The sequence below is a fragment of the Cygnus olor genome, chromosome 17, assembly GCF_009769625.2.
Source record: "Cygnus olor isolate bCygOlo1 chromosome 17, bCygOlo1.pri.v2, whole genome shotgun sequence".
NCBI classification, from domain to species: Eukaryota; Metazoa; Chordata; class Aves; order Anseriformes; family Anatidae; genus Cygnus; species Cygnus olor.
This window is the reverse complement of record NC_049185.1, coordinates 361,432-430,190: the sequence shown is the minus strand read 5'-3', so window position 1 is coordinate 430,190 and position 68,759 is coordinate 361,432. Positions and strand designations below refer to the sequence as shown.

Here is a 68,759-nt window from a genome sequence, read left to right as displayed (position 1 = left end):
CCAAAGCAAGTACCATGGCAAGGTGTTGAACAGTGTGGGATGGATCTTGAATGCTGGATCAGCCATGGGGGAGAATAGCTGTGTGTGAAAAAAAAAGGGATGGAGACCCTGGACTGTGTGTGCTTTAGGGCCAGAGAGGCCTGACCCTGCAGAGGAGATAGGCCTCTGCTAGTTGGAAACAGTGAAGTCTGTCCCTAGAGAGGGACAGAAGCAGAACCCAAACTAGATAGCACGTAGGGCAGCCACATCAGGATCACAGAGTGGCAGAAGTAACCCCGTGAACTGTGCACCCAAGACAACCTGGCAATGTCTTCAGGTGTGCTGAGACTCCAGTCCCAGCTGTTTGATGGTGCAGCCGGCAATTTGGACCTAGAGATGACGTGCTTGCATGTAATTAGATGGCTTCCTGCTGCTACCCACAGGTTCTTTTCCACTTGCTCCATGAGGTGTCCCTGCCACACCAAAGGCAGTGCCATGCAGCTGCAGGTGGGTTAGGTCAAATTCTGACAAGCCGTTTCTGGTGCCGTCTAATTGTTTCTCTGCCAGTGACCCCAAGCCTCCTCTTCCCAGTCCTTTTGGGGCTGGTGAGATGGAGTTGCCCCACCGCTGTTTCTTTCTTTCTGCAGCTGAGTAATTGTCAGTGACACTTTTTAAATCACTTCAGGGAGGTTCAATGAAACCAACTAGATGGAAATCAAATTTCAAGTAACTGGTAGGAAATTGAAAAGAAAAATGTTTATAGAACAATTTTCTTTGCTTCCCCGAATGGTGGAAATTGTTACTGTCACTCATAAATTATTAATTTCAATTTGCCCTGCTCTCTTTGCAGGGTTCCAAATGCTCAAGGAGCAGGGGCTGTCCATGGAGGCGTGCCCCAGAAGCGGTCTGGCTCACAAAGGACGAGCAGCAGTTGTCCCAAGCACCAGAAACTCCCCTGGGGGGTGGTCCTTCCACATCAGTCTGGGGCAGGAGTGTTATCTGGCTACTTTGATATAGTCAGTACTGTGAAAATCAAACAGTATATATTGATGGGAAAAAAACACCCGAAGTGGGAACAAGTTGGTGTTGGGACCTGTTGTGATTGGAAGTCCACCTATAGACTCATTAACTTGGCTGAGAGATACCCGTCTGGAAGGTGATAAGGGCAGTAATGCCAGAGTGTAAGTGGCCCTAGGAATCCTCTAGTTATCATATTTGTAGAATTACTGGAAATGGGGCTAGGAGGGACTCTGAAAGGCAAGAGAGTCATGCTGCAGCAGACAGAAGGACCTACAGTCAGAAGTGCCTTGCATGGTGTTGCAGAGAAGGTGAAATATCTCCAGCAAGGAAGTAAATTGCAAGCAAAATTGAGTGGGAAGGATTAAAAAAAAATGGAGTGGAAACATAGATTTTTTCTTAGAGGGCAAAAAGTCATCATTTCATAATCGGGGAAGAGGGCATCTTCAGCCAGATGCCTGTCCTCTTCAGTGGTGGAGGTAGCTATTAGAAATAATATATATATATATACATATATATATATAACAAAATGGAGTGGAGGGAAGGAAATAGATAACCATTGATTTTGAATTAGATGTTATGAAGTACAGAAAATTGATACAAGAAGCTACACTCATCAGTTAAAAATGCATGACTTAGTGAATGAATGACAGTGAGAAGGCAATTGAAATGCTCAGAGAACAGCAAAAAAAATGGTGCAGAAGTTTTCCTTATAGAGATGACCAAACTGTTGATAAGGTGTAAATGTAATAAATGTTTCTGTGCTGTCTTTGTGTTAGTCTCACAAGAGGATGCTGAAAAGATTGCCAGCATTTTTAAGATCAAGGACAGCATTAAATTACACTAAATGGGGCTATCTCATACAATGGTCAGGTCTGGAGAAGGTGTTACCTCCCTGGGGAGCATCCCCAGTAAATCTTGATCCATGGGGGAAGCTGCAGCAGACTGTCCTACTGGAGAAAGCAAGCTGGGTGGTGCCTCTGGGCATCAGACAAGGGCAAAGCCAAGGGAAAGTGATACAGGAGTCAGATGAAAGGAACTTGGAGAATTAAAACCAATCAATGTGGTTTTATGGAAAACAGGTCTTGTCAGCCCTCATTTCATTCACAGAGGAGATTATATGTTTGGTTGATAAAAGTAACTGAATAGATGTGATATACTTCAGCATAGGGACTGTGCCTGATTTAGTGCGGCATGACTGATTAAAAATGAGCACTCGACAGCATCAGGGAGAAGCACGTGAGACAGACAGATACTTGGGTAAGAACTCAGACAGCCGACGTTGATGGGGAGCTGTCATTAAATCTGTGTATCTCATAATGTTTTCTAGCAGAAGGCTTAAAGTAGTCAATATTTTCATCAATGATTCAAAAATGCGTATTAAAAACATGTTCATAAAAAATTTGTGGCTGACGCAAAGAATGGAGGGATTGATAAATCACTCTGAGCTCATGGAGAGATAGGATCACCCAGGAAACCAGGCCCTTCACAGAATCAGATAATCACAGAGTATTAGGGATTGGAAGGGACCTTGAAAGATCATTTAGTCCAATCTCCCTGCCGGAGCTGAAACACCTAAATCATGTCACACAGGAACACGTCCAGGTGGGTTTTGAAAGTCTCCAGAGAAGGAGACTCCACAACCCCTCTGGGCAGACTGTTCCAGTGTTCTGTCACCCTCACTGTAAAAAAGTTTCGTCTAATATTTAAGCAGAACCTCCTATGTTCTAACTTGCACCCATTGCTCCTTGTCCTATCATTGGATGTCACAGAGAAAAGCCAGGCTCCGTCCTCCTGACACTCACCCTTTACACATTTATAAACATTAATGATGTCACCCCTCAGTCTCCTCTTCTCCAAGCTGAAGAGACCCAGCTCCCTCAGCCTTTCCTCATAAGGGAGATGCTCCACTCCCTTAGTTACCTTCATGGCTCTGCGCTGGACTCTCTCAAGCAGTTCCCTGTCCTTGAACTGAGGGGCCCACAGCTGGACGCAATATTCCAGATGTTCTGTCACCAGGGCAGTGTAGAGGAGGAGGAGAACCTCTCTCGACCTACTAACCACACCCCTTCTGGTACACCCCAGGATGCCATCGACCTTCTTGGTCACAAGGGCACAGTGCTGGCTCATGGTCATCCCGCTGTCCACCAGGACCCCCAGGTCCCTCTCCCCTTCACTGCTCTCCAGCAGGGCAGTCCCCAACTTATGCTGGTGTCTGGGGTTGTTCTTGCCCAGATGCAGGACTCTACACTTGCCCTCGTTATATTTCAGTAAGTTTCTCCCCGCCCAGCTCTCCGGCCTGCTGAGGTCCTGCTGGATGGCAGCACGGCCTTCCGGTGTGTCAGCCGCTCCTCCCAGTTTTGTGTCATCAGCAAACTTGCTGACGGCGCACTCCATTCCCTCATCCGAGTCATTGATGAATATATTAAACAACACTGGTCCCAGTACCGACCCTTGAGGGACTCCACTAGATACAGGACTCCTACTCGACTCCATCCCATTGACCACAACTCTCTGGCTTCTTCCCTTCAGCCCGTTTACAGTCCACCTCACTACCCGATCATCCAGACCACACTTCCTCAGTTTAGCTGTGAGGATGCTGTGGAAGACAGTGTCAAAGGCTTTACTGAAATCAAGATACACCACGTCCACTGCCTTTCCATCATCTATCCACCCAGTTATATCCTCACAGAAGGCTATCAGGTTGGTCAGGCACAACTTCCTCTTGGTGAAGCCTTGTTGACTGCCCCTAATGACCCTCTTATCCTTGATATGACTACAGACAATGCCAAGGATAAATTGTTCCATCCCCTTACCGGGGATGGAGGTGGAGCTGACTGGTCTATAGTTACCTGTGTCCTCTTTCTTGCCCTTTTTGAAGACCGGAGTGACATTTGCTTTCTCCAGTCCTCAGGCATCTCTCCCAATGCCCATGACTTACCAATGATGGAGAGTGGCTTAGCAATGACTTCCATCAGCTCCCTCAGCACCCGCGGATGCATCCCATGGATTTATGGATGTCCAGCTTGCTTAATCAGTCCTTAACCCAGCCCTGATCAACAAAGGCAAACTCCTCCTTTATTCTGACTTCATCTGGAGCCTCAGGGGTACAGGGCTCCTCAGGAGAGCCTCTGGCATTATAGACAGAGACAAAGAAGGCATTCAGTAACTCCACCTTCTCTTTATCTTCTGTCACCTGGGCACCCACCTCGCTCATTAGTGGGCCTGCATTGCCTCTAGTGTTAGTTTTATCTGCAATGTATTTCAAGAAGCCCTTTCCGTTGTTCTTGACCCCTCTCGCAAGGTTTAATTCTAAGGAGGCTTTAGCTTTCCTAGTTGCCTCCCTAAATACTGACAACAGCCTTATATTCCACCCAACTGGCCAGCCCCTCCTTCCATGATCTGTAGACTCTCCTCCTCCACTTGAGTTTGCCCAGCAATTCCCTGTTTAACCATGCAGGTCTCCTGGCTCTCTTTCCTGACTTCCTACCTGTTGGGGTGCTCTGTTCTTGAGCTCAGAAGAAGCAGTCGTTGAACACTAACCAGCTATCTTGGGCCCCTTTTCCTTCAAGTACCTTGTCCCACGGGATTTCCCCTAGCAAATGCTTGAAAAGGCCAAAGTCGGCCCTAGTGAAGTCCAGGGTTGCAATTCTGCTTGGTACTCTGTTCCTGCCACATGAGACCCTGAACTCCACCATCTCATGGTCGCTACAACCAAGGCTGCCCTCAACCTTCACCGCTTCAGCCAGCCCCTCCTTGTTAGTGAGGACAAGATCCAGCAGCACTCCTCTCCTAGTTGGCACATTCACCATTTGCATCAGGAAGTTATCGTAAGTACACTGAAGGAACCTCCTGGACTGCGGCTCGCTGGCTGAGTAGGCCTTCCACCAAATGTCAGGGTAGTTAAAATCCCCCACAATAACCAGGGCCTGTGTTCCTGAGGCTGCTATCGGCTGCCTGTAGAAGGCCTCGTCAACTTCCTCATCCTGATCTACTGGCCTGTAACAGACACCCACAACAGAATCCCCCATGCCAGCTTGCCCCTTAATTCTCACCCACAGACTCAGCTCGCTCCTCATCCACCCCTGGACAGTACTCAATACAATGTAGGTGCTCTCTCACGTAAAGAGAAACTCCACCACCTCACCTTGCTGGCCTGTCTTTCCTGAGCAGGACATACCCAACCATGACCACTTTCCAATCATGTGAGCTGTCCCACCATGTCTCTGTAATTGCCACTAGATCATAGTCTCCTGACCGAACACAGATTTCTAACTCCTCCTGCTTATTCCCATGCTATGTGCAGCGGTGTACAGGTGTACACCCTTACCCAGAAGTGTTGCATTATAGCCAAGTGCTTCATCAAGGAGTCCTACAGATCTGCACGTGGGTTCTGCAGACCCTGTAAGCATCATGGAGAGCATGTGCAGCGCTCCCTGTGCAGCTCTTGGGTGAGCTGAGGGATAGAGAGAGGAGAACAGAGCTTTCACCTTGCAGCACACTACAGGTATAAGTGATGCGTGTGCTCTGCATCCAGCCTGCCTGTGCAGAGCGGAGGCCAGTCAGCAACTAGATGGATGGAGAAATGAGGGACTTGAAAGAGCTCTACCTGTTTATCTTGACAAATAAGAAGTCTGCAGGCTGACTTAATCATCCCACATAAGCACCTTCCTGTGGAGAAAATAGTTTTGTGCTGGAAGGAGCTTTTTCTAGGAGATAAATGCCCCAGGGAGTCAGCAGTGGAGGTAGGTGCTCAGACCTCCAAGGGGATTCCTTAAGTCTTCACATCTCTTGGGATGGGCTGATGTCTTAGGGATGTTTTAGCTGAAGGCAAGTGGTATGTCCCCACACAAGGGCTGAGTGGGTGACACGTGCAGGAGACTGGACAGCAGACAGCCACAAGGAGGCTTGCTTGAACTTCTCAGTCACTTGTTTCCTCTTCCCTGAGTATCTCCCTGCACTCTCCACCTGCCCGTGCCTCACACTCAGAGCATCCACAGGTGGTGACGTGCCTCCAGAGCCTGCCACAAACCATGCACCCCAGCCGTCACCAGAAACCTCAATTTACAGTATGCCTTTGCCAGAGCACAGGGAAACAATCATTGAATGTGGTGCCACTGAGAAGTCACCTCTGGACCAAGGTTGTATCTCAGGATGACAGACTTAGTCAGCAATCCATCAGGAGAAACAGCTTGCAATGGGCAGGGGGAGCATGAGGTGTCTCTGGGAACACCAGCTGGGGTGATGATGGAGAGGACCCATGTGAAGCAAAGCCTGAGCAAGGAGTGGGCAGGTGGTGGCACAGCAGCCCTCATGGGTCTCTCATAACAGGACATAAGTCTGGGTGCTACTGTGCTGTGCCTGCTTTGCACTGCCCTGGCCTCTGGTACGTTCCTCCACTCTCTGAACCCTTCTGGACCAGCCTGGACCTTGGCCACAACAAGGGGCCAGTGGCAGGTGACTCACTGCTACAAACAGACCACCAGGATAGTCCTTCACAAACGTCCCAGCATAGCCACATCCCAGCTCCTGCTGGTGCTCCCAGTCTGGTACAGCCTGGGAGGGTTCGGAAAGCTTTCCATGCCTTGTGATTGACACTGTATCCCATTTGCTGTGTCAGTCACAGGCTGGGGCAAGACAAAAGTGCATGTGGGCTGAGGAGATCATGAGGATGTGAGCTGTGGAAAACAGCTCCAGATGGAGATAACAAACAGAATTTCCCTGAGAACATGAAAACAATCTCTCCACTACAGACAGGGCATGCTGGTGGTCTCTGCTTGGATAGAATCAAATGCAGTCACCAAATATTTACAAAAAGTATTGCTATCAGAGCGCTTTCTATCTTTTTCACTCCCAGCAGCCTTATCTCCCATAGCAAACAATGGATCATTCAGAAAAATAACCCTGTTGCCACTCCCTCAGGTGGCAGCTCCGGCCTGCACCAAGCCCACGCGCCTGGCTTTCCCAGCCTGGGAGGCTGGCCTCCACTTCCCAGCCAAGCAGCACCTCCAGCTGGTGGCTGCCCTGGACCAGCTCCAGGTTCTGCTCAACAGACCTTGCCGTCCTTCTCATCAGGATCACACCATTTAAACAAGTTGCTGCTTATGAACAGCACCGACTCTAGATGTCCCATTCTGGCTGAGGAGCCTGAGGTTCCCTGGGCACTTCAGGGATGTTCCAGACACGTAAGCTGGTAAACCTGTGTGTCCCTAGCACCTTCCTTGAAACATTTATCAAAGCAGCAGCACAGACTATGTGGAAGCTTGTGGCCAAAAAGAGTTCTGCCAGCAGCGCTGACCTGCAAAAATCCCCTTACATGGCCCTCAGATCCTCTGGATACTGTAGTGAAATCCTGGCTGAGGAGGACCTGCTGACTTCATAGAAGTAGACTCCAGTTGATCTTGGACAAGTTTATAACAAAGTAACCCAACATATTTAGTCACACTGTGCTTGTACCACTTCTTGTGGCAGCACACTGATGGTGCTTGGCCTCTAGAGAACCACACTCAGAAATCAGATAGCCCTGTGGCAAGGGCACCTGCCATGAGGGATGCTGCATGTGATGCTCCTCCATGGTCAGATAGCAAACGTCATGGGGGGGGGGGGGGGGGGGGGGGCGGGGGGGGGGGGTGCTGAAAATCATAGTTTGTGCAGTTTAAACCAGGCAAATAGAGACACCAGAAGAAGGCAGCAGAACTGAACTCATCCTGGGCAACATCAGGCTGAGACAGGAGCCCACAGCCTGGGGCATCTCTGCTGTGAAGAGAGGTCAGACATCCTGGGGTGCTTCTTTGGAGAAAAGATGGGCAAGTGAGGCATAATAAAATGATAAATGATCTAGGAAAGAGAGACTGGAACTATCTGTTCTCCTTGCCTCATAACCGAAGGGCACACAGCGAAACTGGAAAGCAGCATCTCCCAAGGGGAGGGGTAATGTTTTCCTGCACAAGGTGCCAGTGGAACTTTCCAGTACCAGAAGACATTTTGGTCTTGGAATTTAGAAAGACTGAAGCAAGTCTTGTACACTTGCACACAGAATGAAATTATTCACGTGCTGTTGATCACAACATCAATTCTTGCAGAGACTTTTGGCCTGGTACCTCTGGAGAAGTCTCTAGCTCTCAGAAACCAGAATTATTACACACATGTGACCACTGGTACTGCCCCACCAGCCCAGGAGCTGGCCAGGCCCAGCAGGTCCACACTCTGACACAGGCAGCAACCAGCATCCAGCACATCAACCACCTACATACAGCATCTACAGAGTGGCTAGGGAAAGAGGGATCCTGTGTGCCTCCCTCTGGGTACAGGAGTTTGGGTCAAAGGCTCCACCCAGCTGGAGGCTTTGAGAGCAGAAATTCATAAGTGAATGATGGTACTTGCTCCTTTGGCAGTGAGAAAACCATGTAGCACCAGAGATGAGTCTCTCAGTAGGCAGCTTCTGCATAACTGTCTGCTCACAGCCAAGCCCAGCAGCTCCCAGTAAGGTGCCTTCAGCCAGAGAGCAGGACCACACACCTCCCACATTCATCACTGAGTGTCTCCATCCCTCTTCTTTCCATGTGAACATTTTCTGCCCTCCAATGGGAAATGTCCATCCCAATAGCAAGACTGCTTCTGCCTTTGAAGGCCCATTGAACTGAGCACTCCCTGTCCTCGTCCTCCACATTGCTCCCTCATTTAGAGAATGCCACTGAGATGAGAAAGAGCTTCTAGACATCAGAGCTCTGCAGACAGCTGCAAAGTTTCCCTTATTAATGAATCACCTACAAGTCCACCTTCCTAGCATGTGTGTGGAGGACAGGCCCTATGGACCTGATCCCTCCCAAAGACGCAGCCTGGCGCTGTGGGTGATGTGGGTGACAGCCCCCTGGGTCTGTTCCCAGGGCATCCACACATGCTGGGGTTTGCTCCAGGCAGGCAGTGGGCAGCCACAGCCAGGGGTCTGTCTGGCCAAGGGAAGCAGGAGCACATAGATCTGCCAGCAACATCTCCTGAGCTAGATCCCAAGAACCATGGTGTGTGCTCCAGGATTGTAACAAACAAGTCAGTAAACTCAAATTAAATTACCAAGCCATAAGAAACAGCAGGGTCAGTGCCTCCTCTCACAGGCACTGGGCAGGTTAATAGAGGTTGCCCTCCCTGAGTCCTGCAGTGAGGGGACCTGCCACCAGCTGGTGTTACCTTTCAGAAAGAAAAGAAAGAGCCAAATCCAAGTTGCCACAGCTGGAGCACAGAGAATTGAAATGCCCTGCAGGCTTTTCAGGAACACAGACAGAGATGCCCAAAGCTCTGTCACATAAAGCAGGCTGGAGCTGGAGAGAGCACGTCAAGCCCCTGCCAGGGCTGGCCACACAGGGCAGGGCAAAATGCTCAGGACACTCCGGAGGAGGGGATGGCGAGTGGCCACCCTCCTTCTGCACCACTCCCATCTCACCCAGAGACTCTTGTGTGAAAAACTTCTTTTATGAGAAAAATGGCACTTTGTTGCTTCACCTGTACTGTCTTTGGCTTAAGGATTTTCTTTTCTGGTCACTCCTGACCAGGAATGTTTGTTCTTTTTCCTGCCTGATCTCATTTTTTCCTGCTCACATTAAGCACCCCAGCAGCAGTGGCCAGATGGCTGCTGGTGATGTCTAATTCCCTGAGTTGATCTGTGCCCAAGGTTTGTATCTGTGCCTGCTGATATCCAATTTAAGGAGTTCCTGAGTCCAGCAGGACTCCTGGGAAGCAGCTGACCTGTGTCTGCATAGTCCTGGCTTCAAGGCAGGTTTCCCAGCCAGACTGGACAGTGACAATCCAGTCCTAGGGGTGACCTCTTTGTGGGATGGCCTGGACCATCAATGAGCCACATAGTCCAGTGGAACAAAGTGCCCATTTCTTCAGTCTGCCTGACTGTGGTTGTGGCTCCCAGGAACAGGTTTATTGAGCACTTTGGGATCCCTGGCCTCTCCATGTCCCCTCTGTATTCCTCCCACACCTTTCTTGTCTCCAGCTCAGCTCCACTAAGATCTTCAGCATCTCAGTCAAGCGTCAGTCCCAATTTCATCCTCCTGCACTTTCCCCCTTTCTCACTCCGTCCTGCTCCTTGTCTCTCAATTAGTTCTGGAGCTGAATTTAGGCACTTCAGTGTTAGTAATCATCCTGACCTGACAGGTCACAGGTACACCACCAAAGCTAAATCCAGTACCAGCAAAAGCCATTGGGACCAAGGCACATATACGCTTTGCAACCTGCTGTCTTGTATGGTTGCTCCAACTCTCTTGGGCTGCTGGTAGGTTTTATTCCCCAGCTCAGCAGTGTCGAATGCACATGTCTAGCTTTCATCCCAGGTGTAACCTGCCACACGATAATTTCCATGCTAATGCATAGGCACTTATATAGGTACTTCACTGTCTGGGACCCAGCTTTGACAGTCAGGCATTTTGCTTGCTTCTTCCTGTTTCAGGATCAAGGAGAGGTATTTGCTCCCAGACCTGGGGCCAGTTCAGCCTACACTCTCTTTGAGGCTATGAGGTCCAAGCCATGTCTACATCACACCTCTGCACCACTAGTCTCCTGCACCCCTCTTGGCATGAGGTGAATAATTCATCGCATGCAGAAGTCCCTTTCTGTTCTTGAATTAGCCATGAGCAGATTGCAGCTTTCTCAAATGAATTTGCTACTTGGAGCCATTCCTGTGAACAATTCTTAGGCTGTAGCTCATTTGCAAGCATTCAATATCTACAAGCATGAATGCCACTTCTCTGGCCCCACTGCATGCTCTCCAGCTCCGAAGCTGCAGGTGAGGGGCATCATAACTTCCCTAGAGAGGGTGCTGCCCCAGGAGAAGCTGCTCCTGCTTCTGCCTGTGAGGCTCAGGGTGCTTGCAGAGATGAGTCTCCCCTGCAGTGACGCTGCACCTTCTGTTGAAGGATTGCAGGCAGCATAACACCACTAACAAGCCTCTGAACACCATGCCAGTTTCACAAACATGCAAATTTCTGGATTCCCTGACAGGCACGTTCGGGGAAAGAATATTTATGGGCAAGAAATGAATCCTGCAGGAGGTGGAAGAGGATGTCCAGAGGTGTCACTCTGTGGTGCCTTGCCTGGGAAGTGCCTAAACACAGCATAGGTTGTAGAGATCTCAGGTAGGCTCATTGCCGGTGAAGTAGTACTTCATTTTTTATGACAGCAAATAACAGCAGCTGCACATTTTGCAGAAGTTTGGTGAAGAGGAATATCTCTTTGTTCATCTGCATCATGCATGCTTTTTTTTTCACCCAAGCTTTGCTGACCACGCCTGAGTCCCATGCACCAGTCTCCATCACCACTGCAAGATGGAAGCTGCTCTCCAGAGCTGTGCACGAGAGGCTTCCCAGCTGTGTGCAGGCTGCTGCCAAGCACATGATGTAGCTACAAACCCTCTGCTCCACCAATGGGTGATAAAATTATTCTTTTCTAAATACAACATGTTTTCTTCATGACCAACTAACGGAGCAAAAGCCATTGTTGTAATAATACACTAACCTGTATATTTATTTCCAATATCTGACCTATCAGGCAACTGCTGAATTACTTCTCTAATTAGTTTTCCCATTTGTGAAGGACATGACCTTCCTCTCCAGAGAGAAGCATACAAATGAGAAACTGTTTCTTGAAGGCAATGCCATGAAAGCAACAGTCATACTGGGGATAAACGTGGATACAGAGTTCTGCTATTATCGCTGAAATAAAATCATTTCCCTTCAACACTTAACAAATTTTCTCCATTTCCAGAAAGGGAGAAAAATAAAAAGAAATATAAAGATTGCCTGCTCTTACTCCCAGTCTGGGCTGTGTAAACCAGTGTGGTCAAGAGGGAGTGTTGGATTTCAGCTTTCTTCAGAAACGTGGTTATGAACTCCAAAGAAATCCCCAAATCAAATGCCCCATTCACATCTTGCTGCTGGCAGAAGCCACTTGGGCTCAGCCGTGTGGCAGGGCCATGCCAGCACCAGCAGGAGTCTGCTCCCAGCCCAGCAGCCACCCTCCTGCTGCTCCTGGCCAGGCCACTTGCATTGGTGGTTGCTGTGGCTGACCTCCAGGAAGGACCAGAAAAAGCTCTCAATGGCAGAGACTCACCCAGACTGCTTTTTTCTTTCCCACATTGAATGTCTTGCCTTCCAGGCCTGCTGAGCACCCACACTTCATGTCATCAGGCAGACAAGCTGAAGCACCTCCTGTGCATGAGGGACACCTGGGTCAGAGCGTTCTCGGGGTGGCTGCACCAGCAGTGATCCCACATGTGACAGCGAAGCATTTCTTCCAGCCCTTCCCTTGAACCCTCCTCACATAAGATATTATTTTGCGTAGAGTAACAAAGCACTGTAGTGGGTGCAACCATGCACCTGGGAGGACTGAGGCTGGGACACCACACCTGCCTCCTGTGAATACTCAGGACAGATTTGTTAAGGAGCATTCAAGCTTGCTCCACCCTATCCCTGGGGCACAGAGCTTTCATGAAATTGAAACAGGAAAACATGGTCCCCACAGACCCCAGCTGCTGTCTGGGACCTGCTGTCAGCTGGCCCCAAAAGCTCAGGGTCTGTAGAGGTACAAAGAGCCTCTGCTCCCACTAGGAGGGGGACATGGGGACAACTGAGTTGGCATTAGCATGGCCTGTAGAAGGATGCTTTGTCAACCTCCATTCTCTGCACTGTAGGAACTAACACCTGTGCTGAGGCAAGGGGAGAAAATTGTTCCCCAGCCAGGTTGTACTCTCACCCTGCACCACCCATGGCCATCAGCAGCAGAAGGCCAGCTTCGAAGCTCTGAGACACAGCCAGCGGTGCTGTGGGGGTGAATTTGTGTTGCTATGGGAGCTGGACACCTCAGGGAAAAAAAAATCTCTGGAGGAGAGGCTGAAGCAAACTCTGCCTGGCTGTGCCTGAGATCAGACTCATTGCCTAGGCAGCAGTGTCCTGCACAGGGTTAAGCAATATGGTGGGGGATTTAATCTGCTGCTGCTGCAGATCAAGTGTGACATCCCTAAAAGGTGCAGAGAAATGTCGGTGCCATGTCCCTTCCAGGAAAATCCCCATGGGATCACAGTGGATGCTCACACCCAGCTCCCATCCATTTTGCTTTGTTGCTTCTGCCAGCCAGGGAATTTCCCAGGCAGCGGACAGCATCCTGCTGGACCTTGCAGAGAACTCAAAAGTAACTTTCTCTGATGCTTCTCAAAATGGAAGAAAACAGCTGGAACAGCAGCTGTGACGTACAGCTCCTCTCTGGATCATCCCCTACATCTCAGATCCCCCATCAGCGCATGGGCTGGCACCTTCTGACATCCACAGTAGACAAACGTCCTTGGCCCTGTTTTTGCAGGGAAACAGGCTCAGCAAAGATTCACCTTTCCAAGCGTCTGCAGGGATGTGTGGAGGCACTTCCATAGGAGGATGCTCTCCAGAGAGAGCCTTGCATTCAGTGTAGCTGAAGAAGCTCATGCCTGCTCCCAGCTCCTGCACAGAAACCTGCCCAGGCAGGCATACACATTTGATATGTGCCATGCCATGCCATGCCATGCCATGCCATGCCTCTCCCGTGCCAGGAGTAAAGGCTCTGGGACACCTGTCTCTTGGACAAGCTGTATTACCACAAGAGGTGAGGATCCTCTCCTACCTGGTAGCCCCCACAACAATGTCCCAGCTTCCCCAGGCTCCCGTACTCCCCTCACAGCCCAGCATCACCCAGCTCAGCACCCTTCCCCATCCCCCTGCCCAACATGCCCTACGAATGGGACAGGTCCCTTCTGAAAGACCAGGACAAGACCATGAGACCAAGACCCAGAAAGTTGCCGTGCCCAGGGTCCTCCTGTCCAGCTATCTTCACATCCTCGGGGGTGTCAGGAGCCGGCAGCTGGAGGGATTCTCCACAGAGCTCTCAGCAATCCAAATGCAAGGCACGGGCTGAGTACAGAGAGCAGAGGCATGAGCAGATGGGCACCAGCAACAGGGTGGGGGGCAGCTGAATCGGCAGTGCAGAGTCGGGGGGCAAAGAGCTGGCCCAGCTCTGACCTGACAGTTCACTGCACTCACTGGTTTCCCCAGCCCTGACATTGCTCCTGGGCAGCTTTTTATTAAGATGTAAATAAAACCACCCCTGCAGCTTGCAGACTAGATTATCTGGATGCCACCTTTGAACATTGCTTAGTGGCATGGCCTGTTTGCCCCTGTTTCTGTTGGGAAGCAATAGTGTGGACTGGAGCATGTTCCAAGCACTGTAATTGCCCAATAAAATCATGTTTCTTCACCATCCAGTTGAATTAGTGCCTGCAATATGTTTGAAAGCTTTATAGCCCAGTTAATTGTAAGGCAGTAACAGGAAGGGGCATTATGGCTTTAGAGAACACAAGTTGCATCTGTATTTAATGATATTAAACCATAAGAAGCCTCTGTTCGAATAAAGTGATGACTGCCGTAGTGCCTGTAAAAGCGAGGTCTCTGTTCAACAGACAGGAGCAGGGACACCGGTGCCTGGGGCAAGGACACTGTGCAGCTGCTTGCAGCAGGCCGTTTCCAGCACCCCACGCCCACTCCAGCAGCTAGCTTCATGCACAGACTGTCACCCAGCCATGGGTGCCCCATGTCCCATGGAAGGGAAGCCCCACCAACCCATCCTGACTTGTCATCATCTGCCCATCCAGCAGCGAGCTGTGTCCTTCCCACTGCTAGAAACCAGAGGGCTCCAGACTTCTTCCATGGCTCGGCATAGCTGCTCCAGGAATGGGGCCTGAGGTGTGAATATTCACAAGTGAGATGGGTGCTCTTCACTTTCATCCTCATTAGGGGGATGGGGAGTTGTGGCTGGGGAGGGTCAGGGGCAGCACACAGAATGAACAGCCCATGGTGTTCCTCATGGGCTCAGAACGGTCCTTGCTCAGTGCCATACCTGAAAGGCTGTTTGGAGAAAGATATGTGCTTGTCCTTGTGCTGTCAGGAGGGGACTTCAGCTGTGCTGCCTAGATCCGTGCCCAAAGGGCGTTCAGTACACCAGGGCGTGAAGTGGGCAGCAGCCAGGCAGTGACGCTGTTCCAGAAGAGCTCCTGGTGACAAGCAGGCACAAGGACAGCCCTTGCCAGGGGCAGGTGAGGCAGAAGGATCCAGCAAGCAAGGCAGTGGTGGCTGTGGCCGATGGCAGATGAACTGAGTATGCTTCATTGGGCCTCGATGGTCCATCCCACCCTGCCACACAGCCTGGGGGTCCACATCCACCCGCCAGCCACTGTGAGCCTGGACACACAAGGGTGCAAGAGGGAAGGAGGGCCTGGAGGCTGGCTCAGGACCAGGGGTGGCAATGGGGAGAGAGCAGGTGACAAGCCCAGGAGTCTGTAAGCATCTGTGTTTGCAAGTTACTCAGCTGCTGAGATTAATCCAACGAGCGGGTAGGAAAGGGAGGTGCGGGTGAGTTCATTTAGAATTAAATATGCAATCAAAGGAAGATTAATACAATTAAATTTCAAATTGTCCTTTAATGAAACACTTTTTTGCAAGCAGAATAAGAAGTGGGTAGAAATGTCATGGTGCTGCTTGAACACACTGCACTCACCCACAGAGGCGTTTGCACCCAGAAAGTGCACGCACAGCCCTCCCCCTCCACCGCTGTAATCTGTTAGAGAGACTCTAATTATATATTTATAGTTTATGGAAGTTTCAGCTAATTACATGATGCCTCTCAGAAGCCTGCTGCAAGGCCTTGCTTGCTGTTAATGGGGCATTGGTTATTACCACAGTATGCACAGCAGTGCTTCAGAGAACATGTAGTTGATCTGCTGAGGAACACAAGCCTCTCCAGTGACTTCCAGCACCACTGCAGCAGGGCAGGGACCCCCCAGGCTGCTCCTCCATGGCAGGTTGTCAGTGACAACAGATTTCCAGAAGGGCCATAAAACAGAAACTGAGGCTGGGGAAACATAACCATTGCTGCGGGTTTATGTACAGATCCCAGAAAGAGTTGCAGATAAACATGTTATTAGGTTAAATAAAAATAAAATGAATTCTGGGTAATGTTTTGAAATTTATGACATAATTAAGCTATTAATTTAATGGTCTTTATTATTTGGGTTGGAAATTCACACAGGTTTTCATCTCATTCTCTTTATCGAACAACGAGCTCATCATACACACTCATTATGCATTTTCATAAACATTTGATGAACAATAACTGTGAGAAACATAAAATATTGTTTTTGTCCTTCAACTGTAATGACCATATGGAGACACGTTTTGCATTAGAGTCAGCAGTTGTACATCCTAGTTAATAACACCTCTTGCTATTTTTTACTGTTTGCAGCACAAATGCAGCCCTTTATGGGGGAGGTGAGGGGAATGGATTTAATCTGCAGGGTCTTTGCAATGATTTGTAAGAGAGATGCTGTGCCCACACTCCTCTGTGATTCAGTAGCAGCTATAATTACTCAGTATTCTGGACAGCTCTCTTACAAGATGTCAATTTATGTGTAATCGGAGCAAACGCTGCAGCTGGGGACGTCTTGGGCCTCTCCCTCTGCACACACACGAGCAGTTTACTTAGATTTGCAAAGAAAATATTTTACAAGGCGATGGAGCAAGGTCTTGCACTTGAAGCAGAGCTGCTGGAGGGCTGGCAGCTCAGCCGGCAGCCAAGGGGATGCTGGCTACGTGGGCACCTCGCTCCAGGGTGGGGACCGAGCTGCTTCCTTGGGCTGCCTTCACTTCAGCTGTCCCACGTTCGCTGATGCTCCGTGGTCCATGTGGCAAGGCACCTGATACCGCAGCGGTGAGGATGGGGTGCTGGAGAACCTGCTGTGGACACACACCCTGACATTACTGCCCGCGCTGGTGCTGTGCCTGCTGCCACCTCCCTGTCTCAAGGCAGTGACACCGGTGTCCCGGCTGTCCCAGTGCTCTCCACATCTGCAGGCTCCCCCAGGCCCACCAGCCATGGAGGGGGTGGTGCCCGCCATGTGCCCACTGCCAGCACTCTCTGCCCCCCCCCAGCACAGCAGCCCCTGTCAGTGGGGCAGGGACCCCACTCTGCTGCCCCCAGCGCCCTCCCCTCAGGCTGGATTTCAGCTCACCCCCAACGCGCAGAGCTGGGAGCCTTTCCCAGAGGGTTTCTATGGCAGCAGTACCTGGCCACTGTCTGCTGAAGCACTTATAAAGTGAAAAAAGACCCCTCAAACCATGGCCATCCCCCAAAGGGACTCTGCTCCACACCCCAGGGTGGCCAGGGGCTGAGGCCGACCAGCTTCGTCATGGGGACAGGTGATTCTGCACTGGGGTCCAATCTGGAGCCCATTTCATTCCTTCCCATCTGAGGCCGAGCAGGGATGTGGCTTGTACCTGAGCTTCTCTGTGAAGCCGTTGGCAATGCAGCACCATGGGGGGAAGGTAAGCAAAATAACATCAGAAGATGCCGCTGCCTGTCCCCCCTCCCAAAACACCCAGCTCTCCTGCCCACAACATGCACCAGGAGCAGAAAAATGCCCATGAGGAGTCTGGGCTGCTGCAGAGCAGGCAGCAGAGCCTGCAAGATCTAGAGATAGATGTGCCAGAGCTCAGATGCATCTGGCTCACCATGCGAAGCATTAATAAAGTTCCTCCCGGGGCAGAACACAGTTTCAGACACAATGCTTCCCCTTCAGCACCAAGTCCTGGGCCGGTGTCAGCCCCGTGTGGATTTATGGCTCCCCACGCTCGTAAATGTCAGCACTGCGGGTGATGGATGTGGGCCCTGGGATGCACTCCCCTCAACTTTGGGAGATTTCTTTATTTTTTCTCATCTTTTACAACAGTCGTAAACCAGCTGCTGATTAGTGATGGGTCTTAAAACTTTAGGCAAAAGCTGTTGAAATCAGCTTTAAGTGCTAAGCTTCTCCGAAAGCAGAACGGCTTAGCATTTTCATTTTGAGGTCACATCTGTGACGTGCGGCCCTCTGAGCCACAGCCACCCTAGCGGTGGGTTTGGGCAGGTTTGGGGTCAGGGACCAGCTTGGCCCTGCGCTGCCCTTCCTGGTGGCACAAGCAGCAGATGTCCCCTGACAGGACCATGCCAGTGGCCCAGGTCCCCTGCTGCCCGGTGGGCAGTGCCCGCTCTCCCCTTGGACCTGGGGAGAGAGGGGGAGTCAGGACAGTCCTCACTGTGCCCAGGACACACGAGGGCTGGCGGAGGCTGCTCTTCCTGGATGTGCCTGCTGAGTGAGTGGACTGCCCGCATCACGCTTCCTCACTGAGTATGGTCATACGCAGAGGCCACAGCTTTGTTTTCTGTTGACACAGAACATGGCTTCACCTTTTGGGGAGGAAATTTTGTTCTGGTGCCTCTCCCCTTCTTTGGCTCCCTCCCATCTTCCAGCACCTTGGCGAGTCCTCATCCTCCATCCCAGCCTCCATTCCCCGGTGCTGACCTTGGCCTGGCTGTGCCCCCCTGGGCGAGCTGCCATAGCACCTTTAAACCTGGCTTAGTTTGTGCCCCTCCACCTCCTTGGCTCAACGGGTTGTGCAGAACAGACAGCCCCCCTTCTCCCACACTGCATCCTTAAAGGTAGCAGAGGGGTGGTGGATGGAAGAAGGGAGGGAGGGATCAATGGATTGACAGGTTGGGGAACAGAGGGAGGGAGGGAAGGACAGACTGACTCCAGCTGTTCTTCACCATCTAGAGAGCAAGCGTGGCATTCTGGGCCCAGTACCTCTGGGTGATAGCTGGTGATAGTTTAACCACCTGTCTGTCCCACCTCCTTCCCAGTAGGCGTTCCAGCTGGGCACTGCAGCCCAGGGGAAAGGTGCCCGTGCTCAGCAGGTCCCGGAGCCTCTCCTGCAGGACGGCTGCAGACCATCTGTCCACCCAGGGGCTGGGCACGTTCCCTCCCTGTCTGCTGCTTCTCTCGGGAACAGAAGTTAGTGAAGATTTATCACAGCACTAAACCTCAAATTGAGCACATTTGAAAGAAGAACAATTTATTCATCAAAAATATGGCTTCATTTTATCTGCAATTATTCTCAAGTTAAGGCCTCATTCAGCAAGCAGTTGGCTGAATAAACAGCAACTTTTTATGTCTAAACCATCTCATTTTGACATTCCACTGGAAAAAATAAATACAAGAAGACGTAACCTACCCAGACAACTTTTCAAAAGTTCCCTGGCTTTTTTTTCTGCCAGAAAATGGTGGGATTGGGAACGTAGGGTGGGGCAGCTGTTGCTTATGGTCTTGATTATGACCAATATGGAAGAACTGGTTGGGCATCTACATAAGTGATATCCTGCGGGGGTCAGTGATCACAGACTGCACGGTTCATTGGTTTTGACATTAAAACAAAGAAAGCATCCTAAAAAAGACAGTTGGCTGCACAAACACAAACTTAACAAACTCATGGGGATGCTTTACCACCAGCAAGAGTCCCTTAGGAAACCATCCTAAGGAAAAAAATAAAATAAATAAATAAATAAATAAAAAGTTACTAAATGAGAATATATTACGTGCACAGCAGCTAAACATCTTGACGCAGAGAAACCACAGGAAAACAGTAAAAGACCAATATTGTTGCATCAGGAGCACTTTAGTGTCCTGAAAATCAAAAAGGAATCCTATAAAAATGGGAATGAGAGTAGAAGGATGAGTGTAAAGGGATAGCACAAGCATGTGAGGGTAGAATGAGAAAGACTAAAGAGTTAAGTGAGTGACAGATAGCGAGGAGCGTAGTAAGCAACTAAAGAAGCCCCAGAAATAAAGTGGAAGTATAATGAAGAGAAAATAGAGTTGACACTCACGTGTTGTAATGGAGAAAGTAAGCAAAGAAAGTATACAGGGAGGGCTGAAGCAACCAGTGCCTTCCTCACCACAGTTCTGCAGTATAAGGCTGTGACTAGTGTCTAGGGCAATTAACACTAGTGAGGGCACAGAAGCTGAGGCCAGTATCAGGAAGGAAGCAGTTACAGGATGCTGTAATAAGCCCAATCTGTATGAGTAGTCAGGGATCGGGAAAAATTACCCTGGAAAATTTAAGCAACCTCTGAACTATTAGCACTAGTCTGTGACAAATTTGGAAGGCTTGATCCAAGAGAAGCGCAAGAGTCAAATATAGCATCTATATGGAGAAAAAGAAAAAAAAAAAAAAGAGAGAGAGAGAGGCAGGATTAAGAAGTGGGAAGTTACAGATCAATCCACCTGGCCTTCATTTCCTTGAAAGATTTTGGAACAAGATATTGAACAATCCATTTGTAAACACCTAGAGGACAATGGTGTGGAAAAGTAGAGAATAAAAAACAGCCACACCATTTTAGGGAGAAAGAATCATGTCAAGGTGACCTCATTTCCCTCTTTGCCAGAGTCTAGTGGAGAAGAGGATGCCATGGATGTGGTGTATCATAGGCAAAGTGACCAGTGCTGTCCTGGGTGAGAAGGCCTATAGGGAGGGTGCTACCAAAGCCACCAGGGAATCCCAACCACCCAGCGGTGCCAAGTGCCCAGCTTCCCTTGGGAAGGAGGAAGGGGCCAGACACTGGGAAGAAGGCAAATCCTCCCAGGATGTGGCTGATGGAGCTGCCTTCACCCACCGGATCTTCTGAAGGATGCAGCAAATGAGAGCATGTGTAGGGTGCCAGGGAGGTGATGACCAGCCCTGCTGACCCCTGCTCAGCCCTGCATCCTTCCCTCAAGCAAGGGGGAACCCTGTCTGAAGGTCGGCCACCCCTTTAGTCCTCCAGCTCCTTCAAAACATCTGTGAAATGAAGCAATCTCTCATTTCAGGTGATGGGAAATGGATGGCCTATTAAATACATATACATTCAGATGAAAAGAATTATGGCTCATGCACTACATTAAAAATTCTATTCTCCCTCTAGCCCCACTTCCAAGCTTCCAGGAAGGGCAGCGACCGGTCAGGTCCAGCAGCCCAGGTGGTCAGGTCCAGATGATGTCTCAAGCCCCCACTAGCCACCTCACTGCAAAGAGGGGTGATACTCCATGACGGAGCTCCCATTTCAAACCAGTAGAGCACAAAACAACAGGAAGCATCTGCCTCCCCAGGGGGCAGAGGGATGAGCTCCAGGCACCTCATCTGGGCAGACCTTTTCCACAGCGGTACCCCAAAAAGCTCCTCTCTGGGCAGCCCTGCTGCTTCCCAGCCAATGACAAGTGTTTGAATACACCCTATGACATTTGCTTCCCCATTTCTTCAGCCACTGCCAAGACATGAAAAAAAATCCCCATTCTCAGAACAAAATATTGCAGAAAAACAAAGTGACACAATACTGGAGTTCAGCACCGTGGCTGCAGCCCCTCTGCCTGAAGATTCTTGACAGTTTGGACCAGGAAGAAGGTGTGATGCTGCAATGTTTCTTTGGAGGAAGAAAAAAAAAAAGAAAGGCAGCTTTTATTTTTAGAAATTTTAGCAGCCAAATTGTTGTCAGGCCGTCTGTGCTCTGCTGAGCAACACTGCAGCGTTGGGCACAGCCAAGACAAGTATTCTCACAGAGCAAAATGTCATGATAAAACCAGGTTTAATCAGAATCCCAGCACCCTTCAGAGAAAAATGCCACATTTTGTATAATTTATCTATTGTTTATCATCTCCATTGTTACTGTGATCCAGTAACAGGCAGGGAAATGTGGCTCTGGGTCTGGGTTGCTGTCTCTGGGGCGCACCAAGTCCCCCACCAATGCCCTCCGGTGGGGCTGTGCAGCCAAGAGGAAGTCTGTGGGATTCATTCTTCTTTTCCACCACCCCACAACAACCACCACCACCACCTTTGTCCTTCACCACAGTTGTCAACACTGTCAGTGCTCTGCAGCTGGACTCACTCCATTATGTCCATGTACTTGTCCCCCAGCCTAGGGCTGGGAAGCCCAGAAATGAATGCAGCACTACAGATGCCATCTTTCTTGTCTTTTAAAAAAACAAAACCATGAGTCGCCAATAAACACATCAGACTGCAGAAGCTGTGCCTGTCCTAGAGAAGCTCTCACCCGCAACTGCCCTCACCTCTGCCAGCCAGCAGCTTTTCAGCCTGGGCCAGCCCAGTGGTGCCCCACATGCACTGGCAAGGGGCAGGCAGCAAGTACTGGCAGTGCAGCACCAGCCAGAAGCTGCTGTGCTGGCACATGGTGGAGGTTTTTCAGAGCCTGTCCTTGACACTGACTCCCAGGCACATCCAGTGAGAATTTATTGCTTCAGACCCCTCGTAAATGCCAAGTCATCGTGTGATGGATGGGCTGGGCACTCCTCCCAGGATGCTCTTTGCAACAGCTCCAGCAGCTGTTCCCAGGAGAAGCAATGTAATGCCATTCAGATGCTGTTCAGGCAGGGATGAGGCACACAGAGCAGGGCCTGGGAAGGGGGCAGCCCTGCGTCAGCCAGAGCAACAGGGCAGGGATGATAGACCTGCCTCGGTCCTGCTGGGCACAGTTCCACACACACCGCTGCCTCCCCCAGCCCTCTGACACGCACGTTCCCCAATAAACTCCCAGCACACGTGGCTGCGCACACAGGTGCGCACACACTCTTGTGCACAGTCCTGCATGTGCTCACACCTACTCCCCCACACCTCCATCCCATGCACGTAAAGACACCAGTGGAGCTGGCAGACAGCGTGCTTTGGAAGAAGGCTTGCTTGGAGAAACTTGGCCCCGAGAGCTGCCGCGCCCCATGTGCACGAGCAGAAATGAAGCCGAGTGTCCCCGCCCCAGCTCCCCTCTCCCAGCACGCTGCAGCCTCCCTGGGGTACAAAGCACTCGAGGTGGAGGATGGGGGCCCAGGCCACCTTGGCCATACCACAGCAGGAGCACAGACAGCTTAAGGTTTTCAAGAGAACTGTTGGTCAGGGCCGCACCCGGTTGAGGAGCGGCTCGGCACGGCCCGGCACGGCTCGGCACGGCCCGGCTCGGCCCGGCTCGGCTCGGCACGGCTCGGCACGGCCCGGCTCGGCACGGCTCGGCACGGCCCGGCTCGGCTCGGCCCGGCTCGGCTCGGCCCGGCTCGGCACGGCCCGGCTCGGCTCGGCTCGGCACGGCTCGGCCTGGCTCGGCCCGGCTCGGGTCGGCACGGCCCGGCCCGGCCCGGCTCGGCACGGCTCGGCCCGGCTCGGCACGGCCCGGCCCGGCACGGCTCGGCACGGCTCGGCGCGGCTCGGCCCGGCTCGGCTCGGGTCGGCCCGGCTCGGCACGGCCCGGCCCGGCCCGGCTCGGCTCGGCTCGGCGGGCGGCGTCGCAGCGCCACCCAGCGGCGCCGCCCGGTGCTGCTCCATCCGCCGGCCGTGCCCTGGGCCGGGGAAGAGGGGGGGGGGGTGCGAGGGCCCCCGGTAGCTCCGTGTCCCGCTACAAAAAAAAAAAATGTCTCAAAGGCTTGGAACGGCTCGGATCCGATTCCCTGCTACAGCTGCTCCTCCGCGGGTGAATTTGTTCTGCGTTTGCCCTCAGCGCGCGGGGACTTGCTGGGGAGGTCACTGTCACCGTGGGGCGCCGCAGAGCTCCTCCTGCAGCAGGGGAGCTCAGCACCCTGGCAGCCCACACAGCCCCTCCTGCCTCGCAGAGACAGCCCGCCTGTCCTCCCAGTAAGAGTGAAAAGTGACAGGAGGGAGGTGGAGTCAGACCAGCTTTCCAGCACGTTTCTTGCTAGTGGCAACCTCGTGCAAATCCAAGCCCTCTGGCCACCTCTGCGATGGCGAGGGAGAGGGACGGGGTGACGGGACAGCTGTCCCCACAGGATGCAAGGCTGCTGAGCACAGGCTTCTGGAATATCCAAAGCTCCAGAGGTGAGAAATGCCAAGCACTGTGCAACATCAGTCTGGAGGAAGGGGCAACCCAGCTGGGATAGGGTGATCCAGGGTCTCAACTGGCCACAATGCAGGCAAACCCTGGAGAAAGTCTTCAGTCATGGTGGCAACGTCACATCTTGCAGCTGCAAAACATGACCCCAATGGAGCAGAGCCACAGAAAGGCTCCCAAAAGTGCAGAAACAAAAACGTCAGCCAGAGGAGCCACCGTTGTTAGGTCTGTCTGCCAAGTCCTGCCTGGATTTTGTCTGACTTTACCCTTTAGGGACGAAATTTTCCATCCCTGGGTCTTTCCTTTTCCAAGACTTAGTGAAAGCAGCCAGGGGACAGGGAGCACTGGAGCTGGGATGAGCAAATGCCTCGAGGTTTGCCAGGGGATGGTGTCCTTCATGGGAGCAGCAAATGAGCTGAAAATGGATGGGAAGCTTTCAGAGAGCGAGCTCACTTTTTCCAGCTGTATCAGCAGGTCTAATGAGAGAAAATGACTTTGTTTGGCTTGCATTAAAAAATAAAAAAAATCAGTCACTCCAGCGGAAAGCTGTCACGTTGCCAGCTTGTGGAATGGGGACTTGGAGTGTTGCCTTCTCCTCTCCCCAGGAAAATCTGCAGAAATTTGGCTGATGACATCAGGAAATTACTTGAGCTCTCACCCACTCTGGGTGCAAGTTCTGGTGGCAGCTGCCAGGTCCATTGTGCGCGGGCTCTGTCCCTGGTTCGCCTTCGCCCTGCAGTCCTGGGGGGCTTCACACACACACACCCCATAGCAGCAGGAGTGGGGCTCAGGGACAGCAGAGCTGCAGGGGCTGCGGGCACCTCCAGGTCAGCCTCCCCCCAGGGGAGTCGCCAGTGTTAGATTGGATCAGCGCTGGCCAGAATCTCTCTGAGGAGGGATGCTCCCTTCAGTACTTCCTCAGGCAAAACCAGAGAAATTACATATAAAAATGTGACCAGAATGAACTTCAAACATGCAAAGTGAAGCAGTGTAACCATGAAAGATTGGATTCAGCCTCAGAAAAACAGCTTTTCCTGGGCAGTAAAATACATCTTGAAGTGACACCAGCCACACAGCCTGTTTTTCACCAGCTGCATTCATCATGCAGGCTCTGCACTTAGGGTTTCCTTGTTTTCTGGGTGCTCAGTGAGACAGCCCCATTACTCCCCGTGGAGATGCCAAGGGCTCCCAGCTGAGCCTGCATTGATGGCAGCTGTGCTGTGAGAGCACATGGACCCTGAGGGATGCCTTCCCCAGCACCCTCACTCTCCCTGGCTCCATCCTGTATCTCCATCCCCAGCTGCGTGAGAGAACAGTGCTACCTGCGCCTCTCCTGGGGGCTGCAAAAACAAATGGCAAAGCCCATGCTTAGGGAAAGGTGAGTCTCACAGAGAAGTGGGGAACAAGTGGGGGCTGGTTTGGATGCAGGGAGGGGCAGCTGTACGGAATGTATAAAGGATATAAATTAAAAGTATACAGAAGTTTGTCAACAAGGGCCTGCAGCCCATGTGGCCTGAGATTTGTAGACCCTCTCCTAGCTCCTACAGGAGTTATGGAGGGAAAAGGGAGGTTTCTTTCTTGAAGCATCCCCTGTTACTCAGGGCTCCTCCTCCCTCGTGGAGGAGGCGCTGGCAGCGGTCACACAGCAGAGGCTGCAGGGGATGCTGAGGAGGACAGGGACATGGAGGGAGCAGAGCAAGGGCTGAGGCAGGTGGGGACAGAGCTGTGCCCGGCTGATCCTTCAGGTGACGATGGCTCACACACTGCCGGCTGCACTGGCGGGAGGCAGGCAGGCGGAGGTGAGGATGTGGAGCACCTCCTGGAAGCCTCAGTCACTCCCCCTGAAGCAATTCCCCTTCTTCCTCCTTAACTTGTCCCAGGAGGCCCCTGTCCTCCCCTGCACCTGGGCGTCAGAGCGGTGGTGGGAGGCCAGGGCCATCAGCAACCCCCTCCCTGGGATCCGGCAACCCACTGTCTCTCCGACAGGAGGTGAAACAACCCCAGGAATCTAGGGTTGGTCTGTTATGGGGGAAAGACTCAGCCTGTCTGGGATCTTGTGCTCCAAGGGGAGCATCAGACCCTTTCTGTGGGTGCTGTCCCTCTGCGTGACAGCTCCATGCTTCCCTGGGACAGGAGAATAAGGGAAACGTGTGAAGTTTCCTGCAAAGCATTTGCCTGTGAAGAGGAGGACAGGAAAACTTCAACAACAGAGAACAGAATGGCTTGTCCTCTTTTCCTAAAGACATCTCAAGAGTGAAAGGGCAAAGGGAACATTTTTCTTTCTACTTTTTTTCCACTAAAAGAGAAGTCCAAGTGCCACTCGTTGCTACCTGCTCTCACTTAAATACACAGAAAGTTAAGACGCAAAACTAAGTGGCACTTGGTTAAAGGGAAGCATCAATTCCAGCTGCAAGCTGGGAATCGATCTGTCCCCCGAAGCAGACAGAAACCCGCCTGCCAAGGGGAGACGTCTGCGCAGTGGACATCAAGGCTCTGCGAGCAAGGGGGCTTCGCTGTGTCTGCAGCCGCCCTCAAATCGATGAGGTTTTGCTGAGACACATCTCTGCCTCCCAAGGCACGGTAATTAAGAGTGTATTTTTAGAAAAATGAGACACCGTGTTAATCAATAAGGAACAGCCGAGTTCTCAAGGGTAAAGGTGGCTCGAGTTAATCTGCCTCAGCCTGGAAATCACTGCATTCCCAGCCCAGCCATCTTTGGCTGCACTTGGGCTCTGCAGGGAGCCCGCCCTGAGCCCTGCACCCGGGGCTCTGCCACAGAGACGCAAGGGGCTGCAAAGCAGGGTGCAGGGCTCTTCAGCAGCATCACCTGGGAGGAAGGCCAGAGGCTGGGGAGAGGCTCCCTGGCGAGCTTCTCTGTGCCCCAACATGCTCCACTCCCTCTGTGCTGCTTTCCCAGAAATGCCCCCCGGTGTGAGGTGCTTAAATCATTTACAACAGGCTAAAATAGAGCTGGCTCCCTTCCAGGCGTTCTGGCATCCAGGCTCTGTAAACAACCCCCTGCCACAAGAGGCAGCCTGGAAAAAAAACGTTTTATGTCTATTCCTCAGACCCCACTTCCACAGAAATCTTCCATCACGTTCATTTCTAGGCCACAAGTGCAGAGAAATGGTTTCAGGCTTTCACTGACCTTCCTTCTCCCCAGACGCTCTCATGGTCATCTCACAGAGCTCATCCTCACCCGCTGTGCCAGGCTGGTGGAAAACCAGAGGGACCCTCTCAAAATAAAGTGAATCGGGGAAGTCTGATATGCCTCTCTCCACTTCAGATGTTTCCCAGGTAACCTTTTGGAGACAACCTCCATTTTTTTGATAGCTCCAACCTTTCTGAATATGTGAACTCACCCAGGTATTTTCTCATGACTGCTGAGCTACGTCAGACCTGCAGGAACTCAGATGAAGAACCTGGACAAGTCCAATGTTTATTTCTTATGCTTCAAGCAATTAACAAAAACTCTTTGGAATGCAGTTGGAAAATGCCAGGGACAGGGAGCACTCTCAGAGCCCAGTCCAGCCTCCAAATCCCATGTGTGCTGAGAGAACAAGGTCCCAGGTGGTCATGAGATGAGATGTGAGATGTGGTGAAGGAACATCCCAGCTCCTCTTTCCACCAGCAGCTCTGCAGGCAGCTCCTAGCTGCCCTCGTACGGGCACCCAGTGCACCGGAGCTGGGACAGCAAAACTAGGCAGAGCTTACAAGGGGCCTGGACTGTGGCACAAGCCAGAGCCACCTCAAGGGCAGGTGACAGGGAGGCAGTAGGGCTGCACAGATGGGCTGGGGAGAACCAACTCATCCCCTAAACACAACCTGCTGTGGAGCAAAAGTCTCAATCCTGTCCTAGTGCTGGGAGTTTCCGCACACCCCACGGGAGCTTTATCCCCATTGCTGTGGGCGTTAACGGGTCTGTGGGTCTCCCTGAAGTGTGGCACAGCAGAAGACTAAACCTCTCATGGGGAAAAATAACCAACCACATCCCACCCCACAGGGCACGTCAGCAGCACAGCCAGGTGCCAGCTGGGGGTCTGCACTGCCCCCACACCCCTGCCTGCCTCCTGATGTGGTGTCAGAGACGTCCCCCCCTTCCTGCCAGCTCCTGGCCCCGGACTGGAAGTGTTTTGGTAGCACTGGTGCTGGGCATGAGGCAAGCGTATGGACAGTGTGAGGAATACCCAATAGAGAAGGATCTGAATCAGCATTCCCCAGGGAAACCACAGAGGATGGGTGCTGGAGCGCAGCGTGTGCAGCACAGCAAGGTCTGCACGAGCAGGCAGGGCTCAGGGGCTGGCAGAGCTACGGGACTGCAGGGGCTGGTCCCTGGTGCCTAGGGTGGGGCAGAACTGCCATAGCCCCAGAGCCAAGGGCTGGATCCTGCACCCCAGCGATACAGCAGCTGTATCACAGGATGACAGAATCACAGAATGGTTGAGGCTGGAAAGGACTCTGGGTCCACCTGCTCCACATAGGGCCACCCAGAGCAGGTTGCCCAGGACCATGTCCAGGTGGCTTTTGAAGATCTCCAAAGACAGAGACTCCGGCACTTCTCCAGGCAACCTGTGCTAGGGCTCCAACACCCGCACAGTACAGACTTGCTTCCTGGTGGACAGGGGGAGCCTCCTGGGTTCCAGTTTGTGCCCATTGCCTCTTGTCCTGGTGCTGGGTGTCACCGAAAAGAGCCTGGCTCCATCCTCTTTGCAGCCTTCTTTCAGGTAGTTACAGATACTGATGGCCTCCTCTTGAGTCTCCTCTTCTCCAGGCTGGGCAGTCCCATCTCTCTCAGCCTCTCCTCACAGAGAAGATGCTCCAGGCCCTTCAGCACCTTGGTGGCCATCAAAGGGCTCTCTCCAGTGTGCCCAGGTCTCTCCTGTACTGGGGGCCCCAGAACTGGACCCAGCACCCCAAGGTGAGGCCTCACCAGAGCTGAGCAGAGGGGAAAGATCACCTTGACCTTCTGGCAACACTCCTCCTGATGCAGCCCAGGACAACACTGGCCATTTTTGCCGAAGTTGCTGGCTTGCATTCAACTTTGTCTCCACCAGGACCCCCAGGTCCATTTCTGCGGAGCTGCTTTCCAGCTGGGCACCCCCAGCCCGTCCTGGTGCCTGGTGCTCCCTCCCAGTGCAGGACTTCTCCCTGCTCCCCGTGGTTCCGTGAGGTCCCACTCAGCCGTGCCTCCAGCCGCGGAGCCGGACCAAACGGCCCCTGTGCGGCAAAGCCCCTGGGAGCAGAGCGCACCCATGCCCATCTCTGCCAAAACACAGGAGCAGCAATTTTCATCTCACAAATCTCCCTCCCAGGTGCGGTGAGCGGCTGTTGTACCTTGTTGCCATCTGTTATTTTCGTTGTGTCAAAATGCCTCTCTGCCAACCACAGGCCCATGAAATATGCATGCCGTGTCCTCCCCCTTTCCAAAGTGCTGCTAAATCCCCTTTTCGCCTATTGGTCTTGCATTCAGATTTGTTTCTTTACCTCTTATGGCTTCTCGGGCCATCAGCAAGAGACTCACCCCAGCACAGTGCTGGCAGCTGAATGACAGGCTGGCTGCAGCCACCACATTGCCCCCCCGCACCAGCAGCATCTACCTGGATGTGGTGGGACACCAGGACAGTGGCCTGTGTGACCCACAAGGGCTTGACATGGCACCCACAGCGTCTGCGAGCATCCCTCGGTGGTTTCCCAGCCATTGTCAGGGTAGCCCGGGCAGTGCAGCCCACTCAGGGAGCCAGCCCCTCTGCTTTGTGAGCAGCATGCTGTAGCTGTCTTGATACAAAGACCACTAGGTTGCCTTTTTTTTTTTTAATTTTGTCTTTGTGTCCAGATATGAGACTAAAGACGCTCTGGCAACTCAAACCTGAGACTTCACATGAGAAAGCCTGTGGCAGCAAGAAGCTTCAAATGAATTATTTCACTCTGGGGCATGAAAGAGTTAATGCAAAACAGGAAATATTTTGAAGGAAATGGGTGCTTTTTCACAACTAACATTTTATCCAGCTCTGCTGAGGGCAATGCCGTTACCTGGCTGTGGGCCCTTTTTCTGCCCGACACTTGGGAGGAACGGGACATCCCAAAAGGAAACCTTGTGAAGGAGCTCAAGGAACCTCCACGGTCCAGATTACAGCAATGCCAGTGCTGGGCTGTGGAGGAAAAAACATTTGCTGCAATTAATTCTGCCTGTACCGCCAGCCCTGTGGTGGCAACACCTCACCCAGACGGGGCCAGGCAGCGTTCAGATCTCGGTGACCGGGACTCGTTTCGCAAAAGCCAAGTCCTGCACCAAAGCCGCAGGAGCCCCCCCGAGCTCCGTGCCCTCCGAGGGTCCCCACCCGAGCAAACCCCGCGGGCGGCGGCTGCCGGGAGCATCGCCGGGCACGAGGCGTCACTGGGGAGCCGGGAGGAGATGCCTCGGTTCCGTGCGGGCCTGCGGGGTCCTCCGCGGCACAACGGGGGCTGGCGGAGCGGGCGGGGAGAGGGGATGTGCTCGCCGCCGGGCAACGGTGCCCGCCGTCCGGTCCCCGGGAGCGGCGGGGTGCGAGGGCCGGGCACCCCCCCCCCCCAGAGCCCCGCCAGCCCGCTCCCTGCGGGAACGGCACCCGGCTGCGCAGGGCCGACCGAAAACCCCAGCACCCTGTCCCAGCGAACTGGGGCTCGGCTGAGACCCCCAAACCGTTCACACGTAGACCAGGAGGAGTAAGCCACGGGGGGTTGCGGTGACATCCGCCCCGTGACCGGTACCTCAGCTCTGAGATCCCACCCCAGGGCGTCCCTGCGGAGGAGGCTCCGTGGGCTGGGCACACCGCAGGCTGCCCACGGATGGCTGCGAGGGGACAGGGACCCCTTGCGGCTCCCTTGGGCCCCGCACCGCTCTCCCGAGGCTGCTCCCGAAGGGACGGGGACCCACCCGGCTGTCGCCTCGGGCCACCGCCGTCCTTGCACATCCCTCCCGGGCTCTCCTCCAAAGGCACACGGTTCCCCTCACCCCCCCCCCCCCCCCCCCCCCGACCCTTCCAGGTCTGCTCCGAGAGGACGCGGCTCCCTTCGGGCCATCCCCGTCCCTGCACGGCTCCCCCCGGGCTGCGGGCCGGAACGCGGGGCGGAGCGGCGGCCCCGCAGCCAGCCCCGTTGCTGGCGGGAGCCCGGCGGGGCGGCGCCGGGCGGGCGGTACTTAAGGCGGCGGGGCGGGCGGGCGGCACCGCCGGGCCATGGTTCTGCGGAGCGCCGTGCGGGCTCTCTGCGCCACCGCCGCCCCCCGGGGCGCCCCGCGCTCCGTGCCCGGGGCCGCCCCGCCGCCGCCGGCCGCGGTTAGGGGTAGGGGTCCCGGTCCCGGTCCCCGTCCCCGTCCCCGGCCGGTGCCTCCGCCGCCCGCCGTGGATTTCGGGGATTCCCGGGAGGCGTTCCGCAGCAAGAGCAGCGCCGAGCTGCTGCGGGGGCTGCTGGTGCTGGGGCTGTGCGCCGTGGGGCCGCTGGTGGAGCATAACCGGGAGGTGGGTGCCGGGCCCGCCGCGGGGATGCCGGAGCCGGCCCGGGGGGTCCCGTTCGGGGTCGGGGGGTGGGTGGATGGGGTGGGGGGGGGGGGTCGGTGCCGGGCCGGAGCCCGGCGCTGAGGGTGCCGTGTCCGTGTCCCGCAGCTGCTGCAGCTCGGCCGGCGGGTGCTGGGCCAGGCGCTGTTCGAGCGGCTGATGAAGATGACCTTCTACGGGCAGTTCGTGGCCGGGGAGGACCAGGAGGCCATCAAGCCCCTCATCCGCCGGAACCGGGCCTTCGGCGTGGGCGCCGTGCTGGACTACAGCGTGGAGGAGGACCTGGGCCCCGCGCCGGCCGGGCGCCAGCCGCTGCCGTGAGCGCGGGGACCGGGGCGGCGGCGGCGGCGGGGGGCGGCGGCGGGCGCGGGTCTTGGCCGCGCCGCTATTGGCTGAGCGCGCCCATCCCCCCGCCCCCATTGGATGCGGCGCGGGGACCCGCGTGCGTCACGGCCCCGCCACCCGACGGGGGCCCTTCCCCCGCCGGGCGCTGGCCCCCTCCGGCCCCCCCCCCCCCGCCCCGTCCCGGACCCTTATCTCCCCGTCCCGGACCCTTATCGCCCCGCCGCCGCCCGGCGCTGTTATCGGGGAGCGGCCGCTGCCTGCCTGCTGCGGGGCGCTGGCGCTTTGGCGAGCCGCGGCTGGGCTGTGCCGGCCCCGGGGGTGCTGCCGCCGGCGCATCCCGCACGGGAGGCTCTGCCAAGGCCTGGCTGCCGCACGCCGCGGTGTCGCCGTGCCCGAGCCCCCGCGGGATTTGTTCGAGCAAAGGGACAGGGGGGGAAAAACGCCGTGCAGGGGGTCAGCCTGGGGCGTCGTCGCAGGGTGCTGGTGGCACCGCAGGGCCGCGCCCTGGTCGGTGCCGAAGTTGTTGCTCTGTTCGGAGGTGCGGGACTGGAGCTGTCGGCCTCGGGAGCTGCTTTCTTCCCGCATCTGGGTGCTTCGGGGCTTTTCCAGCACGAACCAGATGCCGCCAGCAGGTTTCTGGCCTCCTGATGCCATCTGCTGTTTGCTGAGGCAGAGCTCCTGCGCAGCCTGCTCCTCTGCAGCAAGCTGGAGATAACCGAGTGGAAATGCCTCGCTCCCCCAGCAACAGGCTGTGGCTGCTCCTTGCCACCGGTTTTCCAGCTGGGAACAGCAGTGTGCGGGGGGCGGGCACCAGCTGAGCCTGTGCCCCTGCATGCCTTGCACAGGCTGGGTCCTGCACCGCCTGGGCTGGCATCCAGCGCTCCGCCAGCTTGTCACGGGTGTCCTTGGCCCTGTGCTCAAGGCGCGAGTACCAGAGCTGCAGCCAGCTCATGGTGACGCAGCTGGAGAAAGGTCCCCTGCAGGCAGCACAGCCTGATGCTGCTCCGCTCCCGTGGGCTTTGGGATGGGGTACAGCCCCCAGTAGGGCACAGGTGGGCAGGGCAGCTGGGCAGGGACTTTGCTTCCCATGGGAAGAAAGAAAGAGCGCCCCTCCCATCGTAGTGCTGGTCATGGTCCCCTTGAAGCCTCCAGTCCATTGGTGGCCCACAGCCACCCTGCACCAGGAGCTGGGCTGCGGCTGGACTAGTGTGGGCAGGGACCCCCCTGCCCCTGCAGCAGGGGCTCCCTGAATGCTTCTGGACTCCCCGAGTGTCTGCAGCACCCCACCATGCTTGGACTTCGCTTCCTCTAGAGATTCCTTGTGTGGACCGCTGATGTCTGCCCCAGCACGAGATTATGAACCAGCCTGGCCAATGAGCCACCCCAAAACACCTCATCCCCTTCTCCTCCACCTCCCAGGGCTGGTGCCGGGTGCTGTGCCAGGGTGTGCTGTGGGTCCCAGGGGGCACAGGGTGCTTTCTGCTTCACCTGAGGATTTGAACTGGTGCTGTGCAGGGAGGTGCTGCGTCAGTCCTGCTACTGTTTGCTGGCAACTTGCGTGTGGGGCAAGCTTGGAGGACTCTTTTCTGCCAAGTGCTTTGCTTGATTCCTACCTACGTGGTTTTAGACATCACCAGTAGTTTGAGTGTGGGCTTCCTGTAACCATGAGACTTGCCTTTCGTGTGGTAATTGAGGAACAACTTCTCCCTCATCGCCTCTGCCAGACCCAACTCCTGCTGATGAGCAAAGCAAATAGGCTGGGCTCGTGGCACCCTCCTGGTAACCTCCAGGGTGAAATGGATTATCACCTACTTATTTCTGACACGGGGAACTTTTGTGCTTTTCCTGAGACAACTTACTTGAGCCTGATCAAAAACTTACTGAAAGCCCAAGTCTCCACTTTATCTGTGCACAGCAATCCAGCAGGCAGGTTTTCCCTGTGCTACTGCATTGATTCTTCCTTGTGAAAGCAGGATTGCATGGTCTTGCTTTCACACTTTTCTTCAGATTTGGTGTTGGGACCTTCTAAAGTTGAAAGTCACATTTGCTCGTGGCTGAGGCCGAGGTGAACTGCACCTGCCTTTGCATCCCACTGGAGCTTTCTTCATCACCTGCTTTGTAGCACACACAGGGCCTGGTTTGTGCTGGGCTCCACAGCATGTGGCTCATGCATGGTGGCACCAGCGTGCTTGTCTGGGCAAGTGTGAGCTCCCAGGTCCTAGGCAGAGCTTAGAAATGGCTCCTTTCCAGCTGCAGCCTGCCAAAAGCATTCAGGCTGTGCTCAGAGATGCTTCCTGCTCTGGGAGGCTTGTGGCCAGGTATAAGCTGACTTCTGCTGGGTTAAGTGGCATTTGCTTCGTGTAGGAATGGCTTCACTAGCCAAGACTAATATTGCAAAGAAAGCAGATGATATCCAGGAAGAGCTATTTCTTCAGCTGGAAGGAGCTTCCTTTATTTTGTTTGATGCAGAACAATAAAATGAGCACCATGGCACTGTTTTGAATGCCCCCCTCGGGGGTGAAGGGCTCGATGCAGTCATCCAGCAGGAATGCTGCTGGAAAGGGTGTGTTTGTCCTTAGGAATACAAAACACTCCAAACTCAAGAGTGTTTTCTGCTAATTAAGTTGCATAGGTCAGGAGAGCTTTGTTCCTGCTACTTGTCCCCAGCACCTCAGATGCCAGATTGAGGTGTGCTCGGAGCTTCAGAGCTGTCCTGCCTGCTTCAAGGGGATCTTGCAGCTCTCAGGGGCTTTGCTACCACGTCCCATCCCTCAGCACATGATGTCTCCTCTCCTTTCCTTCTATCACCCTTCATATTCAGGGGCAGCAAGTTGCTTGACCTGTCATCCTAGGGGCAGCACAGTCATGGAGCAGAGACTGAGGACACAACAGGTTGCAGCGTGGTGCCCACAGCTCACCATGAGCTCTGGCTGCATCTGCCCTGGCTCACGTGAGGCTTTGCTGCACTGTGAGCAATGCAAAGCTGCTCCAGGGAGCCTCCAGCCGGACGGAAGGGCTTTGTCTCTGCTTGTTTGTGCTTCCAGCAACTCCTAATCCCCGTCACAGGGTTTCCACATGGGTGAACACGTGTCCCCGCTCTCCTGTGGAAGCCCCCTGGCTCGACTCGCAGCACGCTTCCCCGTGGGGCTCTGTAGGGCATGGCCAATTTGGGGGCAGTGACTCTGGGTTTACACAAGGCAGAGATCTCCTGGGAGAAGACAGCTCTGTGCTGCCTTCCAGGGGCTGGCAGGGTTCTTCAGCAAGACCGCTGTCTGCAGGCTGGATTTAGGGTGTCAGAGAGGAAGCTTAGCTGCCTGAGCTCCAGGAGGAACTCGTGACTTGGCCGGCACTAGCATGGGCTGTCAGAGCCCTTTATCTCTGTGGCAAAGAGCTTGGGCTTGAAATTACATCCGAGGTTGGCTGGAGCCAAAGCTGAGGCCGTGTTTGTAAGCTGTTGACTAATGCCAAGGTGCAGAGGAGCAGGACAGCTGAGCTGCAGCAGTGGTTCTATGGCTTGATGCAACCTGGTCTGTAAGAGTTCCTCATTTTGTGGTCTGGTCGCTGGTGCCTGTGAGATGGGAGGTGTTCGGGTGAGGTTTGGTGCTCCACTGTGGTGAGGGCCATGGAAATGGAGCACCAGTGCTGACTTTGTCCTTGCCATGGGGTGGGTGTCCTCAACCACAGCTAGCTTGGGTGTGCTGAGAGCAGCTCTGGACCCAGGGTCAGGGCATCCTCCCTGTGCTCCTCAGGGTCGCCAGGTAACACTTGCCTGGGTGCTGAAACCCGCTTGTTTTCCATGAGAGGATTTGGGGCAACTGAGCTGCCAACAGAGCTTATGCTGAGCAGCATTTGATCCATTGGTGATGGGATGGCAAGGGAAGAGCAGAGTCCAGCACCAGGCTGGCAGCAGGGGAGCCTTGGAGCTGCCCTGGCCACCAGCGTGGGGCTGCAAGGGGTTGCTGACCTGGCCCTTATCTTCCCTGTTTCTCTTCTTAGCTCCTGCACCTCTGCAGCCGAGAAGGAGACAGGAGGTGAGTGACCCAGCCTCTCCTGCTCACAGGAGATAGCACCTGCCAGAGCATCCAGCCGGTCCAGGCACCATGGGCCTGGCGTGGGGGAAGGGCCCAGCTCCTACATGAGCTGAAGGAGGAATATTGAGGTTCTCAGCCAGCCCCACTTCTCAGCAAAGGCTGAGCTCCTGCTCAGTCAACAGAGCAGGGAGGGCATATTGGGGTCTTTGTGGGCTCTTGTGAGGTCCAAGGCAGATTCCTTCTCCCCTGAGCCCATGGCAGGAGCTTCCCAGGGAGGCTGGCAGGACTGGAGGCAACACAGGGGCTACATGGCCTATCTCTGGCCTCTTCCACCCCAGGAGCGGAGCAGAGGGAGAAGCAGTATCATGCCCATCGTGGATCTGGGAGTCACCGCAATGGAGTCACCAGCGCCCGCACGTATTTCTATGCTGATGAGGCCAAATGTGACCAGCACATGGAGACTTTCCTCCGCTGCATCGATGCCTCAAGTAAGTCTTTGGTGTGTCCCCACAGTCCCGCAGTACCTGGGGACTCCAGGGACACCTGCACCCCCTCCTGCCCTGGTGTCCTGGCCAGCTGTGCCATGGTGGCTCTCTCCAGGTGGCAGCTCAGAGGACGGCTTCTCAGCCATCAAGCTGACAGCGCTGGGCAGGCCTCAGTTCCTGGTGAGTGCCCCTCGGTGCCAGGGCTGTGACTAGGGCAAGGTGGGCCAGAGCCAGGGCTGTGGATGATGTATCTGCAGGGGTGGGTGCTCTGGGGTGTCCGCCTTGTGCAGCAGCACTCTACTTGTGGCAGAGGTGGGGAGGAGGCAGCAACAGGCTGTCCCCTCTGTGTCTGAGACCACCTGGGTGACAGCTTCAACCCCTGGGAGCATGTGAAGAGGTCCCAACACGAGGGCATGGGTGGTCAGTATTAGGCTTGGCCACTTCTTGCCCAGAGATTTTCTCTGCTGTAGGGTCAGGGTCTGCCTGTGGGGCTGGGCTTGATCTCTCAGAGTCTTGGCATCGCAGAAGGCTCCGAGCTGCCTGGGCTCCAGCCTGTGCAGCTCACCCAGAGTTCTGCCCCTACAGCTGCAGTTCTCAGAGGTGCTGGTGAAGTGGCGGTGGTTCTTCCACCAAATGGCTGTGGAGCAGGGCCAGCGTGGGCGGACAGCACTAGAGATGAAGCTGGAGGTGGAGAAGCTGCAGGTGAGCGGGCTGATATCCAAGGGATGAGGCTGTGCTGCTGGGGGGAGCCTAGCCACTGGGGGTGTGCTGCTGGAGGTGGCCCCAGAGGTCCTTGGAGCAACTCTGTGACGCCCCTGATGGGGTCTGTCATCTCCTTGGCACTGACGCTCCTCTTGGTGGCAGGAGGCCCTGGCCAACCTCGGCATTGCGACCAAGGCAGAGAGCCAGCACTGGTTGACGGGCAAGAACCTGGGTGTGAGCGGGTAAGCTGTCCCTGAGCTGCAGGGTGTTGTGGGGTGGGGACACTGGGGGACCGGGTCCAGTCTCACCATGTCCCTGTGACAGTTGGGCAACAGCAAGGGGAATTCTTCGAAGACCAGCGCTGGCCTGGTGCAGAAACCAGGGGCTCTGAAGGCAGAGGGTTTTTTGTTGGAGGTGACAAGATGGGTCGGGGTGCCATGTGCATCAGGCTATGCAGCTGGTTTGCTGGTGAGACTGGGAGATGGTAGAGACCCCTCCAAGTCACCAGCATGGACCTGGCTTCCTGCTTACAGCACCGTGGACCTGCTGGCCTGGAACAGCCTGATCGACAGCCGCACCAAGCTCTCCAAGCTGCTGCTCATCCCCAACATGAAGGTGGGTGCACACTTTGGCCAGGCTCTGCCCCCTTACCAGCTCCACAGGGAGGGCACTGCCAGTGTGAGGCAGCCTGTCCCTGTTCCCCGTGCTGGTCTCCAGCTGTTGCTCCAAGTTTGGGTGCTGCATGGACTCTTCCCTCTTGGGAGTTTGCTCTCTTTGCCTTTGGCCACCACCCTTTGCCTCTTTTGTGCAGGTCTGGCAGCTGTAGCCAGTGCCGAGAAGCTGGTGGGGGGGACAACAGGAGCATCTGTGCTGGCTGGAGGGGCATTTGCGGGGCACGGGGTGTGCGTCTGCTGTCCCCAGGCTCTGCATGGCTGGTGGAGCAGGCAGCCTGCATGTTGCAGTGGTCGGGGGATGCTGAGTTTGCAGAAGGACTGGGGGTGGGCTTCCCAGGGCATTTGTCTCCCATGGGCAGCTCCTGTAGTGCTGCTCCCCAGGCAAGCTGGTGAACGGGCTCTTCTCACTTCAGACCAGGCAGCTCGAGCCGCTGTTCTCACACTTCACCGAGGAGGAGGATCAGCAGATGAAACGGATGCTGCAGCGGATGGACATCCTCGCCAAGGTCTGAGGAAGCTGGGACTGGGTGCCACTGTGGAGGGAGGACATGTGGCAGGTGGCCCCAGCAGCCAACCCTGCATCATTCACCCACCAGAGAGCCACAGAGACGGGCGTGAGGCTGATGGTGGACGCAGAGCAGAGCTACTTCCAGCCAGCCATCAGCCACCTCACCCTGGAGATGCAGCGGCGGTTCAACAGGGAGCGGGCAATCATCTTCAACACCCACCAGTGCTACCTGAAGGTGAGGGCTGGCAGAAGCTGTGCAGGCTCTGGAGTGCACAGCAGGGAAGGGACCTGCCGGAGCAGCTGGATGAGCACCTTGATGATGCTCTGGTCCATTTGGTGTGATTCTGGGGCTGGCTCATGGCACTGATGTAATGACCCTACGCTGTCTCTGCCACCTCCTCCCAGGAGGCTTACAACAATGTGACCGTGGACGTGGAGCTGTCACGCCGGGAGGGCTGGCACTTCAGCACCAAGCTGGTCCGCGGCGCCTACATGGAGCAGGAGCGGGAGAGAGCAGCAAAGTTTGGCTATGAGGATCCCATCAACCCCACTTATGAGAAGACCAATGAGATGTACCACAGGTAGGGACCTGCCCCAGCCACACTCCCACCTCCCTCCTCACCAGGCTTGGGCTTGGACACCCTCCCCACATGACACCATACTTCCCTGCAGGTGCCTAGACTATATCCTGGAGGAGATCAAGCACAGCCAGAAAGCTAGTGTGATGGTGGCATCTCACAACGAGGACACGATCAAATTCACCTTGCAGAGGTGGGGACTGGCGAGGAGGGGTCAGTGCCTTGCTCTGTGTTGGGTGATCAATGGGGATCAAGTGGGATATGGGGCATGCAGTGGCAGCACTGTCTCTGCTCTTTCCTAACACCAAGGTTTGGCTTGCAGGATGATGGAGCTTGGGATCCATCCTTCGGAGAAGAACGTCTGCTTTGGGCAGCTGCTGGGCATGTGTGACCAGATCACTTTCCCCCTGGGTGAGCGCTGAAGCTCCAGTACCTGGGAGCAGGGGGGACATGGCAGACGTGCTTCTGTCCCGCGCTTACCCTGAGGTCTCTTTGACCTGCTGTGGGGTCTGAAGGGCCAGTGGAGCTGGGCTGTGGGCTGTCACAAGGCTGAAGATGGTTTCTTGTTGCCTGGGCAGAAGTGGTGAAGCCCAGGAGAGGATGGCAGTGGCAGAGGAAGGTGCCCTGACCTGGAAAACACCGGGTGCCACAGGGAGTGTGTGTGGGGGAGACCGACAGGTTTCGAAGCTCCTGCATGAAAGGGTAACCAGAAGAGCTGTGCTATGGTGGGATGGATTAGTCCTCTTCCCTGGCTGTGTCAATACTGGGACACCTGCATAGGGTTATGGAGAGGGAGGGTATAGATGAGGACTTTTGAGGTGGAGTCCAGTGAGTGTCCAGTGAGACCATGGTGGCAGGACAGGGGAATTCCTCCCTCAGGCCATGAGCTGAAATGGGGCTGCTGGTAGATGCTGGTGTGGTGGGAACCAGAGCTCCTTGCTATGTGGACTGGCTCAGCTGAGGCAAGACTGGTGGTGGCAGGTCCCCCTGTCAGCCACATGCCCTTGCCCAGACCTTTGTCCTGTACCAGGGCCCCTTCCCTGGGCAGCTGTGCTCCTGCACTGCCACCACACCACCAGCTCTGGCACCCAGCGTGGAGCCAGGGTGGGGCCTTGGTTCCCAGCTCCACCCCAGGGCTTCTCGCATATTCCCTGACACCTGAGGTGACTTTCCCTGCTTCTTTGTGACCCTCGTTCCCCACAGACAGGCCCAGACACAGGCACTCGCTGGTCAGGGCTGATCCCATTCCCCATCCCAGTCTCCGGAGCAGGGACCCGAGGCCAGGAGAGCAGCGTGAGGCAGACCGGGCAGTTGTCCAGCACGGATGCTGCTCTGTCCTGGAGTTCCCCCAGTAAGCAGGGCTTGGCTGTGTGTCTGCAGCCTCTTCTGGTCATGCTGGAAAAATGTGTTAACTTGATGTTTCTGGTTGAATGCTTCTTGAATTGGCCCAGCCCTGGCTGCCGGCATTCCCAGGGCTGCCGGTGACCTCAGCGCTCTCCCCCCCCCACCAGCACCTTCCCAAGCTCCCTGTGCTGAGCAGCGGGTGGGACAGGCTGCTGCCCTCCCTGCCTGGGGGGGCTCCTCCATGTCTGGCAGGAGATGCTCCCAGGCTTCCCGCCCGATTGCTCAATCCTGTCCTCCAGCCCTGCTGCGGTGGGCTGGCCCTGACTCTTCCATGCAGTGCCAGGGTTCTGAGCTGGCACATGGTCACATCCCTGTGCCCCCAGCCCTGGAATGGTCTGGGCACCTTGGAGCATCCATCCCCATGTCCCTGCCCCTTTTCTGGGAGCAAGAGCTGTCACAGCAGAGCCCACAGTGGCTTGGAGGCTCTTTGGGGCACTTCCAAGATCCTCCTCTCTTCCTCCAGGTCAGGCTGGTTTTCCTGTCTACAAGTACGTGCCCTATGGCCCAGTGGATGAGGTGCTGCCCTACCTGTCCCGCCGAGCCCAGGAGAACAGGGGCTTCATGCAGAGAGCGAACCAGGAGCGGGATCTACTCTGGAGGGAGTTCAAGAGACGACTCTTTGCGGGCACCATCTTCAGCCCCAACCCCTAACCCTCCCCAGACCCGCAGGATCCAGCTGCAGTGCTTGGCTCAGCTGGTGACTGGGGATGGGGCTCTTGTGCCTTTGTGTGTAACCACTAACCCACTAACTTCCTTGTTGCTGTTTTTCCCCCCCGAGGCCTTTGCCTGGGGAGGCGATGTTCTCTTGTTGCTGTTTGAACCGTATCCTCCTTTGGGAGGCCACTACTGTAGGGCTGCCCCAGCTGGCAGTGCCCCAAGGGACATCCCCCTGCTGTCCCAGCACTGAGAGCCCAGGGCAAGCAGATCTTTACCTCACAGCAGATGCTGATGCTCCGCTGCCAGCCCTTCCCTCCCCCCCAGCCTTGGTGAATATTGTCCTGGGGTTTTGCCCTCCAAGAAGTGAACATGGAGATTTGGCCACTATCTCCATGGGCACATGTACAAGGCCCACGGGGTGGCTCAGCTTTCCCCAGCCCTCCCTGGGTCAGAAGGTCCTGCAGATTCTGCCAGGCTCCAGCTCTGCAGAAGACTCAGCAGAGGCTGAAGTGACTAGCAAAGGCGGCAGTCAGAGGTGGCTGGGGCAGAAGGGGGTCCCTGCTACCTGCTCACGGGGGCAGGAGCTGCCAGGCCACATCCCTGTGCTGTCCCAATGCTGTGGGGACTTGCATGGGGCCAGAGCTGTGCTGTGGGCAGGAGAGGTCTGGACGGCCACTGGGAGCTGGCTGGGCCGCGGCTCTGCCAGACACTGGATTTGCCAGAGAATGTTAATGATTAAAGCATGGCTGTGCTGTTCTTGTTCCTGCCTCTCCTAGAGTCATAGGGCAGTAGCCCGCGGGCTCTGCCTCGCCGCCCTGATGGCGAAGGCCGGGGGGGTGGGGGGGCAGCGCACGGCACTCAGCCCCCCAAGCTGCACGCTTTGGCTCGAGCCTGGAGCCGGGGCTCGGGGCCAGGAGGCCGAGCGGGGCTGCACGGGGCGAGGCCAAACTTCCCCGGTCCTGGCCCCAGGGGGAGCTGCGGAGCCGCCCGGGAGGGGCTGGCAGCATCCGCGGCGGCTCCGGGGCATCCGAGGGCCCCCCCCCCGGCTGGGTCCTGCCCGCCTGGGGTCCCCGTCCCCCCTCGCCTCCCCTGGAGTTCCTTCTGTGAAAGCCCAAGGGGTGAAGGGTGATGTTTAGGCTTTCCAGCCACGCTTGCTTACCGCTTTGTCTCCGTTTTTTTTTTTTTTTTTTCCTCCTGGTTTTGCCTTTCCGAGCACATGGAGGGGCAGGCAGCATGACTACAGGCTGGGGCAGGGGCTCTTGAGCTGCGAGTGTTTAAAAGGAGGGTGCTGGTGCAGGTAGCAGCCGGGCTCCTGGTGCTCCTGGGAGGAGAGGAGATGTAATCCCTGCTCCTGGCCACCTCTTTAGCCCCTTCTGATTGTTGTGGAGTGAACGACTCTCAGGATGCATGAAGAAATGGCTCAAGATGCCGAGATCCAAAGCTCCCTGCACCCTCAGAGCCCAGGGATGCGGGCACAGGGAGCACTGCTGTTGCAGGAGGGTGCTGGTGCTGCTAGACGTAGGACCACCTAAGTGCATGAGCAGCCTTATCCTGCTGCAGGCTTGTGAAAAGACCCACGGCTGCCCATCTACCTACTGCAAAAGTTAATCACGCACCTCCAGGCAGCTCTGCAGCACATCTCTGGTGCACGCTGCTGTCTGCAGGGATGATGGCTGCAGGGATGATGGGTGCAGGGTGCTGCCTGCTCTCTGCACAAGGTGCTGGATGGCCTTGCAAGCCTGGGTGCCAGTGCAACACCCCAAAGCCCTGTGCTCCCAGCAACCTTTACCCATGCTTAGGCAGAACCAGCAACCACCCCTCTTATTTCTGGGCACAGTGACCTGGCTAAGCCCTCCCTTTATCTCAGGCTTTCACCAGCCTGCCCAGTTTTAGCCCTTGCTGCTGGAAGCTGCTATCTGCCTACCCTGAGGGAAGGGGAGGCATGAAACACTGGGTACGCCCTAGCCTGTGCTCACTCACTTGCAAGGGTGCTGGCTACAGCAGCAGGGGGAGTTGCAAGGGAGAGAGCCCACATCTGTGCAGAAGCCATCTCAGCAGACTTGCACTCAAATTTTGTGAGTGGTCCAAGCACACGTGAGCAGGGACTTCTTCCAAGGAGCGGAGCCTGGACATGTCCCCGCTGGACAGTGACGAGTGCCTCATTATCGTATGACTCCCCTGTGGTCCGCTCTGCAGCCCTTCCTGGTGAAACAGCTGCACAGATTTTTGAAACATAGACAAAACAACATATTTTTCCTTCGTTTTGTGTTTGGAAATACTATAGTGCTGGAGTTTCTTTCTCTCTTTTGCTATTTTCCAAAACACAGTTCAATGGGAGGCAAGCACCTGGTAGGGCATTTCCAGCCTGAAGTCTGAAAAAGAAACTGTAAACTGTGCTGTAATGCAAAGCACTGAGATGAGCTTGCAGAGCACCCACACAGCCTGATCTGCTCAAAGGCAGGGGCAAAAACCTCACTGGGACCAGGGGGAGAGCAGCGTTGGTGGCTGACACCCATGGGACGTGCAATCCCCCCATGTCTGCAAAACTCTTCCTGCCCAGTCGGGCAGTACAAGCCAGCCCAACCCAAGCTGTCCCCAGCGCACTGTAAATCCTCCCCCTCCCTGCAGCATCCTCAGCAGCTTCTCCAGTCCCAGGCTCCTGGCCAAGGGACAGCCTTATCCCCCATGCAGAGGTGAGCCACACTGCTGAGAAAAGTGTGCTTTCCCCTGGTTTTGGTTAGACCTGGTAAAAATGGAGCAGCACAGGACATTCTGCCTGGAAGAGAAGAGAAAGCTCTTTATGGAAGCCAAGTAAAGAGCCAAAAGTAAACACATCCTTGCACAAAGCAACAGCGTGGAAAATGCGTGCCAGTGAGTGTCTCCTTTGGCTTGTCAGGAGCGGGGCCAGGGAGCACCAGCCCCACTCGGCACAGAGCAGAGGTAATGGAGAGAGCAGATAGGAAGGGAATCCCAGCCATGGAAACAGCCGGAGCGAGGCTGAAGCTCCAGGGGGGGCAGGCTGCCAGGGCAGGCAGGGGACTGCCAAGCCCAGCTTCCTGCTGCAGCACGGCTGGTGGTGCCACAGTCTGGGCTGGGCACGGTAGCAGCCATGCCTGGGGGGCAGCATGGGCCCCCTGCACCCCTCAGGAAGCACAGGGCAGTGTCTGGAGCTTCACAAGCTTGTCCCTTGGAGCTTCACAAGATAGGGAGAAGTGAATGAGCAGATGGTGCAGCCTCTGTGCCAGTGGCTTCATGGATCTGTGCACAGCCCCTCTTGACCACCTTTTCTGGAGCAAGCCGCCCCCCAGTCCTTTTGCTCAGACAGGAGGCGATGCTGAGCTCACTCAGTGCAGAGCAGTCATCCCGAGGGAGTCCCTTCTGCCTCAGCATGGCCAGACCACTGCTGTCTCGGCACTCCTGCCCAGCCAAGGTGACCAAGTGCCAGGTGGTGCTGGGTGCCACCAGATAGTCCCTGCCCGCAGGATGGGGCAGCTGGGGGAGCTGGACATGGAGGCAGAGTAGCCCAGGCAAGAGATACTGGTGCCCCGCAACACAGCGTGGGGATGGGAATGGGGTCACACGGAAGAGGCGAGGGTGGCAAAGAGGGGAGAGGGAGGGATGTGCGGTGATCACCAGCCTGTTTGAAAACTAAGGTCTGGAAAGGAAAGGTGGTGGGTCACACCAGGTAACGACCAGGGAGATGGGAGATAGTTTCTGGACAGATGGATGGAGACAGCAGGAGGGAGCTGGGTGTTGCTCAGGAATTGTGCCTCCCCTCCATGTCATTTGAGGGCAGTGACATTCTTCTCTGATGGCTGCCATCCACCAGACCTTCCCTCCACACCCATGGCTGCTCACAGATGGCCACGACCTGCTGTTACACAGGGAACAGGGAAAAGGCAATTCTCAGGCATGGTCTGCCACCCCATCAGTGGCCCGATGACAACGTCACTCATTGGGAAGGGGTGGCTCTAGGAGGGTCTTGGCTGCTCCCTGCTGTGGCATCACCTGGGCTCACTGCACCCTGCTAGTCAAGACGTTGGACCAGGATGTTAAAAACCCATACCAGCAAAATTGCAGGTTGTCAGTGACTTCTGGGGTGGTGTCTGAAAGCCAGTGCCAAGAACGCGTTTGTTCAGGCTGCAGCTCTGTAGGTTTGAAACTATCTGTGCTCTTTGCACAAGCCACTGCCCACAGCTGGGCACTGAGAGGCAGGTGACACTCTTACAGGCACATTTATTGGGATTTAACTGCCTAAGAGCATAGTTTCTACTGGTGAAACCACCAGGGACTTCCCTGTTGGGAACTTCTGTCTGTGTGGATTTGAACAGGACAGAAACCTTCCATGCATGTCAGTCCCATGAACTACAGACATCAGAGGAGGCTGGTGGCGAGAAACTCTTCATCCACCCTTTGCTTGGTGACTCCGTAATCCTCACCTGAAGGATGCTGCCCAACCCATGCCTCATCTATGGAGGCTCCATTCCCTGCGTGGGGAAACCGTGTAGGTGTGTGGTCCTCACACCCAGCTCTGCAGATATATGCTGTCCGTGCACCATTACACAGCCCCTCGGACACAACCGGCACTCAGCAGGAGATTGATGCAGTGATTAAAATGGAGAAATTGATCTGACCGCCCAGAAAGCTGAGCCTGCGGAGAGCAACGGCACTGCAGTTTTCAAGCGATGCCGTGCAGCAAGTGTGCTGCTACAACCGGCATTTGTGCTGCCATGTGGCAGGTGGCCAGGGTGTTCTCTATCCATGCCAGGGGTGTAAATGCTACAAGCGCCCGCGTGTCCCCCCGCTTCCTGGTTGCACTCTTACAGTGGGTTAACGAGTGGCTGCCTAGGCCCTGCCACTGCAGACACCGCTTGGATCCCACGGGGCGCTGCGTGGCTCCAACAAGCTGCCTTGGGGGGCGCTGGGCACCGGGGGCTGCCGGACCCCTGGGACAGCCACCCCTGGAGCCGGCGGACGCCCAGGCCTCCAGACGCCCGGAGGCACGGGACCCTGGGGCTGTGCCGGACCCCGGGCCAGCCAGAGCCCCAGCTGGACCCCCGGGCCGAGCCGGGGGGCGCAGAGCTCCGCAGCCTCTCCCCTCGGAGGCCCGCGGCCGGCTCGGCGGAGCTCGCAGCCCGCACCCCCGGCGCCGTCGGGGCGCGGGGCCGGGCCCGGGGCGGTTCTGCCCGCGGCGGGCGCGGGGAGGCGGCGGCGGCGGCGGCGGCGGCGGCGGCGGCGGCCCCCGGAGCCTGGCCCGCCGTCAGGGGAACCAATGCGGAATTTCCTGGCTGGCGGCGGGCCCCTCCTGCCGCCGCCGAGAGGGGCGCGGGGGAGGCGGCGGCGCGGCGCTCGCAGTGCAGCTTCCGCCTGCCGAGCGGCGGCCAGGGCAGGGCAGGGCAGGGCAGGGCGGCACCGGGCACCGAGCAGCCGGGCCGCCGAGCCCCGCCTGGGCCGGGCCGGGCCGGGCCGGGCCGGGCTCCGCCGCGCCGACGGCCATGGAGGCCCGCGGGCTGCGGCCGCTGCGCCGCGCCCGAGCCGGAGCCGGAGCCGGAGCCGTGCTGCTGCTGCTGCTGCTGCTGCTGAGCTGCGGAGCCGCGCAGGAGCTGAGCCCCCGCGGCAGGAACGTCTGCAGGGCCGGCGGGTAGGAGCGGCGGGGGGGCGGGCGGGCAGGTGGGGCGGGCACCGGGAGCCCCCTGCGGGGCAGGGCCGGGCCGCGGTGCGGTGCGGTGCGGTGCGGTGCGGTGCGGGAGGGAGGGAGGGAGGGAGGGAGGGCCGCTCCTCTCCGCCGGGCGAGCCGCGGCCCCGGGCGCCTTCCCAGGCTTATGCCGGGCGGCGGCGGGGAAGGGGCGACGAGCCCGGTCCGAGCGCGGGGGGGACAGTCCTGGGTGTCCCGGGGCCGGTCCTGCCGTGGGGAGCCGGCGCTGCGTGCTCCAGGGGGCGGAGAGCGCCGCAGGGAGCCGGCCCTGCTGCCCCCGGGCCTGTGCCTCTGGCAGGATGCGGGATGCTGCGGGCGTCCTGGTGGAGCTGCCCCTTGTTGCTCAGGGCGGATGCGTTGGCAGCTCCGGGACACTCGGGTTTAGCTTCAGAAAGCGGGTGCTGGCAGCACCTGGCTCTCCCCGGAGGTTGCATCCTGCTTGCTTGGCCACAGGCAGGGCCCTGGGGGCTGGCACTGCCTCTTCCCCGCTCCCACTGTGCTCCGCATACCGTGGACACCACGGGTCGCTCTACAGAGCATCACCTCGGGGCCAAGCTTTGCAGTGCTCAGGCTTGGTGCTAGCCCAGCTCCCCGTCCGGGCCGGCCCTAGCAAAGGGGGAAGAGCGCCCAGAGCTGCTCCATCCTGGCAAGAAGAGCAGGATCCCCAGGCCCTGCCCTTTATGGGGGGCCCTGGCTATAAATGCACCTTTACATCTCGCTCGTGAGGTCAGGCAAGTCCACAAGGAAAACATGTGCTGCGAGCTAGAAGGGCCCACATAATGGCTCCATTCAGCAGGGCCGCAGGGCGCTGGTGCCCCCTCCTCAGATTACAGGCCGAGTTTCCTAAGGAGGCTTTTCACAAGCCAGCGCGGCCGCAGCTCCCAGCCCCGTGCTGTTATTCGGCAGGGGGATTCGATGGGTCTCTGAGCGGGCCTTCCTCGGGTGCCTGTGACCCGTGAGGCCAGTACCCAACAAAACCGCCACCCTGTCACGCGGCAGCAGAGGGGTGGCGAGCAGTGATCCCTCAGTTCCCAGCATCCTGGGACTGGTGCTCATGTGTGCAAAAGCTGCGTGCATCCTCTTCCCCCAGCACTGTGCAGGGCCACACCACTCGCAGGGCGCAGAGCCGGGGCAGCCTGCAGCACACGATGTCCCCATCCCAACGCGGCTTGGTGGCCCCAGAGACCTGAGGCGGGTGATGCAGGTCCTACTGCATGCACGGGGCTGGGAGCAGCCGTTCTGGGCAACGCTTGGAGAGATGCCCGAGTCAGCCTGCACACGACAACACCGGGTTTTGGTGTCCAATTTTCCCCCTCCCCCAGCTCAGCTTTCCTAGGCATTTGAATTCATTCAAGCTGCTGCTTTGACTCCTTGCCACGCGTTTCACTGGGTGGTTGTGCGAGTGCCGGGCTCTGCCGCGTGTGTCCAGGCACCCCTCGGTGCTGGGGATTCTACTTCAGCATCTCACTGCAAGCTCCAGAGACCTGGCTAGTGGGTAGCAATTCAATGAATTACATAGGGCAGAAGAAAAGTGTTTTGGAGCTACTTGGTTTTGTGTACTAAATGTGACTGTTCCTCTTAAATTCGAAGCTCTTTTGTAATCTGTTAACTTTCAACATGACTCTCCCTGTAGCTGCCACTTGAGATGCAGGGTGCAGGGCTGTTGAGAGCAAGCCCTGTGTACGTGGAAATTCCTTTGTCCTTGTCCTCCTCTCTCCAAAACTCTCCTTTGGTAATCCTTTTTTTTTTTTTTTCATTTCTTTCTCTGCGTGAAGGGTTTCCTTTCCCATAGGATCCCACAACTGCGCCAAGGCATACCTGTCTGTGCCTGCACCTCAAGGCCAGTGGTTTCTGGCAGGAGTCAGGTCGGGGAGCTGCAGGGATGTCCCAATCCACCGTGGATGACACAGTCTAGGGCCTGGCAATGCTGCACAGGGTGGCACCGAGTGGTGGGTAACAGAGAAAAAGGGGGCTCAGTGTCGGGGTGATGTGCTCCTCCCCAGTTTGGGCAGCAGTGTGCAAGCACTGGTTTGGCTGGGGGAGGTGGCAGTGGTGCTCTGGGCTTTGGGATTTGCACCCCCATGCATTTGTGCAGCTCCCAATCCCTGCTGACGCTCAGCTCGATGCAGGATGCTCAGCCCAACGCTCAGCATGACGCGGGATGCTCAGTGGGATGCAGCTGTGTCCCAGGGAGCAGGGGCAGCCCTGGCTCTGCCTCCATCTGTGCTCCTTTTCCTCTGCGTCAGTGAAATCCCTGTGAGCCAGTCACATCTCAGAGGCAACGTCTTCTTCCTTTTCCCAGCATTTATAGCACTTTGAGGAAAAGAAAAATATAATGAAGCCCAGAGCACTTGCTTGCTCAGGGCATGTCTGTGTTGGTCAGGAGCAAGTTTTTAAACAAATTTCTCAGTAGTCCCACATTGAGTGGTTGTGGGGCACAGGGACTGAATCCCCTTCAGAGGAGACAAAGCCATGAGGCATGTTTCAGAAACACATCCGTTAGTCCAACGGCCGACGGGTTCAGGTCATCTGCCACCAGTGCGGTGCTGGATCCAGTCTGAGGGCTGCACTGGGAGCACCAGATACCCAGTGCCACGTCCCGTCTACCCCTCCTCGCCCCGTTGAAACTGCGGGGCTATGGGTATGCTGCAGGGTAGTCACACTTGGAACCAGAGTGACTTTTTGCCCTTTCTCAAGGGAAGAAATAAAACAGAAAGAGAAGGGCTGAAACCAGGCAGCAGAGCCACAGTGCTCAGCAGGAGGAGTGCCGGCTGCTTCGCACAAAAGGAGGAATGCCCTGGGAGGGGCAGCAGGTCCAAGGGCATCCTCGAGGATGCCCTGGGGTGGGGGCTGAGCACTGGTCCCAGCACCGTCCTGGCACTCCACGGTCCGTCCGTGCTGCTCTGTGCGGGCGAGGGATGCTGACCACGTGGGGAGGGAACTCGAGCTTTGAAATACGAGCGTATTTATTTGCTGTCAGAGCAGCTGATAAATGAGGGGAGGCTGAGCGTGGAGGTGTTGGATACCACAGCCAGGCACAGCGAAGGAGAGATTAGCTATCTGCTAAAAGATAGACGGTAATCCTGGGCGTGGGGTGTGGGCTGGGGCGCGGCTGGCGGGGGCCGGGGTCCCGCTCGTGGCAGGGGAAGGCGTCTTCCCTGCTGCTGCCTGGCTTTGGCGTCAGCTCAGGGCGCTGGGGGCTGCGGCCCCCCGGGTGTTTTGGTGCATCCAAGGATGCTGGGCTGCTGGAGGTGCCCAGGTGGCTGCGGGTTCTTGGAGGCCTCCCTGTGACAGGAGGGAGGAAGCGAGGCGCTTTGGGGTGTGCGGGGGGGAAGGGGAGGGCAGCGGGGATTTCCCTAGTGGGGAGTTTCCCATTGTGGACCTGAAAAAACATCAGATACTGAATTTCTAAAGACAGGGAAGCGTAGAGCAGGACAATTCCTGATCAGCCCCGCTCCTGTCTATCACAGCACGATAAATTTCAGCCTGTTATGCTGGAGCAGAGCCCAGTAGCTCACTCAGGGCTGTCTTGTAGGGAAGAATCTCGCCTTGGGCCCACCCGGTCCCTGGGGAGTCGCTTTGGTTAGTGCCCCCCCCACCTCTCCTTGCATGCTCAGCCCCACACTGCTGCTCCCACTGGGGCACAGACCCTGCTCGAGCCCCGGGGTCCCCACGGGGAGTGACGAGCCCGCTGCAATCACAGCGCCGCGTAATCTCTTTGACGGGCTAAATAGATGGAGCTATTTTGGTCTCCAGCTGCAAGGCATTTTTTCCAGGCCTTGAATCATTTTTGTGGTTCCTTTCTGCCTCCTGTCCAATTTTTCAACATCCTCTGCAAAAGGCGGACACGGTGCTCCTGGGTCCGCGTGCGGTGCTGCCCGCACAGGGGTTGCCATTGCCTGGCTTGGGGAGCTGAGTTCAGCCTCTGCCTTGCATGCATTTTGCTGGGGGCTGCTCTTAGCCCCACCAGCCTGGGACAACTCATTCTGGCAGCCAGACGTGGTCCTGTGACTACACTGGGTTTAGAGCGAATACTTCCTTGCTGTCTCCTCCTCCTCTTCTGCATTTGTTACATATAAAGGGAAAAAAAAAAAAAAAAAAAAAACACATTCCAGGCTCTGTCGTTCATTGCTGGACCAACCCGTGCAAAGTTTCCCTCGACTGCAGCGTGCTTTTGGCCTGCTCCTAAACCTCCAGGGTCGCTTCCACCTCCAGCAGGGACTGGGTGGCTCACGCTGAGCGTTGGCCGAGGTGCATGGGGCTTCCACCGGGATCGCCCGTCTTCCCAGTACCCCCCAGCATGGTGGCCCCTTGCTGGTTCTGGGGACAGGGAGCACCTTTTCCACATGTCTTCCCTACACCTGGGTTGCATTGGTGTGTACTGCCCACCATGGGAGGCTTGGAAATAGCAGCCCTGGCTTGACTCAAGCCTCCACCTAGGACGGCATCCCTTGTAGATATCTCTGCACCTCCAAGAGGGCTCTGAGACCCTGTCCCTGCATTGCGAAGGGTCAGGCCTCTGCCAAAAACATTTTAGCTGATGCAGCTGGTGCGCGGTGCTCTGAGACCAGGGGGCACCGGGCGTCTGACATGAGGGCCATGCACTGGGATACCCGAGGCTCAGGGACCTGTCCCAGCCTCCGTGGAGCAGCTGGCGGTGTTGCTGGGCTTCTACATGGGGCTGAGCAAGCAAGATTTAATGATGCTCAGAAAGCTGCCCTTCCCGATGCTCGCCGGTCTCTCCAGCAGGTCCCTGCTGGGGCACAGCTGGAGCCCCAGGCTTGCAAGTGCTGCAGGTATCCCCAGCCATGCGCTACTGTAATATTTCGCTGCCGGTGTGAAAACCTCAGTAAATGGGAGAAGTCACTGTGTGCGCAGAGCTGCACTCATCAAGGGGTATAGCGGGATCGTGTGCGAGCAGCCAGGCTGGGGAGAGGGTGTCCCCTCGCCTGTGTGGCCGCAGGGCATACCAGTGCCCCTCTCCTGGCAGCTGCGGTGGGCAAGGGGTGGGTGGGCCAGGCCAGGATGTCCCCCAGGAGCTGTCTGTGCTCCAGTCGCTGGGGTCCACAGCCACCTTGTGCCTCGGCCACCAGGCTGCCTTTGGGATGCCGGATGCCGTCCCCAGGCTGCCAAGACATCGAGGCCACTGAGCAGCGAACCCATCTCTAGGTACTCGTGGTCATCCCTTGCTTTGCCTGGGCTTTTCTTCCTCCTAAATATTATTTTCCAATGCCTCGGTCGAGGAATATGTTCAGCTTATTCTGTCCTTTAAATCTTGGCTGGCAGTAACATGATCCGACATTTTCTGCGTGCAGGGCACGCGGCTGCTTGGGGAGAGGTCGGCAGCAGTGTGGGTCTGCCCCAGCCTGCTCTTGGCCCCTGTGCCGCACATCCCTGGGGAGCCCAGCGCAGAGGGCAGCGGGGTGCACGCAGGCAGAGCTGCCCTGAGCGAACAAGGGCTGAGGAGGGGATCTGCCTCCTGTGCTAACCCTAAAACAAGCCGCGTTATAAGAAACTCTCCCAGAGCAGAGGGTGCAGAGCAAGGAGGTTTTCAGGAGCTCCTCGCTTTCCAGCAATGAAACCTGCTGCCGGGGCTGGGTGGGGAGAGGAGCAGCGCCGGAATGGGGGCTGTGGGCGTGGGACCAGGCAGAGCATCCTTCACATCCAAGCACCTCTGGAAGCAGGCTGCTTGGCCAGACCCATGGGGCAGAGCTGGTGTTTCTGCCCAGGACCTTTTTTCCAGGTTTGGGGGGGGATCTTTTTGTTTGTTTGTTTTTAGATGGCAACGTTTGAAGGTGAAGTTTTTGTTGTTGCATCCTTCCTGATTTCTTTAGGAAAAGGCACCAACATGGGAGCATCTGTGCAGAGCTGGTAGGACAGAGCTGATGGTCCGGGATGTTCGGGGAGTTTCTCTCTTCTGGGTGTTGTGGAAGGGGAGCATGGGAGGCTGTGAGGATATCGCATGTGCCTTCAGAAGGCAAACTGGTGATCACTGGTGGTTCTGGGAGGAGCTGGTCAGTCCTCACTCCTGGCATTGCCTTGGTTTGCAGGTGGGGCATCTTGAGCTGGTTCTGTCACAAGCCCCTGTGGTAATCTATGGCCCTGGTGCCCCTTGCAAAGCATCTGCACAGCAGAGGACGAGCTGATGGCTCTCCATGCCTGAAGAGGATGTGGTGGCTCCTCGCCATCGTGGTGTCACCTGCAGGCTGGTGCTCTCATCAGGTTTCCGGCAGGGATAGAGGCTTTCCGGGGGATCCTAATCACTTGTGTTCATTTCCTGCAGCTCCTCAGTGCTTGTGTGCTGTCCAGGATGGAGGCAACAAGGAAGCGAGTGTTTGATAGGTAAGCACCGGCATTTTGGCTCGTTAGATGCTGCTGGTCTGCCTGACCTTTGCTGAGTCCTCCTGGCCATGCCTGGGGGCTCTGGAGCTGTGCAGCGCTCAGAGCCTGCCCCCAGCTCATCTTGTGCTGGCAGGCAGCGAGTGCCCGGCTCTGGGCTGCCCTTGTCCCCATGGTGCTACCCCCTGGGTGCCATCCCCCAGCAGGGTCTGCAGGAGCGTTGCCTGCTCCGTGTCAGCTTTGGGCCCCAGGCTGGGGTGCAGCTCTCGGATGCAAGGTACCACAAGGTGTCCCCAAGGGCTGGGCGGAGCATGGAGGGACGGGACAACCGGGGCTCCCACAGGTGCTGCCGCAGCGCTGGAGCCAGGGCTGCTGGCAGAGGACGAGGACAAGCGTGTGCCAGCACGGGCCATCACAGAGAGGCCCTGCCAGCACCGGTGCCACCAAGCCCACTGGGCGGGAGCCAGGACCGTGCCTGGCATTACGGCTCCCACCGTGGGCTGCGGTGAGGCTGCTGTGGGTGCAGGGCTGGTGCAAGCTGTCAGCCTCTGCAACGCCACTGCGCAGGAGGTTTGGGGGATCCTGTGTTCTTCCCTGCAGTTTTGGCTGGCCACAGCGTTCACCTTGCCCTGGTGCTGCAGTCAGAGCCGTGCATGCTGGCCCAGGCAGCCAGTGGTTTGCAGACCACGTAACCAACTAACTCACCCTGCACGTGCCTCGTAACCGCTCGCTGCATGCGGCCGGTGCCTGCACTTGGCGAACGGGACACAGGAAGGGAGAAGGATGGGGTCTCCCCAGACAGCGGAGGGAGGACAGTCCCGCAGCAAACTGTCCCCGTCTCCTCTCCCCCTTTTCCCCACAACCTGTTCTAACCATTAGACTCACTTCTCCTAACCTGTTTAATCTGTCTATTTTAGGGTTTTCTATAGTATCCATCACCGTAGGTCTAAGAACTGCCAGGTAAGGTGGATTGTGCGGGTTCTCTGCTCTCCCTCTCCACTGGCTGAGGAAGCTCTGTCAGGGCGATGGGGGTGTCTGCCCATGCCTGCTGGCACGGGGAGGCAGCAGCACATCCTGCCCGTGCCCCAGCACCCACTCCCCTTGACAGGAGAGGGACTCGCAGGCTTTGGGGGGCTGCGGACCCGCCCTGCTGGGGCGCAAGGCACAGGGGTGGCCGTGTCCCTGCTGCAGTCTGTGGGGAGGGGGGGTCTCTGCTGGTGGCTGCGGGCAACCCCCCCGCCCCATGTCCCGCATCCTACCTGCAGCTGGCCCTGCTGGGGATGTGGAGCTGAGTGAGGGATGCTGGCACTGGGAGCAGCCACAGCAGGAACGGGGCTGAGCTGGGTGGCAGGAAGCTGGTGGCAGGGCTGGAGCTTGAGTACGGTGGCAGGAGGCTGGTGGCATCTTTCTGGTGGTGGCCCCAACCAGCCTGCCTGTCTGGGCTGCCAGGGCCCTGCGCTGCTTGCAGGGATGGGTGCAGTGTCGCAGCTCTGCAGCCCCCGGAGTGCCACCGTGCTCCCTGTCCCCTGCTCTGCAGGGTGGGGGACAGGGACAGCAGGGGCAAGCCTGGTGGCACTTGGTGCCTGAGGTCAGCAGGTGCTGTCGCTGTGCCCGTGCTGTGTCCTCATGCATGCTGTTATCGGTCCAGCCGTCTGCGAAGGAAACTTCACCTGCAAGGAGAATGAGGTGTGCGTGAGACCCAGCGAGTGCCGCTGCCGCCATGGCTACTTCGGTGCCAACTGTGACACCAGTGAGTATCAGCGGCACCGGTGGTGTCACCCGGGGTGGCCCTGGGGACAAAAGGGCTGGATTGTCCCAGGGTGACTTTACGGAGCAGAACACGGGATGGGCTGCCAGTGCTCCCGCTGTGCCCTTGCTGGTCCCCCCTGGCTTTGTGCCCAGGGCAGCATCCCTTTGGATGGGTCCACTCTGACACCCTAAATGCACTGGGAGGTGAGGGGACGGTGGCCAGGAGATGCTGTTTAGGATGGGGTTTTCTGCTGGTGCCCAGGGGCAGGGTTTGTCTCGCGGCTGCACAGTGCTGCATGCTGCAGCCGAGGCTGACGACTCTGCTGTCTGTGTGCTGCTCACAGAGTGTCCCCGGCAGTTCTGGGGCCCTGACTGCAAGGAGATGTGCAGCTGCCACCCCAATGGGCAGTGCGAGGACGTGACAGGCCAGTGCACCTGCAACCCCAACCGCTGGGGCCCCAAGTGTGAGAATGTGTGCCTCTGCAAGCACGGCAAGTGCGACCAGAAGACGGGCAAGTGCACCTGCGAGCCGAACTGGTGGGGCCCCCAGTGCTCCAGCTCCTGCTACTGCAGCCACAACTCCCAGTGTGACCAGCAGACCGGGAACTGCCTGTGCCAGCCAGGCTGGTGGGGCCGCGGCTGCAACAACCAGTGCTCCTGCAACAACTCGCCCTGCGAACAGTTCACGGGGCGCTGCCAGTGCCGTGAGCGGACGTTTGGTCCCCGCTGTGACCGCTACTGCCAATGCTACAAGGGCAAATGCAACCAGGTGGATGGGACCTGCACGTGTGAGCCGGGGTACCGGGGCAAATACTGCCGCGAGCCCTGCCCCGCTGGTTTCTACGGCCAAGGCTGCCGGCGGCGGTGAGTGTTGGGACCCCGCTGGTCCGGGGAGGGGTGGAAGGGGGCCTGGGGGCCCCGGGGTGCCCTGGGGATGCTGCATGCCGTGATGGAGTCTCCCTTGGCCGTTGCAGTTGTGGGCAGTGCAAGAGCCTGCAGCCCTGCACCGTGGCGGATGGGCGCTGCCTGACCTGCGAGGCAGGCTGGAACGGCACCAAGTGCGACCAGCCCTGCTCAGCCGGCTTCTATGGTGAGGGCTGCGAGAAGGTCTGTCCCCCCTGCAAGGATGGCCACACCTGCAACCACATCAATGGCAAGTGCTCGCATTGCAACCCCGGCTGGATTGGTGACCGGTGAGTCCCAGGCGGCGGAGTTGGTCCTCAGCAGGTGCTGGCATCCTGCCGGAGCGGTGCAAGCATCCCCGCTGCTCCCTGCATGGGGACCTGGGACGGGTGGGCAGGTCTGTGCAGCCAGGAGGGGATGGCAGGGGTGGGAGCCTGCTGGCACAGCCGTGGGACCACAGGAAGCCTGTGGTGACCCCACCTAAACACGGGAGCTCGCAGCGGGGCTCGGCTCTGAAGCTTTCTTGGAGTCTCTTTGCCTGGGGTTGGGTGTGGGGCTTTGCCCCGAATGGGGCTGACATCTCATCTCCTTGCGTGGAGCAGACAGGGCAGCGTGGGGTGGCCGGGCTGGGGACACAGGGGAGGCCACAGGAAGCCCCCTCCCTGGTGCTTCAGCTGCCTGCCCTCGCCACCCCCAGGTGCGAAACCAAGTGCCGCAATGGGACGTACGGGGAGAACTGCGCCTTCGTCTGCAGCGACTGCGTCAACGGCGAGTGCCACTTCGAGACGGGCAGGTGCCTGTGCCGCGCCGGATCCCATGGCACGTAGTAAGTGAGCTGCAGCTTCGGCGGGCACCCCGGGCACGCGCGCTGCTCTGCCAAGCCTGCAGCATGCCAACCATGCTTTGTGTCACCTCCAGCCCTTACACCGGGGCTGTGCGGAGAGGATTTGGTGTGCTCCAAACTAACTAAGATCCAAGAGAGCAGCAAATGGGTTTCCTGCAGTAGAACTGCTCACAGGCCATTGTGGGAAGCACCCGTTCTTGCGTGGGAAGCACGAAGCATGTTCTTGCTGAGCTGTGGTATCAGCATGGTAAAGCTGCAGTTTGGGAAGCAAAACAGGGTGCTGGCGGGTCTGCTCCTGTCCCTGGTTGTGATGAGATAAAAGCATCTGTTGGGCAGTGACACCAAAACCTCATTCAAGCACCTCAGAGCGCTGCAGACCCCTCCCAAGAGCCCTGCTCGGATGCTGCTGAGCTGCGGCATACGTCTCCCCTAGCAGCTGGGTGGGTTTCTTGGCAAAAGGATTTTACTTCAAGAAGTAGCCATTTGGCACAAACAAATGACTTTGACAAAACTTTTTTTTTTTCTTTTAAGTTCAGGGTGGGATTCCTAACTGAAAAGAGAGAGAAAACCTTTTTCGTCATCTCAGACTACCAAATAGCCTCATGGATGTGGCATCCATGTGGTGCTCCTGCTCCGAGCAGCAGCTTGCACTGGGGGCTTTCTCAAGCCCCCGGGAGGAGCCCGAAGCCCTCCAGCCCCTTCCCCTTTCCCCCGGCTGTGCTCTCACTGCTGCACCCGTCCCCAGCTGCCTCCAGCTGGGAGCGGGCCTTGTCCCAGTGAGTGCTCATCCCTTTGCTTTCTTCCAATGCGGAACAGAAATGCTGCCTGAAAAGGCAAGGAAAGTGTGTCCTCACCATGAAGGGAGGGTGCTAAAGGAAAGGCTACTGAGACATCTGTAGTGTGCACAAAGAAGTCCACCTGCTCTGCATCATTCCTGAAGGTGTCTGGACCCTCTTGGAAAAAAAATAGCCCCCTGTGCTCTCCCAAAATCTTTTAGCCTGGGGCAGAAATGTGGATCTCACTGGGCGGGGGTGTTGGACTGTCCTGAAAATATCCCTGCACCCATCGCTGTGTCCTGCCCCGTGGCTGCTGCAGCAGAGCAGCTGCTCAGAGCATCTGCAGGGGCTCAGCACCCATTCCAGCCGCAGCAGGCACGAGGCTCGACCAGGACAATGCTTTGAAAGCTGGAGGAGCATGAAATGGGCTGAGCTGTGGCCGGCTGCAGCCGAGGGAGCAGCTGCGGCCCTGGGGAAGTGTGGGCGGGCTGGAGCGTGGCTTCTGCCACCTGGGAACAGCTGGCGCTGGGGTCAGTGCCCAGCGGTGCCACCAGCCCGCCCGAAACCGTCCTGGTACCACACTGTGGTGCCTGTCCCACCAGCCGTGGGGTCATCTCGGTCCCTTGCAGCCATATGGCTGGGCTTGGCTGATTTTTTTTAATTTTTTTTTTCTAAACATGCTTTGTTCAAAAAGGATGCATAAAGCAAAGTATAATAGGAGGGGAGAAGGAAAAAAAAAGAAGGAAGCTATAAAACACCTTGTACTGTCATTGTCTCCAGAGCTCTGGGGGCAGGATGCAGGGCAGGACGTGTCCCATGGGTCCCACCCTGCCAGAGAGCTACGTGGCCCCAGAGCCCTGGCTCCTTCAGTGTGTGCCCAGCATGTATTTTCTGTGTTCAAGCCCTGGTGTCTGTGGGAAGGTGCCTGTGCCTGTGCGTGCTCCTCACCTTGGTGAGAGCTCCCGGGGAGGCTGCTTTGCGCAAGGAGGTTTGATGCTGACCCAGGAGGGTTCACCCTGGTAAGGCAGTTGCCGTGGCTATTTGCTTAGACTGATCAGTTGTTTTCCCTTCTGTAAATAAAGCAAGCTGGGAGCTTTCCAAGCTCGTGGGCTGCGGGGGAAGGGCTCCGCGCCGCACATGCTCTGGGGCAGCACGGGGCGGCCCGCAGGGTGCAACGGCCACGTCAACGCGGAGCTGAGCTGGAAACCTGGCACGTGATGCGCAGTGCTGCCTCAGGGCTGCTGGGCTGGTTTCAGATGTGACTGAGGGGTTAGCGACCTTTTATAACCGCTGTGCCGTGAGCCTTGTTGCAAAGCCTTGCAAAGCACGCGGGGATGGAGGACTCTTTGGCCATGCGGAGAGCAGAGGCAGCGAGAGCAAATGTGGGGACAAGCAAAGGTGGCTGTGGGGCAATGGGGTCCTGCCGCAGTGGGGATCGCAGGGTCCACAGGGGGATTCTGTGTTGGAGCAGCCCGGAGCGGTGCTGCCCGCTCTTCCCAGAGCAGAGGGTTTAGGAAAGAGAGAGGAGGGAGCGTCCCCGGGATGCTGCACCTGCAGCGGCACCGCTCTCACTTCGTGCCCTCTCCCCAGCTGTAACCTCACCTGCCCGCTGGGCCACTACGGAGCCAACTGTGCCGAAGCCTGCAGCTGCCACGATGGCACGTGTGACCCGCTGACGGGCGCCTGCCACATGGGTGAGTGCGGCGGGGTGCGGGTGGCAGGGCCACCGGCAGCTCCCAGCTGAGCCTGCTCCGTCTTGCAGAGGCCAACCAGCGGATGGGGGTGATCGGGGCCGGAGCCCTCCTGGCGCTGCTGCTCATCCTCCTGCTCTCGCTGCTCTGCTGCTGCTGCGTCTGCCGCAAGAAAGACGAAGCCTGTGGGTGAGTGCCGGGATGCGGGCAGCGCGGGGTCCCGGTGCTGTTCCTGCCGGTCTTCATGGTGACCCTGGGTGGGTGCAGAGTTGCAGGACTCTGGCAGCAGCTCCTGAGGTGGCTTTTGCCCGCTGCATCCCCCAGAGCATTTCTTCAGTCCCTTCGGTGTGCCAGCATTGGGTGTTTTGTTGTTTTTTTCTGTTGGTGGTGGTTGTTTTTTTTTTTTTTTTTGTAAGTGGGTGCTGGCAGGCAAAGGGAAGAACGGGAAGGAAAACCCAGGCTGTTTCCCATCCTCGTGAGGACAGAGAGAAGAAGGCATGGGGTGGGGGCAGGAGGACCCCCTTCCCTGCACTCCTGGGGTGGCCCCTGGCTTTGTGTCCCACTCATTGGCCATCACTTCACTGAGATCCACTGGGTCCCCCTGAGCCTCTGGGGGTTAGAGCCGCTCTGCGAAGGGAAACCCAGAATACAGTGAGTCATGGCCTGGACGTCCAGAACTGGCTCCTGTCCTGTGTGGTGTGACCTGCTGGAGAGCGACGGGCTGCAGTGCTGTCCTGCATGGGGACAGTCAGGGTAGGGGAGTGACAGTCGTGGGCCAGCTAAATGGGTGAGTGAGTGTTTTGGGATGGGATGCTTGTGATCCCGCAGGGAGCTTGTGCCTGTCTCCTGTCCTGCAGGCTGGTGGCTGCTGCAAGCCCACAGCAGAGAAATACTCACTTGGCTCAGGGGAACTCAGCCGAATGCTCTCACCTCAGGGCACGGAGTATTCCCAGACCCCAGATTTCATCGGAAAGCAGAGGGACTGATCACTGTTGGTTTTGGCCGAAAGAGGGGAGTACAGAGAGGGGACCTGGCACAGGCTGTCCTTGAGGCAGGGATGTTCACATCAGCTCCCGCAGCAGGGCCGGGGTATCAGCAGTGTGCATGGGGCAGCAGGACAGCAACCTCCCGTGTGGTCCACGGGGTGAAGCCAGTCCCCCAGTCCCTGCTGCGGGGGCGGGGATGGGGACAGGGACGGGCACTTTTTGGGGAGAAGGTTTGCACCGCTGGGCAAGGGAGGAGGGGGCTCAGGGAGCTCTTCCAGCAGCAAGAAAGCCTCCCCTTGTGCTGCCAGCCTCTGCACGAGAATTTTCCGGAAGCCTCTGCTTGCAGCTGTGCCAGCTCAGCTCCAGCCTGGCACATCTGGTTTGGAGAGCCTGCGGGCTGCATGGAATTATGCTGCAGATAAAAGGAGCCACTTCACAAATGCAGCCCCGCTTGGAGAAGTATTGCATGGGAAGTGGCTCAAAATAGTTCTCTCTCCCCATGCGGGCTGGCACCACAGGGTGCCCGGACCCCGTTCTGTGACCACTGTGTCCTGTCCCCGAGCAGCCCACGGTGGCGGTGCCACAGAGAACAGCGACGGCCAGGTCCTGCAGCAGGGAGACTGCAACGGCCACAAGCGTGCACAGGTTGAATGGCATTGACATACCGAGCCTCTTGCTCCTGTGGCTGCAGATAATTGCTTGAAAACTCATCCCCGAGAGGCTTCAAAACCAGAGAGCAAATAAAGAGAAGCCACGTGTTTGTTTGGGGTTGGGATTTTTCTTTATTTATTTATTTTTAAAAGGATTAATCATATAATTCAGAGCCTTGTCTGGGAGCTTGCGGGTGTTTCAGGTGGGGTCTGGCCATGCCACAAGGCCGCACCAGGCACAGGTGAGGCAGTGCCTGGGGCTGGCAGCAGTGCCAATGCGTGCCCAACCCCTGGGCCCCCCCTGAGCTGCCTCAGGCTTCAGCCACTTTGAGATAAAGCTCTCCAAGGCAAAACCAACAGGGACTGCACTCCTGGGGTTCCCTACTGCATCTCTCGATCTCAGTCCTGTCTCTTCCCCAAAAACCCCTTTGCATTTCCAGCATCCCGGAGCTCCTGATTCAATGAATGGCTCTTTGATTGATGCCCCCCCCGCCGTGCAGCCAGCACCTCATGTCTCACCGTGCCTGATGGGGCTGTTGCACTGTCTTGCAGAGCAAATCAGGACCCGGCAGCAGCCAAGAAACCGCCGAGACGCTTGTGTGGGCGCTTCAGCCGGATCAGCATGAAGCTCCCGCGCATCCCCCTGCGCCGCCAGAAGTTGCCCAAGGTTGTAGGTATGGAGCTGAGGGGCAGCGAGGGGCAGAGAACCAAACCTGGGTGCAGCGCCAGGAAAAGTAGGGCGTTAGTCCTGGGCTGAAGCACACAGCCTGCCATGCTGCTGCCGCTCCAAACCCATGCTGGGATTTCATGGACACAGGACTCGGGTGTGCACAGGGCTGTGAGCAGGGCAGCGCAGCGGCAGGGACACCTGGATTCCCAGGGGGGCTGCAGGGCTTGGGGTGAAGCTGCCTGTCCCTGGCTGTGCTGAGGGTCCCTGCCACGCTGCAGAGCATCGTTTCCCCTGCAGGGTTGGAACAGGGCGGCTCGCAGGGGCTGCGCTGAGCACTGCCAGCTGTGTACCCCGAGGTTCCATCCTTCCCTCTCAGCCTTTGGCTGCTGGATCCCAAGGTGGGATCCAGGTGGCTTCACTTTGCTTGCCAAAGGATGGTGCCTGGAGCTCTGCTGAGCTGTTCTGTGCATTTTTAGTTTCCCACATTGAGGAATGATCCCTGTCACAGTAAAAATCCCTGTCCGTGTTTTCAATCCTAACCCAGCCCCACCCCAATTTTGTGAGGGGCTGGAGCGCCCCACTGTGGAGCAGCTGCGCCCCAAGGCACAGGGGGCAGGCAGGGGGATGTCCTCCATCCTGGAGAAGTCTCCCCTATCTCTGCAAGCTGAGCCAAAGCTGCTGCGGGTCTGCATCATGCCTGGATTTCTTCCCGCCCTGAGATGCAGCAGAGCCCTGGCCCGGAGCGGAGCGTGCTGAGGCCGGGGAAACATCCCTGCTGCAACCAAAACAGGGGCTGTGTTTGTGGAAGGGGCCAGGCAGGGCTCGGGGAGGACAGAGGGGTCTGTGTGCGCAGGGCTCAATGGAGCTGTGTGCGCGTTTCCTGCAGCCGCCCCATGGCACCTGGCTCCCACCCAGCTGCCCTGTGTAAACAGGGAGGGAGGCGGCGGTGGCAGCCCTGTGGCCCCCATCCCTCGTAGCTCGGCCTCGGCCTCCGTGATGGAGGAGTCCACGCTGGAAGATGCTCGTGACGCTCGCCGATCCCACCTAGACACCCAGCCATTTGTAGGGCTGCTCTCGTTGGGCTGGCTTGTGCTGGGGCAAACAGTTCTGGAGCCTGTTTGTGTTCCTGGGGCTGCTGTCTCACTGGATTGAAATGCTTTGGTCACGGTCTGCGTTTGTTTGCTTTGGCATGTGTGGCACCGTGTGTTAGTCTTGTCATCCACACAGGTGCTGGCGCTGGGAGTGTGGGGGTGCAGAGTTGGTGTTGATGCTGACAGCTCCCAGTCCCTCTGGTGCTCAGCCCTTGGTGTCTCTAGGCCCCGCTTGGCATAAGGAGCCCTGGGTGAGGGAGCTAGTGGCATCTGCATGCCTGTGGCCGTGGTGCCACTTCAGTGCGTGGGACTGCCCTTAGGGATGCCGCAGCTTGGTGGCACGTGTCCCCATGTGCCCGTGTCCTCAGCATCCATCCCAGTGGGAAGCGCAAGGCAGGGGGGGTCCATGAGGTGCTCTGGTGCACACCCCCTCCCCCCACAAGTGTCAGAGTAGCAGTAGAGGCACACAGGACCCTAGGAAATGCCACCATGAAATCAGCACTGGCTGAAGCCAAGGACACCTGGTCACTCTGCTCACGTCCTTGTAGAGCTGCCGCTGCCACGCGGTTGCTAGCACCTGGTGCCAGACAGGTTTTCCCTCCGGGCTGATCGCCACTTGTGAGCACAAGCACACGCACGGAGGAGCCACCTCGGCAGGGACAGCATTTTTCAAAGTCCCACTGAGGCTTGTTGGGTGCCTGTGTCTGTGGGTGATTCCTCGGGCAGTAAAAAGCCCAGGCAGGGAATACCTGCTCAGCAGGCATCACTCTTACTGACTCCAAATCACATAGCCTGCTCTGTCATGCAACGCAGGGCTTTTGCCTTTGCCTTTGTAGCTGCTAAGCTGCTCCTCAGCCTCATCCACAGCTTCAGCTCTGCAGCAGCTCCCTGGCTGGTCTAAGCAGGCTTTGTGAGCTACAGCCTTGTTCTCAACTGCATTAAAACCTGCTTGGGGGTTCTGGCTGTTCAGCAAGGCAATCCCAGGAGCACGTTTCTGCCTGCCCACTCTCCCCCAGGTCGGGGTTGTGTCCCGAGGCTGTCCGGAGCCCTACTCTGCACCGTGGCCGCTGGGAGCTGGAGATGGGAATGAAAGAGGAGCAGTGGGGCTCTGAGCTGCTGCAGCACGAGGTGTGCAAGGGACTCGGGCTGCCTGTGCCGGCAGGCAGGACAGGACCTGGGCAGGCAGCAGTCCCAGCCAGCTGGGGCTGGCCCTGGAGCTGCAACATCTGTCCACCATCATCATCGGCACAGGAGCCAGCAGCCTCTCCTGACCACAGCAGATCAGCCAAGCTTAAAACCTCCCTTCTGCCACAAATGCCAGCAGGAGGCTCAGGTGGCAGCCCTTGCACGCATCAGTACAAGGACCTGGAGTGCCAGCAGTGCCCACACCACGTCTCGAGGCTCCAGGGGAGCCCTCGCATGGGGCCTCTCACTGCTTTGTCTCCATCCTGAGATCTGACAGCACGGCCCCAAGTGCATTTAGGGCTGATACTTCTCATTCATGTGCAGCCACTTGTGAGGCACAGAAGGCAGTGCTGGGGTACAGGGGCACTGGACAGGTCCCTGGCAGCAGGGCTGCGATGGCCGGCCGAGCACTTGGTGGATGTGCAGCATGATGCTGGGTGCAGGTGACGTGGGGCAGGACTTGTGCCACAGGTGGCATCAACACTCTGGTCCTGCTGCCCCAGCCAGGCTCATGGAGGTGTCAGCGAGCAGATGGGCTCTTTGTTGGCCTGCAGGAAGTGAACAGATTTCTGCAGCTCCTGTCAGCCCATGATTTATCAGCCAAGTTTCCCCGAGCCAGATGCCAGAGCAGAGCAGGAAGCGCCGTCCTCTGGGGCATCGCACAGCACAGCAGCTGCCTGCACTCCAGGCTGGTACCAGCACTGCTGCACCTGGCTCCACATCCCTGGGCTGCACCCAGGGCAGCGTGGCATTCCTGTGGATGGGAAGGGAACCTTGGCCAGACCTGACCCTGCTCCAAAGGCTTGCTTTGGTTGTGTTTTTCACACTGATGGGCTTTCCCAGAGGCCAGGCAGGAGCCCCCAGCTGAGCTCTAAATTGCTGCTGGTGCTCGGGAGAGCCTCCTTTTCCTTTGGCCATATCCTCAGTCTCATCCAAGTCCTGGAGATGCCTCGTGGCCGTGAGTCCCAGCGACTTGTCACGCCTTCTCTCAGGAAGCATTGTGCTTCATCTGTTTCCAACAGTCTGCTTTTAATTTTCCCTTTTTGGTTTTTATTACAAGGAAAGTCATGTCAGAGCTGCTGCTTCCCCCTCTCTTGGCCATTTGCTCTTTAAATATCACTGCTGCTTTTGCTCTGGCATAACTGCTCTGAAGTTTCTCTCTGCTGCTGCATCTTCCTCCGTCCCTTATGCAGCCAGGGTCCAGTGCCCTGTCCAGCCATGCTGGCACTGAGCGGGCATTGGCGAGTGGCTCAGCCCCTGCTGCATCCACACTTCAGGTCAGTCCCCTTCAAGGTTTATTCCCGCTTATGCTCATGGTCACCTCAGCTACCCCCTTGCCTACTTGCACAGTGGAGGAGTACAAGTGGGATGGCTCCCTGGGACACACGTGGGGAGCGTGGCCCTTTCAAATCATGGCTCATCCCCTGTGTTTGTCTGTCCTGCACTTACCCATCTGCTATTTTGCTGCATCTTTGTTCTTCTCCAAGAACCCAAGCCATGCAGGGTTGAGCATACATCACTCCTGTAAATTTAATGAACCATCCATCCGTGCAGTAGGTCTTCCCTCTCCACAGTCAGACTTTCTAAGGAACATTAAATGTTGTGGGGGGCATCCCAACAGCACTTACAGTGTTAGAAGACTTACTTCATTATAAAGCATTGAATGTCACAAGGATCAAACAGTCCAACCAGTAAATGTCAGGAGAGCAGCACAGAAAGCATCCGGCAGTGCTTGGCTTTCGGGAGAGTCACCCCAGCACTGCCTGTGGCAGCGCTGTGACTTCCCCCACCGCACGCTGGATGCAGCTGCAGCCCCAGGGGTGTCACAGTGACCAGGGGCGATGCTGAAGCATCTGGGTCAGGGTGCAGGGCCGTTTGCACTGGCAGGGCAAAAATCTCACCCCTGGCCACCCTCAAGGATTTTTATTGACAAATTTTTTTTCAGTGAAAATACTTAAATATGATCATTGAGAAATAACAGCCCCTCCCAGACCAGAAAACTCACGTTCATGGAAATGGGAACTCCCGCAATTAACCCTGGCAGCTTGGTCCTGTCCCCAGGAAGGGGATGGTGCCCCTGAGCACGGGACATTCCTTGCAGACGGCTGGGCCAGTTTGTACAGTGCCCGGGCAAACCCGCGTGGTCACCACGTTCTTGTGGGATCTGGCAGTGGCCTCTCTTGCTCGACACCCGGTGTGCAACCTGCAGGTACACGTGCAGCCACTTGCACCCAGGCTTGGGTGTCTCATTCCTCCCTTCTCCCATCCTTGATTTGGGAGATATGCCATGGCAGCCCCAAGGGGGGCAGAGGTGGCTGGAAGCCTCATATGGCTAGGCTGCCCACAGTCGCTTGTCCCCAAGCACAGAGGATGTTTGTCACTGCCCTTCCAGGGAACCTGGTCACAGAGTGTGGGCACTTGGCGGGGACCCCCTGAAGGTGAGGCTGTCCCCATGCCTGGGAAGCCATCCCCATCATCCTGCTGGGACCCCAATTCCCATGGGCAAGTCGGGGTTGGAGCGGGGCCAGGGTGTGGTAGGGCAGGCACTGACAGCCGGTTCCCTGCCCTTGCAGTGGCTCACCATGACCTGGAGAACACCCTGAACTGCAGCTTCATCGAGCCACCCTCAGTGGTGGAGCAGCCCTCCCCGTCCTGGTCCTCCCGCGGCTCCTTCTCCTCATTTGACACTACAGACGAGGGGCCAGTGTACTGCGTCCCCCATGAAGGTGAGCAGAGGGGCATGGCACTTTCTTGGGTGCTTTGGGGCCAGCTGCAGCCCCACCTCCTGCTCCATGGAGAGATGAGGGAGGGGAGGTGGCACCGTGCCTGGAGAGGACCGTGCGCCCGGCTCCTCCTGCCCTGGCCCCAAGAAGGGGTAGGCTGGGGACCCCGACCAAGGCTGACCATGGAGACAGGGGGACATGGAGGCAGAGAGGGACCAGGTGGGACATGGCCTGGGGGAGACCCGTTTTGTCCCTGTCCCACCAGCACATGCATTTTTTTTTATCACGAGGTGGGGTGAGGCACTGGCACAGGCTGCCCAGAGATGTAGCTGCACCATAACTGCAAGTGTTCAAGGCCAAGCTAGATGGGGCTTTGAGCACCTAGTGGAAGGCGTCCCTGCCCATGGCAGGGGATTGAACTGATAAGACCTTTAAGGGTCCCTTCCAACTCAAACCATTCTGTGCTTCTATGATCTGCTGCGCTTGGCCCTTCCTGTCCCCTCCTCAGGCGCATCCTCGCATGACACTTCTGTGCTCTCCTCCCGCAGAGAGTGTGGGTGACAGCAGGGACCGGGGGACGTCCTCCAGCCCTGGAGAGAAGCTGGTGGCCCCAGGCGGCGGGGAAGAGGCGGGCGAGTACACCTTCCTGAAGGAGACTGGCTCCATCAAAGCCTTCCAGGCCGACAGCAGCGAAATGCCCCTGCTCAAGTCCTCGGACAGTGAGCGCTCATCCTGCGGGTCGGGCTCAGCCAGTGCCGCCCTCTATGCCAGGGTCGCCCGCCTCTCCAAGCAGTCCAAGGAGGAGGAAGAAATGGCAGCGGAGCCCAGGGGGCCCGGGAAGCCACCATCCCCAGAGAGAACCAAGCCCCGTCCCCCCGACCCATCCACCAAGCCCAAGGTGTCCTGGATCCACGGCCGGTACAACTCCAACCAGTCCAACTCGCTGCCGGCACCCAGCCGGTCCCCGGAGCAAGTGGCTGCGCGGCCCAGCAGCCCCGAGCACAGCCAGGGCTTGGCCAAGAGGAAGAGGAGCCCCAGCGAGACGTCAGCCTGCATGCACAGCAAAGCAGAGGAGAAGGGCAGCACGCGCAGCAAGGAGAGACCGCAGAAGCACCCCAAGGAGCCCGGTGTCCCCGAAGGCAAAGCCGGCCTCACCGTGGAGCCCCAGTCACCCTCCAAGCCCAAGCAGAGGAGCAAGGCCAACTCGGAGCAGATGGAGAACATCAACGGGGCGGTGCAGAACGCCTTCAAAAAGATGGGCGGCTTCCACCCAGAGCGGCGCACCGGGGAGGCTCCCCGCAGCCCCAGTGCCAGCAAGCCACGCTCTGAGACCCTCCATCCCCACCTGGCCTCCGAGGCAGCCACGCTGCTGGCTGCCCAGCTGAAGGAAAAGACTCAGAGCCTCAACAAGGGGGAGGGCAGCGCCCGGCCCAACGGGGTGGGTGCCCAGCGGGAGAAGCCCACCCCGCCCCAGAAAGCCAAGCGCTCAGCAGCTGCTGGCAGCCAGAAGGCCAGCAAGCCCCTGCTGCCCACCTCGCCCAACCTGCAGAAACTGATCCCCACTGCGGCCGAGCCAGCGGCCGGGGAGCCCAGGCGGGCAGAGAAGCAAACCTCCGTTAGCAGCCAGGACCCGGCTCCCCAGAGCGAGCAAGCAGCCAAGAAGACGCCCATTAAAAAGCCTCCCAGGAAGAAGAGCCGAGAAGCCACCCTGGAGCCGCCCAAAGCAGCTGCAGTGCCCGCTCAGACGGTGCAGTGATGGGGAGCCTGGCACCCAGCCCCATGCCAGCCTGCCCCACACCGGGTGTGGTTGGGCAGGAGGAAGGACGTTTGCAGGCACGTGGGGGCCTGGACTGGAGAGGGGGCACCGGGAGAGCCGCCCAGCCTCCTCTTTCCCCCGTCTCTTCCCTCACCCTCCTTTTCCCTTAGTCCCATCTCCTCCCCTGCCCTGGTACCCCCCTGTGCCCTGCTCCCCACTCCCCAGGCAGGGGCAGGAGCTGGGCCCCCCCCCCCCCTTTTGTTAGCAGTATTATCGATCGCATAAGCAGTGCTTGTTGTACTAGACGTACCCATGTTATATTCTGCAGTAACGGAGCCACCTGCTTCCCACGCCCCACTCCGGTCCGTCGGTCCCCGTCGTGGCGGGGGTGAGGGGATGAGTGGGGCCGTGGCTGGGGACGTGCCCCACATCCTCGCCCATGCCTGGGCTGCTCCCACAGCCCTGCGCTGCCGCTTCAGCTTCTCCGCTCCTGGAGGCACAGCCCCTGGTGCCACTGCCCCCCTGGTGCCGCTGTCCCTCCGCCACCACGCTGCTCCTGGCATGGGGTCGAGCTGGTTTCGACCAATGTCCCCCGGCCCTGGGGCTGCCTCTGCCAGGAGCAGCCAGCAGGAAAGCACTATTTATGACCAGAGCCAGACGCCGCTCAGGGAGGCTGTCACAGCTCCGGGGGCCCAGCCAGCAGAGTCGAGCGGATGAGTTTGGTACGACAGAGCCTGGCATCTCTGCAGAGCGCTTTTCTAATAAAGTGTATTTCTTCCATACCTGGGTGCCATCTCTCCGTGCCCCAGGCTGCCCACAGGCAGGCCACGTGCTGGGCATTGCCTGGCCTCACTCAGACACTCGGGACCCTGTGGTCCTAAGCAGGACACGGTGGGGAGATGGAGGACCTGGTCCTAGCGCAGGGCTTTCTGAGCCCTTCCCAGCACCACCTCAGGGTGCTCAGCAGCAGCCCCCACCCCTAGAAATGACACTATTGCTGTAATGCAGCCGCCCCAGAGCCACTC

General features: G+C 57.2%; 2 protein-coding genes across 3 annotated transcripts; both read left to right on the top strand.

Annotated features, from left to right (window-relative positions):
• Positions 1–30,963: 30,963 nt before the first annotated feature.
• LOC121079598 (proline dehydrogenase 1, mitochondrial-like) lies at positions 30,964–41,432 on the top strand. The gene is made up of 14 exons (XM_040577097.1): positions 30,964–31,256; positions 31,401–31,609; positions 35,634–35,668; positions 36,007–36,156; positions 36,269–36,333; positions 36,739–36,855; positions 37,018–37,097; positions 37,389–37,470; positions 37,943–38,035; positions 38,126–38,272; positions 38,443–38,618; positions 38,710–38,808; positions 38,938–39,026; positions 40,483–41,432. The coding sequence occupies exons 1-14, from the start codon at positions 30,975–30,977 to the stop codon at positions 40,668–40,670; spliced, it is 1,812 nt and encodes a 603-aa protein (XP_040433031.1). The 5' UTR covers positions 30,964–30,974; the 3' UTR covers positions 40,671–41,432.
• Positions 41,433–46,117: 4,685 nt separating this feature from the next.
• On the top strand, positions 46,118–68,514 carry SCARF2 (scavenger receptor class F member 2). Of its 2 annotated transcripts, none has more exons than XM_040577057.1 (11): positions 46,118–46,317; positions 52,655–52,713; positions 54,359–54,460; positions 54,804–55,323; positions 55,434–55,652; positions 56,060–56,188; positions 58,573–58,676; positions 58,745–58,862; positions 60,862–60,983; positions 65,829–65,981; positions 66,527–68,514. In XM_040577057.1, exons 1-11 carry the CDS (start codon positions 46,172–46,174, stop codon positions 67,732–67,734), a joined length of 2,880 nt encoding a protein of 959 aa, XP_040432991.1. In that variant the 5' UTR covers positions 46,118–46,171; the 3' UTR covers positions 67,735–68,514. The 2 variants fall into 2 exon arrangements, with proteins under 2 accessions (XP_040432991.1, XP_040432992.1); XM_040577058.1 differs by lacking the exon at positions 46,118–46,317 and adding an exon at positions 53,628–53,670.
• The last annotated feature ends 245 nt before the right edge of the window (positions 68,515–68,759 follow it).

Excerpts from the sequence above, each read along its gene's own strand:
- LOC121079598 (XM_040577097.1), top strand. The coding sequence starts at position 30,975 with ATGGTTCTGCGGAGCGCCGTGCGGGCTCTCTGCGCCACCGCCGCCCCC. Across the intron at positions 36,856-37,017 it reads TGGAGGTGGAGAAGCTGCAG|GAGGCCCTGGCCAACCTCGG; the intron begins GTGAGCGGGCTG and ends TCTTGGTGGCAG. Across the intron at positions 38,809-38,937 it reads ATCAAATTCACCTTGCAGAG|GATGATGGAGCTTGGGATCC; the intron begins GTGGGGACTGGC and ends TTTGGCTTGCAG.
- SCARF2 (XM_040577057.1), top strand. The coding sequence starts at position 46,172 with ATGGAGGCCCGCGGGCTGCGGCCGCTGCGCCGCGCCCGAGCCGGAGCC. Across the intron at positions 55,653-56,059 it reads CCCGGCTGGATTGGTGACCG|GTGCGAAACCAAGTGCCGCA; the intron begins GTGAGTCCCAGG and ends CGCCACCCCCAG. Across the intron at positions 58,677-58,744 it reads GACGGGCGCCTGCCACATGG|AGGCCAACCAGCGGATGGGG; the intron begins GTGAGTGCGGCG and ends TCCGTCTTGCAG.